Source organism: Triticum aestivum, chromosome 7D (assembly GCF_018294505.1).
Source record: "Triticum aestivum cultivar Chinese Spring chromosome 7D, IWGSC CS RefSeq v2.1, whole genome shotgun sequence".
Classification (NCBI taxonomy): Eukaryota; Viridiplantae; Streptophyta; class Magnoliopsida; order Poales; family Poaceae; genus Triticum; species Triticum aestivum.
The window spans coordinates 65772764-65844852 of NC_057814.1; the positions used below are offsets into that span (position 1 = coordinate 65772764).

At 47.1% G+C, this 72089-nt stretch overlaps 2 long non-coding RNA genes across 3 annotated transcripts; one reads left to right on the top strand and one right to left on the bottom strand.

Annotated features, from left to right (window-relative positions):
• The first annotated feature begins 30633 nt into the window (after positions 1-30633).
• On the top strand, positions 30634-33181 carry LOC123169860 (uncharacterized). Its single transcript, XR_006484967.1, has 3 exons — positions 30634-30880; positions 31542-32713; positions 32791-33181. It is a non-coding gene; the product is annotated as an uncharacterized lncRNA (long non-coding RNA).
• A 3114-nt stretch (positions 33182-36295) lies between these two features.
• LOC123164485 (uncharacterized) lies at positions 36296-58084 on the bottom strand. Of its 2 annotated transcripts, none has more exons than XR_006482477.1 (4): positions 58034-58084; positions 57818-57882; positions 57064-57179; positions 36296-36480 (listed from the first exon to the last, which is right to left on the bottom strand). It is a non-coding gene; the product is annotated as an uncharacterized lncRNA (long non-coding RNA). The 2 variants fall into 2 exon arrangements; XR_006482478.1 differs by having other exon boundaries at positions 36327-36477.
• Positions 58085-72089: the final 14005 nt, after the last annotated feature.

Sequence of the window (72089 nt, forward strand, 5' to 3'; positions counted from 1 at the left end):
AAACGCTTTGATCATCTCATCAAAGCGAATGTTCCAACTCCGAGATGCTTGCACCAGCCCATAGATTGAGCGCTGGAGCTTGCATACTTTGTTAGCATTCTTAGGATCGACAAAACCTTCCGGCTGCATCATATACAACTCTTCCTTAAGGAAGCCGTTAAGGAATGCCGTTTTGACGTCCATCTGCCATATCTCATAATCATAGTATGCGGCAATTGCTAACATGATTCGGACGGACTTCAGCTTCGCTACGGGTGAGAAAGTCTCATCGTAGTCAACCCCTTGAACTTGTCGATAACCCTTAGCGACAAGTCGAGCTTTGTAGATGGTCACATTACCATCTGCGTCCGTCTTCTTCTTAAAGATCCATTTGTTTTCTATGGCTCGCCGCTCATCGGGCAAGTCAGTCAAAGTCCATACTTTGTTTTCATACATGGATTCTATCTCGGATTTCATGGCTTCTAGCCATTTGTCGGAATCCGGGCCCGCCATCGCTTCTTCATAGTTCGAAGGTTCACCGTTGTCTAACAACATGATTTCCAGGACAGGGTTGCCGTACCACTCTGGTGCGGAACGTGTCCTTGTGGACCTACGAAGTTCAGTAACTTGATCTGAAGCTTCATGATCATCATCATTAACTTCCTCCCCAGTCGGTGTAGGCACCACAGGAACATTTTCCCGCGCTGCGCTACTTTCCGGTTCGGAAGGGGTGACTATCACCTCATCAAGTTCCACTTTCCTCCCACTCAATTCTTTCGAGAGAAACTCCTTCTCTAGAAAGGACCCGTTCTTGGCAACGAAGATCTTGCCTTCGGATCTGAGGTAGAAGGTATACCCAATAGTTTCCTTAGGGTATCCTATGAAGACGCATTTTTCCGATTTGGGTTCGAGCTTTTCAGGTTGAAGTTTCTTGACATAAGCATCGCATCCCCAAACTTTTAGAAACGACAGCTTAGGTTTCTTCCCAAACCATAATTCATACGGTGTCGTCTCAACGGATTTAGACGGTGCCCTATTTAAAGTGAATGCGGCAGTCTCTAAAGCATAACCCCAAAATGAGAGCGGCAAATCGGTAAGAGACATCATAGATCGCACCATATCTAATAGAGTGCGATTACGACGTTCGGACACACCATTTCTCTGAGGTGTTCCAGGCGGCGTGAGTTGTGAAACTATTCCACATTTCCTTAAGTGTGTACCAAATTCGTGACTTAAATATTCTCCACCACGATCTGATCGTAAGAATTTTATTTTCCTGTCACGTTGATTCTCGACTTCACTCTGAAATTCCTTGAACTTTTCAAAGGTTTCAGACTTGTGTTTCATTAGGTAGACATACCCATATCTACTTAAATCATCAGTGAGAGTGAGAACATAACGATATCCTCCGCGAGCCTCAACACTCATTGGACCGCACACATCGGTATGTATGATTTCCAATAAGTTGGTTGCTCGCTCCATTGTTCCGGAGAACGGAGTCTTGGTCATCTTACCCATGAGGCATGGTTCGCACGTGTCAAATGATTCGTAATCAAGAGACTCCAAAAGTCCATCTGCATGGAGCTTCTTCATGCGCTTGACACCAATGTGACCAAGGCGGCAGTGCCACAAGTATGTGGGACTATCGTTATCAACTTTACATCTTTTGGTATTCACACTATGAACATGTGTAGCATCACGTTCGAGATTCATCAAAAATAAACCATTGACCAGCGGGGCATGACCATAAAACATATCTCTCAAATAAATAGAACAACCATTATTCTCAGATTTAAATGAGTAGCCATCTCGAATTAAACGAGATCCAGATACAATGTTCATGCTCAAAGCTGGCACTAAATAACAATTATTGAGGTTTATAACTAATCCCGTGGGTAGATGCAGAGGTAGCGTGCCGACGGCGATCACATCGACCTTGGAACCATTCCCGACGCGCATCGTCACCTCGTCTTTTGCCAGTCTCCGTTTATTCCGTAGTTCCTGATTTGAGTTACAAATATGAGCAACCGCACCGGTATCAAATACCCAGGAGCTACTACGAGTACTGGTAAGGTACACATCAATTACTTGTATATCACATATACCTTGGGTGTTGCCGGCCTTCTTCTTGTCCGCTAAATATTTGGGGCAGTTCCGCTTCCAGTGACCACTTCCCTTGCAATAAAAGCACTCAGTCTCGGGCTTGGGTCCATTCTTTGACTTCTTCCCGGTAACCGGCTTACCGGGCGCGGCAACCGCCTTGCCGTCCTTCTTGAAGTTCTTCTTACCCTTGCCCTTCTTGAACTTAGTGGTTTTATTCACCATCAACACTTGATGTTCTTTTCTGATCTCTACCTCAGCTGATTTCAGCATTGAATACACCTCGGGAATGGTCTTTTCCATCCCCTGCATATTGTAGTTCATCACAAAGCTCTTGTAGCTTGGTGGAAGCGACTGGAGGATTCTGTCAATGACCGCGTCATCCGGGAGATTAACTCCCAGCTGAGACAAGCGGTTGTGCAACCCAGACATTCTGAGTATGTGCTCACTAACAGAACTGTTCTCCTCCATTTTACAGCTGAAGAACTTGTCGGAGACATCATATCTCTCGACCCGGGCATGAGCTTGAAAAACCAGTTTCAGCTCCTCGAACATCTCATATGCTCCATGTTTCTCAAAACGCTTTTGGAGACCCGGTTCTAAGCTGTAAAGCATGCCGCACTGAACGAGGGAGTAATCATCAGCACGCTGCTGCCAAGCGTTCATAACGTCTTGGTTCTCAGGGATTGGTGCTTCACCTAGCGGTGCTTCTAAGACATAATCTTTCTTGGCTGCTATGAGGATGATCCTCAGGTTCCGGACCCAGTCCGTATAGTTGCTGCCATCATCTTTCAGCTTGGTTTTCTCTAGGAACGCGTTGAAATTGAGGACAACGTGGGCCATTTGATCTACAATACATAGTGTAAAGATTTTAGACTAAGTTCATGATAATTAAGTTCATATAATCAAATTATTTAATGAACTCCCACTCAGATAGACATCCCTCTAGTTATCTAAGTGAAACATGATCCGAACTCAACTAGGCCGTGTCCGATCATCACGTGAGACGGACTAGTCAAGATCGGTGAACATCTCCATGTTGATCGTATCTTCTATACGACTCATGCTCGACCTTTCGGTCCTCCGTGTTCCGAGGCCATGTCTGTACATGCTAGGCTCGTCAAGTCAACCTAAGTGTATTGCGTGTGTTCCGAGGCCATGTCTGTACATGCTAGGCTCGTCAACACCCGTTGTATTCGAACGTAAGAATCTATCACACCCGATCATCACGTGGTGCTTCGAAACGACGAACCTTCGCAACGGTGCACAGTTAGGGTGAACACTTTCTTGAAATTATTATAAGGGATCATCCTACTTGCTACCGTCGTTCTAAGCAAATAAGATGCAAAAACATGATAAACATCACATGCAATCAAATAGTGACATGATATGGCCAATATCATCATGCTCCTTTGATCTCCATCTTCGGGGCACCATGATCATCTTCGTCACCGGCATGACACCATGATCTCCATCATTGTGTCTTCATGAAGTTGTCACGCCAACGATTACTTCTACTTCTATGGCTAACCGTTTAGCAACAAAGTAAAGTAAATTACATGGCGTTATTCAATGACACGCAGGTCATGCAAAATAATAAAGACAACTCCTATGGCTCCTGCCGGTTGTCATACTCATCGACATGCAAGTCGTGATTCCTATTACAAGAATATGATCAATCTCATACATCACATATATCATTCATCACATCTTCTGGCCATATCATATCACATATATCACTTGCTGCAAAAACAAGTTAGACGTCCTCTAATTGTTGTTGCAAGTTTTTACGTGGTTTGTAGGTTTCTAGCAAGAACGATTTCTTACCTACGTATGACCACAACGTGATTTGCCAATTTCTATTTACCCTTCATAAGGACCCTTTTCATCGAATCCGTTCCGACTAAAGTAGGAGAGACAGACACCCGCTAGCCACCTTATGCAACTAGTGCATGTCAGTCGGTGGAACCTGTCTCACGTAAGCGTACGTGTAAGGTCGGTCCGGGCCGCTTCATCCTACAATGCCGCCGAAACAAGAAACGACTAGTAGCGGCAAGAAGAATTGGCAACATCAACGCCCACAACTTCTTTGTGTTCTACTCGTGCATAGTAACTACGCATAGGCCTGGCTCATGATGCCACTGTTGGGAATCGTAGCATAATTTTAAAATTTTCCTACGCTCACCAAGATGCATCTATGGAGTCTACTAGCAACGAGGGAAGGGAGTGCATCTACATACCGTTGTAGATCGCGAGCGGAAGCGTTCCAATGAACGTGGATGACGGAGTCGTACTCGCCGTGATCCAAATCACCGATGACCGAGTGCCGAACGTACGGCACCTCCGCGTTCAACACACGTACGGTGCAGCGACGTCTCCTCCTTTCTTGATCCAGCAAGGGGGGAGGAGAGGTTGATGGAGATCCAACAGCACGACGGCGTGGTGGTGGATGTAGCGGCTCTCCGGCAGGGCTTCGCCGAGCTTCTGCGCGAGAGAGAGAGGTGTTGCAGGGGAGGAGGGAGGCGCCAAAGGCTGTAGTGTGCTGCCCTCCCTCCCCCCCTTTATATAGGCCCCCAAGGGGGGTGCGCAGCCCTAGGAGATGGGATCTCCAAGGGGGGGGCGGCGGCCAAGGGGGGGAAGGGGTTGCCTTGCCCCCCAAGGCAAGGGGGAACTCCCCCCCCCCCTTAGGGTTCCCAACCCTAGGCGCATGGGGGGAGGCCCAAGGTGGCGCCCCAGCCCATTAGGGGCTGGTTCCCCTCCACTTTCAGCCCATGGGGCCCTCCGGGACAGGTGGCCCCACCCGGTGGACCCCCGGGACCCTTCCGGTGGTCCCGGTACAATACCGATAACCCCCGAAACTTTCCCGGTGGCCAAAACTGGACTTCCTATATATAATTCTTCACCTCCGGACCATTCCGGAACCTCTCGTGACGTCCGGGATCTCATCCGGGACTCCGAACAACTTTCGGGTTTCCGCATACATATATCTCTACAACCCTAGCGTCACCGGACCTTAAGTGTGTAGACCCTACGGGTTCGGGAGACATGCAGACATGACCGAGACGCCTCTCCGGTCAATAACCAACAGCGGGATCTGGATACCCATGTTGGCTCCCACATGTTCCACGATGATATCATCGGGTGAACCACGGTGTCGAGGATTCAATCAATCCGTATGCAATTCCCTTTGTCAATCGGTATGTTACTTGCCCGAGATTCGATCGTCGGTATCCCAATACCTTGTTCAATCTCGTTACCGGCAAGTCTCTTTACTCGTACCGCAATGCATGATCCCGTGACTAACGCCTTAGTCACATTGAGCTCATTATGATGATGCATTACCGAGTGGGCCCAGAGATACCTCTCCGTTTACACGGAGTGACAAATCCCAGTCTCGATCCGTGCCAACCCAACAGACACTTTCGGAGATACCCGTAATGCACCTTTATAGTCACCCAGTTACGTTGTGACGTTTGGCACACCCAAAGCACTCCTACGGTATCCGGGAGTTGCACGATCTCATGGTCTAAGGAAAAGATACTTGACATTGGAAAAGCTCTAGCAAACGAAACTACACGATCTTTTATGCTATGCTTAGGTTGGGTCTTGTCCATCACATCATTCTCCTAATGATGTGATCCCGTTATCAGTGACATCCTATGTCCATAGTCAGGAAACCATGACTATCTGTTGATCAACGAGCTAGTCAACTAGAGGCTTACTAGGGACAGGTTGTGGTCTATGTATTCACACATGTATTACGATTTCCGGACAATACAATTATAGCATGAATAAAAGACTATTATCATGAACACAGAAATATAATAATAACCATTTATTATTGCCTCTAGGGCATATTTCCAACAGATATACCCCCTCCCCGATAACATTATTTTCCCATGTATGTATGTCGTCGTTGTCGATATATATAACTCCCTCCCAGATAACTTCGACATGATGGACGGTCGATATTTATACCCCCCTCTCGACCGTGATAACTTATACCACGGGAGCACCCCCCGGCCCTCTCGCTCGACCAAAACTCTCGAGGACACCCGAACCCTAGAAAAAAACGATGTCGGTCTCCTACCCCCTCCTGCCGCGCCCCTACCCTTGAAGCGTTGCCTAGGCCACCCCAAACGCGGAATAAGCTAGGTCTACGTTTGCACTAATATATCCACCTGCTGTCATGTTTGTGTAATAATTGCCATGTTGTAATATTTGCAGAAACAATGGAGCACGGACGAGATGAGCAAGCAGAAGAGGTGTTGGGGGACATAATCTTAGCCGGAGGTGATATCTTGTCGTATCTTAACGACAATGATGGTCTGGAAGAACAGGGTGAAGAAGCAAGCTAGGGTGATCGAAGAGTGGAGGAGGAAAGACATGATTATGATGGCTCCGGTGACCCAATGCTGGTGCAAGAAGGAGCCCGTGGTGACGGCTCCGGTGACCGAACAGAGTCCGGCCAGGTAAATATATTAGTTAAGCCTGTGCTGACTAGCTAATTGATGCATTCATTGTTTTGGTATGTACACATATTAATTAACACTCGTCTTTCTTATTTTTTCTAGCCCTCCAGATCGAGCACACCTTCGGTAAAGAGACGAGGCCCGAAGAGAAAGTTGCGCTCGGATGAAAGGTTTGAGATCACAGCAATCGCGCGCGACGGCCAACCGATTGAACCCCTCCGGACAAAGGATCCATTTGCTGCTCAGTGCGGGGTTCTAGTTAGGGACAAGATCCCGATCAGCATCCACCAATGGTATAAGCCTAAGAAGGAAGACCCTGAGGTGTCTTATGTCAATGATATGCAGAAAGATGATCTTTGGACTGAGCTGAAGGCAAATTTCACCCTACCGCCAGAGGAGGATCCGGAGAAGCCAGTTATAGAGCAATTAATCAAGTCTCATGCTCTTAAGAAGATGGCAGACCTATTCAGGAGGTGGAAGAATGAGCTGAAAACGTTTGTCGACAAAGAAGAGACACCAGAATTCATCGGCCGGTATGAGAAGATCAGAGATCACTGGCCCGCATTTGTGGCCCACAAGACATCGGAAAAGAGTAAGAAGATGTCAGCGACAAACAAGAAGAATGCTGCGAAGAAGAAGCTTCACCATCGCACGGGGTCAGGTGGCTACCTCAAAGCCCGACCTAAGTGGGCCAAGGCTGAGAATGATCTGCTTGAAAAAGGGATCGAACCACAGACAATGAACTGGACAGACCGTTGCCGGACTTGGTTCTTCGGGGCTGGCGGAACCTTGGACCCTGTATCAGGGAGGTGCGTTTGGACGAACGAGCTTTTGAGAATACCAGTCAAGATGATTCAGCAATATATCGATAGAGCGCAGGAAGGGACGTTCGTTCCACACAGAGAGAACGACGAGCTCACAATGGCCCTCAGGAATCCTGAGCACCCTGGACGGACACGAGGCACGCCAGGCTCCGTTCCGTGGAAGGCTGGTTTTCCGGACGCGGGCGGTTACAAAAGCCAGGAGAGGAGGAAAAAAGTGGAGCAGATCCAAATTCAGAAGCTGCACGAAAGGGTTCAAGCGCTAGAGGAACGAGACGGCAATCGACATGCCGAAACTGCCCCCGAAGCTACACCGCCATCTCAGCGGAGAAGCAGCGTGGCTTCCACCGAGCTGCTTCAGCTGGAGCATGCGGCTCCTGCTAGCTACCCCGTGGATGCTATCACGGAGTCTCAACATTGCCACCTTATGGCGGAATGGCAGAACTTCAAAGTCAAGGCGGCTGTTGGCTCTGTTTTACCTCCTGAACCCGGCGCAACCTACCACTGCCGGCTGATTCCAGAAGGATATGCTAGGGTGATGGTGGATGAAATAACGGAGGGATTTGAGGAGCTCCAGCTTGACCACCCTACCGGTGAAGGGGAGACTTGGCTGGGTTCTGCTCTGAAGACTCCATGCCTATGGCGGAAGGAGCTCATCAAGCTTCCGAACTGGACGGCTCCGACGAGTAAGGGCACTCCGCCTCCTCCTCCGGCGAGTGGTCAGGGCACTCAGCCTCCTTCTCCGGCGCGTGGCGGCACTCCGCCTCCTTCTCCGCCAGCGCCGGCGCGCCAGAGCAGCCAGCCTCCTCCTTCTCCTCCTCGTCAGCAAGGGCGGAAGAGACCCTCCGCCGCTGAGGCTGCTCAGGCGCGTCGTAGTCCTTCTCCTCCGCCTCGTAAGCAAGGAAAGAAGACAGCCGCAGCCGCTCCGTCTGCTCTGCCGGCGTCTAGTAGTACAGCTGCCAAAGGCGGGAGGCAATACAGATTCGGTCCTTCTCTGAAGACTCCAGAGAAGTTACCATACAAGAGGACCGAGGAGGAAACCAGGAAGATCGTGCGAGCCGAAGTGACAAACTTCTTTGAAGGGGTGAAAGCAAAGAAACATCCACCTCCGGAGGAGAAGGTAGATCCGGTGAAAGCAAAGCGCACTCTGGCTGCCCGGACAAAACCACCGAAGTCTCCGCCGAGAGGCAACTATGAGCGCATTCTTGCAAAGACATATGCCGAAGCGGAGCGGTCGGGAAGTACTGTCAGTGATAAAAGGTTAAAAGAACGACGAGCTGGGAAAAAATTGCCCAGCTCGGCGAACAAGCGAACCAATCGTGCCCCCCGCTCAAGGTGTCAAAAGACATCGTCGCTAATGATCCGAGTATGGTGCCCAGTTATAGCAATCTTGGAGATTACCTGCCCGACGATGTACATTATGAAATCATGGAGGTGGACGAACACAAATACCATTACGGGAAGCCTCTCGTCAAAGATGAAAGATCTCTAAGCACGATGATGCGAAGACTACATGATTGGTACATGAAAACCTGCAGAGAGTCTGATGGGATGGATACTTTGACGCTGAGAGTTAAACCGGAGCATGACCTCGTTGGAATTGATCTGCTGAATGTTCCATTTGAGGATTTCTTCCAGTTTTACAATCAAAAGGCCCTCGATAAAACAACGATCACTTGCTACTGTCTGTAAGTAGTATTAATTCTGTCATTAAGTCTCTCTATATAGGTCAGCTCTTTCATTGCATGTATTTATACTTATCCTCACTATATTATGCAGACTGAAGATCGCCGAATTGAAGAAAAGACAAATCGGTGATATTGGGTTCATTAACACAAATCTCATAGATGCATATACGGTTGAAAAACATCCCAAAGAAGCCGAGGCCAACTTGCTACAATCGTTGGTATTAAATCAAAACAAAGATATAATACTCTTTCCTTACAACTTCAAGTGAGTGTTACTGCTTGTGCATATTCGGTTTCCCTTATTAGTCCAGGTTATGGTAATGTAATTGATGACTTATGCATGCATGCGCAGCTTCCACTATATTCTCCTAGAGATTAAGCTTGAGCAGGGAGTAGTAACCGTCTTAGACTCGAGACGAAAAGATCCCCAGGACTATGCGAACATGACTCAAATGCTCGAGAAGTAAGTTAAATCGATCATTATCCACCATATCAACAACTTTGTTCATTTCCTGATATCAAGTAATTGTTTTCTTTGTCTGGCAGGGTTTGGAGAAAATTCACCTCAAAAGCTCCGGGACTGCCGAAGAAGCTGCAATTTAATCACCCGAAAGTAAGTACTATAGTAGCATGTTCCGCGCATCTCCTAGTGATTCAAGCGCTAGTTTCATCAATACCATTTAGCATGCTTGCTTATCAGTTTGATTGACCTCTATTTCTTGTAAAGTGGCTGTGGCAGGAACCCGGGAATAATTACTGTGGATACTGTGTTTGCGAGTCCATCCGCTACACGACCTGTGAGCGGGGCTACACTGAAGAACAATATGAAGTGCGTAAGCAATAATATTCACAATTTTATTTTATTACCATCATTTGTGTTGAGTTTCATTTATTCATATATATATGTATTGACCCCCTTCTTCAAATTAGATGTTTCGGAAGCGGGATGAACTCCTAGCACCAGATCGTATGCGAGGAATTCAAGAGGAATTGGCGGCATTCTTCCTTGACCACGTGATCGCTGAAAACGGAGAATACTATGTGGACCCTGTGTTCCTACAATTTAATTAGGAGATTGTATTGTAAGAGATAATTATTGTATATATGTAGCCGGTAGTGTCGGATAGATATACGAGAACTTGTTGTTCGACCAATATCTCGGAGAAGGAGAGGTGGTCGATATCACTTCTCTCTGTATGCATATGTTCATGACGATCTTCTGTTTCCTTCATTTGATTACTAGCTAGCGTGTCTACTCCTCTCCATACGTATATAGTACGTAGCGTCGACTAAGCACGGAGATAAGAGAGGACACTTCTCTCTATTAATTAGCTAGCTAACACAATATATGAAACACCTAAATTAACCCCCCAAAACCCCTAAACCACCCCCTTTCAAAAAAAACAAAAACCTCAGCTCCTGCCAGCTGCTGACGATGCCTATTGGTCCCGGTTGGTGACACCAACCGGGACAAAAGGCCCTGCCTATTGGTCCCGGTTGGTGGCACCAACCGGGACCAAAGGCCCCCTGCCTGGGCTGGCAGCAGCGGCCACGTGGAGGACCTTCTGTCCCGGTTCGTGTAAGAACCGGGACTAAAGGGGGGAGGCATTAGTAACGACCCTTTAGTCCCGGTTCGAGAACCGGGACAAAAGGCCCTTACAAACCGGGGTAAAAGCCCCTTTTCCTACTAGTGAGTTAGTCATAGGCGCAGTGGTGTTGAAGTAGTGGTGCGTCGGGAAGAAGACGGTGTTGACGACGCGTCACACCTGGTTTGCCAAGCCCGGGGACACATCATGGACGAAGGCACGCATCGGTGTTGGCAGCACCGGGCATGCGTAGACGGACGAAGACGGGCATGCACCGGCCATGTTCCTCCATGTTGTTGGCCATAACCAGAAGTTCAGGGTCATTCACAACACGTTCATGAGATCAATGGAGATCATCTCTAGGTAGTTCAAGCAGGTGCTTTTGCTATTGGGGAGCTTAGAGGAGAGATGATCAGGAGACCATCTGGTCAGACTCCACCCAAGATTCACGGAAGCCCAAGATGATATCCATACTTCAAGTTGAGCATTGACAATATACACTTTTCTTGGCTTGATATGTTTGTATTGTTCAAGTTGAGCACTAACACAGGCTTGTGATGCCATTTTCAGGATTGCATTGGGGCAATAAATAGTACTCATGTCACTGCCAGAGTTCCTAGGTCACAGTCTGCAGCATACAGGGGGAGGAAGCACTACACAAGCCAGAATGTGCTTGCTGCTGTTGACTTTGATCTGAAGTTCACATATATGCTGGCTGGCTGGGAGGGGTCAGCGCATGATGCTAACATTCTCAGTGACAGCGTGAGTCGACCTGATGGATCAACATCCCCGACGGCAGGTTCTACCTTGGAGATGCTGGCTATGCACGTCGGCCGGGTATTCTTCCACCCTTCAGGAAAACCAGGTACCATCTCAACGAGTTCTCTGGTAGGAACTATCCTAGGATTCCACAGGAGCTGTTTAATCTCAGACACTCCAGTCTTAGAGTAACTATTGAGAGGGCATTTGGAGCTCTGAAGAATGGGTTTAAGATCCTGGATCAGAAGCCATTCCACCCATACTCCACTCAGGTTAAACTTGTTCTTGCTTGTTGCATTCTGCATAACTGGATCCTCCAGTGGGGCTTTGATGAACACATGCCTGAGGAGGAAGAGGTCGAGCCTGACGATGTTGTTAGCTCCGGCCATGGTGTGAAGGCATTTGACAATGACGCTTGGAAGAACAAAAGGTTGGAGTGGGCAGAGGCAATGTTGCTTAACAGAGGTCAGTGCGGGATTTAAGAAGATGGAAGAAGAAGAAGCAGCAGCATCAGTAGCAGAAGCAGCAGCAGAAGCAGAAGAAGAGGAAGAGGAAGATCTGGTAGCAGCAACGCCGATGAACTATCCCCTATTTAGCCAATGGCTCTTAATAATTTGAATTGTCATTTGATAATAGTTAGGATGAACTGTCATTTGTTTAACTAGCTGACGCTACATGTTCAGATTGTATGTGGTAAGCTCACCACTAGTTAAAAGTGGTGACAACACCTTATGCAGGTTGCAACCAAACACCATGTCATATGTGCGCCTAATGCAATGCAGACAACCAAACGCCGGGTCAAAAATGGTTGTCTCATGCAACTAGGGACATGCAGGCAACCAAACTATGTGCATCTAGGGTTTTTTGGCCTGGATCCCCTCAAACCGGCTCACTAGAGCCAGACTCGCCGGGCCAGGCTGGATTGTCAATGTAACCAAACACGCCCCTAGGCAATCAAAGTCACGCGCTTGCTTCTTTCTTTGCTGGCCTTCTCATGACGTGTTTGCTTCGTGGTCTTAATCAGGGAGCGAACACTCAAATAATATATAGCTTTCTCATTTTCTTAATTATGTGCTGTACATTTTGGACTTAGATAGCTCCCCAAGATAAATATATCGTTGTGTCTTGTGTGTACTATATCACATGGGTCTCTTCTAATTGTCTTTCTTTGCACATTTGTTCGTGTGGATTACACCGTCCTAGATAGGGCCGTACATGGTGGCAACAAGTGACGTGAAGACATACTTAATTAACGAGTAAACAAAACCGGGTATCTTCTCCGCCTTATCGGGCCAGAGCACCCACTGAGAGGAACGTCTATGTGATCAATCCTGTCACCTACCCTGCCCTACCACCCCAAAGGATCCACCTATGCGACGACACCAAAGCCGAAACCTCCGGGCCCCGGCCCCGGCCCCGACCGAGAACTGGAGATGGACATGGATATGGATGTGGGTTTCGTCGTCGGTGCCTTTGCTCTGTGCCATGCACCAGCTGACTTGACTAGCAGTAGCAGCTACGTACTACCTTCATCCTGGTTTATAAGTCTCCCTAGTATTTTATGTCAAATTTTGACTATAAATTATGCATGTCATCAAAAATTATATCCACGGCGCCGACGCCATCCACCGTGGCCCCTCTCGCGCTGCTTCCGCGCAACTACTTTGCGTACGTTCCCACCCACGTTGATCGATCGGCTCTGCATCGACCATGGCGCACGTCGCCGTCGCAGCCGGTATGAGGCCGCGCGCGGGATCGGCGCGAGCAGCGCAGGTGATCGCCCCTTCGCTCGCCGGCCGGGTGCTCTTGGGGGCTACAATCAGGAGCACTTTGTTCCGGCCAGGGAATCGCGGCGAGAACGACGGCGTGTCCAGCACTGCGGCTGGCCGGGAGTGTTCGCGCGCATTCGAGTAGTCGCCCTGCATGCACGGGTGCGTGCAGCTTTCAGCCATTTGCTTTCACCCAAGGTCGGCAAAATAAAGGGCCGGCTAGGGGCAAAGCTAAGCCAAGACGCAAGGTGTAGCTAGCTAGTCGGAGCATCAATTCGAACAGGAGTAGATACCACTTCGAACTGAAACTCGATCACACGACTAAGATCGGACACATATGCATTCATCTCTGTGTGGAATAAACCATGTCTATTGGGTCCTACAATGGAGAAACAGGGCATCTCTCCGCCTTATCCGGCCGGAGCCGGAGCCGCGGCCGGACCCTCCACGGACAGGGACGTCCATGTGATCTGTCCATCCACGTAACCTACCCTGCCTATGCACCCATACAACGACAGCATGGAGGGAGGGAGGAAACACCAAAGCCCAAGCCTCCGGGTCCCGGCGCCGACCAAGAACGGGAGATAGATATGGATAAAGGACTATTGGTTTTCGTCGTTGGCTTTGGGTGTGGCACGCACTATCTATGTAGCTGCCTTGACGAGAAGCAGCTACGTACGTGCGTACCTAACTAAACAGTTTATCTAATTTACATCTAGATGTTTTCTAAGAATGTTACATCTAACCTCCCACAAATAAGGCAGCAACAATGATTAAAAAAACTGAAAAAATAGACCACAAACATAGTGAAGATCAGGTTAGATGTGACATAGCAATCTTGGTTGCCACCTTTTCTTTTTTTGTGAATCCCGGTTGCCACCTGTTCCTGCGTGCACAGCTTGTTTTTCGATCGGAGGCCAGGAACACGCACGTTGTGGATAGGATCGACCCCAAACAGTGCCACACCGTCGGGCTTGTCCGGAAGGGAGAGCTAGTGGAACATGGTGGTGGTGGGTGCCCATTCCTCTCACCCTCCCGAGTGGATGGATGGATGTGGATCGCAGGTGCGGCGTCAGGTCTCGGCGTCGCGGCATAGTCTCCGGTGTCTTTTTCTCTGCGGGTGCGGGCAGTTGGGTGGAGGGGCAGGTCGGGCATGCATGGCAGCAGGACGAGGAGGAGGATGAGCGGACCAGCTTCCAGCGGCGAACCAAGTGCCACCTAGAGGCGTACTACTCTTTTCTCTTTCGTCTTCGCTGGAAGGAGCACGCAGTTCTGGATGCGATCGGTGCCCATGTTTGTCAGAGCATATACAGCCGGGCTCACCAAATTCGGCGCCTCAAACGCCAGCGGACACGGCCGGGCACGTCTGGGCACTGATCGGACACTTCCTATATCCACGTCTTTCCACCCACGTATCTCATATTTCATCCTTTATATTCATACTAAATCATGCAACGTTGATAGAAACTACGTAGATCATGAGGGGAGATACGAATGCACAATCGATTCATCAAAAGATCACAGCCAGATCATTGAAAGATAGCCTAAATTCACATAATACACATCAAACAACAACAAAAAACTTGGAATAAAGACGGATCTTCACCACTTTCTTGTCGACCCTTTGCCCTTCCGGTCGCGGCGCAGCTGTAGGACTCCGCGGCAGGAGGTGGGTCCACATCGAACCCGTCGGGGGAGAAGGAATCGGAGATGACGATGAAGCCTTGCAAGCGCAGGACGACGCAGTCTTGCTTGCGCTTGAGCTTGGCCACCCTCGCTGCCTCCGCCGCCTCCTGCTCGGATTGCTCAATGCCGAGCCGGAGCTGCTTGGAGTTGAGCCTCCGGAGCCGTCGGGCCACTGTCTTCGCCTCAGTCAGTGACCGGCGGCATGCCCACTCGAAGAGACGGTCCTCCTTATCGGACACCTGGTGGCGGTGGGCGGACTACGCAGACCCGGCAGACCCGCCCGCAATCTCCCTTGCCCTCTGCCTCTCGTGGCGGGCAGCTCGTGCTCCGACTCCGGAGTCCGCATCCGTGGCGTCTGCTGAGCGGGCACTAGAACCCAGCGCTACCCGCGCGGAGCTGCGGCCGGAGGTGGAATAGGCAGATCGGGCAGGCCCCGCAGATCCGTGCGCGAGGCGGGAAGGGCCGGCGCCGGCATCGGCGCTGCCACGACGGGCGACAGGTGGCGTCGCACCGGACCCGGAGGTGCCGCCCGTATCGACCTGCGAGCGCTCGAGCGCGATACGAAGCGCCAGCTCCTCCTCGTCTCCGGAGCTGCCGTCGGAGTGGTTGCCAGTGCTGGACATGCTCGCTGGCGGTAGGGTTTTGGCAGATTGGGGGAATGGGAGCGTCGGGAAGGGAAGGGGAGAGGAGCGGAGCGGAGAGGAGTGAGTTGGGGTTTCCGCCAGACGGGGTTTTTTGTGCGATTGGGGTGGGCCGGTGAGGGAGTCCTGGACTAAGGGGTCCTCGGGCGTCCGGCCTGTTATCCATGGGCCGGACTGATGGGCTGTGAAGACATGAAGGCCGAAGACTGTATCCGTGTCCGGATTGGACTCTCCCTTGGCGTGGAAGGCAAGCTTGGCGACCGATTATGAAGATTCCTTCTTATGTAACTGACTCTATGTAAACCCTAGATCCCCTCGGTGCCTATATAAACTGGAGGGGGTAGTCCGGAAAGGATAGATTCATGACCATAGTCATACAGGCTAGGCTTCTAGGGTTTAGCCATTACGATCTCGTGGTAGATCAACTCTTGTAATACTCATATTCATCAAGATCAATCAAGCAGGAAGTAGGCTATTGTTGGAAATATGCCCTAGAGGCAATAATAAATAGGTTATTATTATATTTCCTTGTTCATGATAATCGTTTATTATCCATGCTAGAATTGTATTGATAGGAAACTCAGATACATGTGTGGATACATAGACAACACCATGTCCCTAGTAAGCCTCTAGTTGACTAGCTCGTTGATCAATAGATGGTTACGGTTTCCTGACCATGGACATTGGATGTCGTTGATAACGGGATCACATCATTAGGAGAATGATGTGATGGACAAGACCCAATCCTAAGCCTAGCACAAGATCGTGTAGTTCGTTTGCTCAGAGCTTTTCTAATGTCAAGTATCACTTCCTTAGACCATGAGATTGTGCAACTCCCGGATACCGTAGGAATGCTTTGGGTGTGCCAAACGTCACAACGTAACTGGGTGGCTATAAAGGTGCACTACGGGTATCTCCGAAAGTGTCTGTTGGGTTGGCACGAATCGAGACTGGGATTTGTCACTCCGTGTAAACGGAGAGGTATCTCTGGGCCCACTCGGTAGGACATCATCATAATGTGCACAATGTGACCAAGGAGTTGATCACGGGATGATGTGAGTTACGGAACGAGTAAAGAGACTTGCCGGTAACGAGATTGAACAAGGTATAGGGATACCGACGATCGAATCTCGGGCAAGTAACATACCGATGGACAAAGGGAATTGCATACGGGATTGATTGAATCCCCGACATCGTGGTTCATCCGATGAGATCATCGTGGAACATGTGGGAGCCAACATGGGTATCCAGATCCCGCTGTTGGTTATTGACCGGAGAACGTCTCGGTCATGTCTGCATGGTTCCCGAACCCGTAGGGTCTACACGCTTAAGGTTCGATGACGCTAGGGTTATAGGGAAAGCATGTACGTGGTTACCGAATGTTGTTCGGAGTCCCGGATGAGATCCCGGACGTCACGAGGAGTTCCGGAATGGTCCGGAGGTAAAGATTTATATATGGGAAGTCCTGTTTTGGTCACCGGAAAAGTTTCGGGTGAAATCGGTAATGTACCGGGACCACCGGGAGGGTCCCGGGGGTCCACCAAGTGGGGCCACCAGCCCCAGAAGGCTGCGTGGGCCAAGTGTGGGAGGGGACCAGCCCCAGGTGGGCTGGTGCGCCCCCCCACCAAGGCCCAAGGCGCATGGGAGAGTGGGAGGGGGCAAACCCTAGGTCCAGATGGGCCTTAGGGCCCATCTAGTGGGGCGCCCCCCCTCTCCTCCCCTTGGCCGCCCCCCTTGATGGGATCTAGGGCTGGCCGCCTCCTCTTGGGGGTGGAAACCCTAAGGGGGGCGCAGCCCCCTTCCCCCCTATATATACTTGAGGTTTGGGCTGCCATACAGACACGAGAACGTCTCCTTTTGGTGCAGCCCTACCCCTCTCCCTCCTCCTCCTCTCCCGCGGTGCTTGGCGAAGCCCTGCGGGATTGCCACGCTCCTCCATCACCACCATGCCGTCGTGTTGCTGCTGGATGGAGTCTTCCCCAACCTCTCCCTCTCTCCTTGCTGGATCAAGGCGTGGGAGACGTCACCGGGCTGCACGTGTGTTGAACGCGGAGGCACCGTTCTTTCGGTGCTTAGATCGGAATCAACCGCGATCTGAATCGCTACGAGTACGACTCCCTCATCCGCGTTCTTGCAACGCTTCCGCATCGCGATCTACAAGGGTATGTAGATTCACTCCCCTTCCCCTCGTTGCTAGATTACTCCATAGATTGATCTTGGTGATGCGTAGAAAATTTTGAATTTCTGCTACGTTCCCCAACAGTGGCATCATGAGCTAGGTCTATGCGTAGTTTCTATGCACGAGTAGAACACAAAGTAGTTGTGGGCGTCGATGTTGTCAATTCTTCTTGCCGCTACTAGTCTTATCTTGTTTCGGCGGCATTGTGGGATGAAGCGGCCCGGACCGACCTTACACGTACACTTACGTGAGACAGGTTCCACCGACTGACATGCACAAGTTGCATAAGGTGGCTAGCGGGTGTCTGTCTCTCCCACTTTAGTCGGAACGGATTCGATGAAAAGGGTCCTTATGAAGGGTAAATAGAAATTGGCATATCACGTTGTGGTCTTACGTAGGTAAGAAACGTTCTTGCTAGAAACCTATACAAACCACGTAAAAACTTGCAACAACAATTAGAGGACGTCTAACTTGTTTTTGCAGCAAGTGCTATGTGATGTGATATGGCCAGAAGATATGATGAATGATATATGTGATGTATGAGATTGATCATATTCTTGTAATAGGGATCACGACTTGCATGTCGATGAGTATGACAACCGGCAGGAGCCATAGGAGTTGTCTTTATTTTTTGTATGACCTGCGTGTCATTGAATAACGCCATGTAAGTTACTTTACTTTATTGCTAAGCGCGTTAGCCATAGAAGTAGAAGTAACCGTTGGCGTGACAACTTCAAGAAGACACAATGATGGAGATCATGATGATGGAGATCATGGTGTCATGCCGGTGACAAAGATGATCATGGTGCCCCGAAGATGGAGATCAAAGGAGCATAATGATATTGGCCATATCATGTCACTATTTGATTGCATGTGATGTTTATCATGTTTTTGCATCTTATTTGCTTAGAACGACGGTAGCAAGTAGGATGATCCCTTATAATAATTTCAAGAAAGTGTTCACCCTAACTGTGCACCGTTGCGAAGGTTCGTCGTTTCGAAGCACCACGTGATGATCGGGTGTGATAGATTCTTACGTTCGAATACAACGGGTGTTGACGAGCCTAGCATGTACAGACATGGCCTCGGAACACACGCAATACACTTAGGTTGACTTGACGAGCCTAGCATGTACAGACATGGCCTCGGAACACGGAGGACCGAAAGGTCGAGCATGAGTCGTATAGAAGATACGATCAACATGGAGATGTTCACCGATCTTGACTAGTCCGTCTCACGTGATGATCGGACACGGCCTAGTTAAACTCGGATCATGTTTCACTTAGATGACTAGAGGGATGTCTATCTGAGTGGGAGTTCATAATCAGATGAACTTCATTATCATGAACATAGTCAAATAGGTATTTGCAAATTATGTCATAGCTTGCGCTTTAGTTCTACTGGTTAAGATATGTTCCTAGAGAAAATTTAGTTGAAAGTTGGTAGTAGCAATTATGCGGACTGGGTCCGTAAACTGAGGATTGTCCTCATTACTGCACAGAAGGCTTATGTCCTTAATGCACCGCTCGGTGTGCTGAACCTCAGCGTCGTCTGTAGATGTTACGAAACATCTGACATACACGTTTTGATAACTACGTGATAGTTCAGGTGCGGTTTAGAATTGTGGCACCAAAGACGTTCTTGAAACGTCGCAGAACATGTGAGATGTTCCGAAGACTGGAATTGGGATTTCAGACTAGTGCCCACGTCAAGAGGTATGAGACCTCTGACAAGTTTCTTAAGCCTGCAAACTAAGGGAGAAAAGCTCAATCGTTGAGCATGTGCTCAGATTGTCTGAGTGCCACAATCGCTTGAATCGAGTGGGAGTTAATCTCCCAGATGAGATAGTGATAGTTCCCATAGTCATTGCCACCAAGCTAGTAGAGCTTCGTGATGAACTATAACATATCAAGGATAGTTATGATGATCCTTGAGCTATTCGCGATGTTTGACACCGCGAGAGTAGAAATCAAGAAGGAGCATCAATTGTTGATGGTTAGTAAAACCACTAGTTTAAGAAGGGCAAGGGCAAAAGGGATACTTCATGAAACAGCAAGTCGTTTGCTGCTCTAGTGAAGAATCCCAAGGTTGAACCCAAACCCGAGACTAAGTGCTTCTGTAACGAGAGGAACGGTCACTGAAGCAGTACTACCCTAGATACTTGGTAGATGAGAAGGCAGGCAAGGTCGACAGAAGTATATTGGATATACGTTATATGAATGTGTACTTTAATAGTACTCCTAGCAGCACCAGGGTATTAGATACCAGTTCGGTTGCTAAGTGTTAGTAACTCGAAATAAAAGCTGCGGAATAAACGGAGACTAGCTAAAGGTGAGATGACGATGTGCGTTGGAAGTGTTTCCAAGGTTGATGTGATCAAGCATCGCATGCTCCCTCTACTATCGAGATTTGGTGTTTGCGTTGAACATGATTGGATTATGTTTATCGCAAAACGGTTATTCATTTAAGGAGAATAATGGTTACTCTGTTTATTTGAATAATACCTTCAATGGTCTTGCACCTAAAATGAATCTCGATCGTAGTGATACACATGTTCATGCCAAAAAGATATAAGATAGTAATGATAGTACCACATACTTATGGCACTGCCACTTGAGTCATATTGGTATAGAACGCATGAAGAAGCTCCATGTAGATGGATCTTTGGACTCACTCGTTTTTGAAATGAATGAGACATGCGAACCATGTCTATTGGTATATATGCATGAAGAAACTCCATGCAGATGGATCGTTTGGACTCACTTGATTTTGAATCACTTGAGACATGCAAATCATATCACATGGGCAAGATGACTGAAAGGCCTCGTTTTCAGTAAGATGGAACAAGAGAGCAACTTATTGGAAGTAATACATTTTGATGTATACAGTCCAATGAGTGCTGAGGCATGCAGTGGATATCGTTATGTTCTTACTTCACAGATGATTTGAGTAGATGCTGAGAATATTTACTTGATGAAACACTAGTCTGAATTATTGAAAGGTTCAAGTAATTTCAGAGTGAAGTTGAAGATCGTCGTAACAAGAGGATAAAATGTCTGTGATATGATCATAGAGATGAGTATCTGAGATACGAGTTTGGCACACAATTGAGACATTGTGGAAAGTGTTTCACAATTAATACCGCCTGGAACACCATAGTGTGATGGTGTGTCCGAACATCACAACTGCACCCTATTGGATATGGTGCACACCATGATGTTTCTTATCAAATTACCACTATCGTTTATGGGTTAGGCATTAGAGACAACCACATTCACTTTAAAAGGGGCACCACGCAATTCCGTTGAGACGACACCGTTTATAGAAACCTAAGTTGTCGTTTCTTAAAAGTTTGGGGCTGCGATGCTTATGTGAAAAAGTTTCAGGCTGATAAGCTCAAACCCAAAGCGGATAAATGCATCTTCATAGAATACCCAAAAACAGTTGGGTATACCTCCTATTTCAGATCTGGAAGCAAAAGTAATTGCTTCTAGAAATGAGTCCTTTCTTGAGGAAAAGTTTCTCTCGAAAGAATTGAGTGGGAGGATGGTGGAGACTTGATAAGGTTATTGAACCTCGCTTCAACTAGTGTGTAGCAGGGCACAGGAAGTTGTTCCTGTGGCACCTACACCAATTGAAGTGGAAGCTTATGATAGTGATCATGAAACTTCGGATCAAGTCACTACCAAACCTCGTAGGACGACGAGGATGCGCACTACTTCAGAGTGGTACGTGATCCTGTCTGAGATATCATGTTGTTGGACAATACTGAACCTACGAGCTATGGAGAAGCGATGGTGGGCCCATATTCCGACAAATGGTTAGAAACCATGAAATCCGAGATAAATGGATCTTTGAGAAGAAGACGGACGTGGACGGTAATGTTACCGTCTATGAAGCTCGACTTGTGGCAAAGAGTATTTTCACAAGTTCAAGGAGTTGACTACGATGAGTTTTTCTCATCCGTAGCGATGCTTAGGTCCGTCGGAATCATGTTAGCATTAGCTACATTTATGAAATCTGGCAGATGGATGTCAAAACAAGTTTCCTTACCAGTTTTCGTAAGGAAAGGTTGTATGTGATACAATCAGAAAGGTTTTGTCGATCCTAAGGATGCTAAAAGGTATGCTAGCTCCAGCGATCCTTCCATGGATTAGAGCAAGCATCTCGGAGTCAGAATATACGCTTTGATGGGGTGATCAAAGTTTTTGGGTTTATACAAAGTTTGTTAGAAACTTGTATTTACAATAAAGTGAGTGGGAGCGCTACAACATTTCTGATAAGTATATGTGAATGACATATTGTTGATCCGAAATGATGTAAAATTTCTGGAAAGCATAAAGGGTTGTTTGAAAGGAGTTTTTCAAAGGAAGACCTGGATAAAGCTACTTACATATTGGGCATCAAGATCCATAGAGATAGATCAAGACGCCTGATGATACTTTCAAAAGACAGCACACCTTGACATGATTTTGAAAGAGTTCAAAATAGATCAGCAAAGAAGGAGTTCTTGGCTGTGTTACAAGGTGTGAGTATTGAGTGAGACTCAAGACCTGACCACAGCAGAAGATAGAGAAAGGACGAAGGTCGTCCCCTATGCTTTAGACGTAGGCTCTATAGTATGCTATGCTGTGTACCGCACATGTAGTGTGCCTTGCCATGAGTTGGTCAAGAGGGTACAATGGTGATCCGGGAAAGGATCTCATGACAGCGGTCGAACTTATCCTTAGTATCTAGTGGACTAAGGAATTTTCTCGATTATGGAGGTGGAAAGGAGTTCGTCGTAAAGGGTTACGTCGATGCGAACTTTGACACTAATCCGGATGACTCTGAGTAGTAAACCGGATTCGTATAGTAGAGCAATTATTTGAAATGGCTCCAAATAGCGCGTGGTAGCATCCACAAGATGACATAGATATTCGTAAAGCACACACGGATCTGAAAGGTTCAGACCCGTTGACTAATAACCTCTCTCACAAGCATAACATGATCAAACCAGAACTCATTGAGTGTTAATCACATAGAGATGTGAACTAGATTGTTGACTCTAGTAAACTCTTGGGTGTTGGTCACATGGTGATGTGACCTGTCAGTGTTAATCACATGGTGATGTGAACTAGATTATTGACTCTAGTGCAAGTGGGAGACTGTTGGAAATATGCCCTAGAGGCAATAATAAATAGGTTATTATTATATTTCCTTGTTCATGATAATCGTTTATTATCCATGCTAGAATTGTATTGATAGGAAACTCAGATACATGTGTGGATACATAGACAACACCATGTCCCTAGTAAGCCTCTAGTTGACTAGCTCGTTGATCAATAGATGGTTACGGTTTCCTGACCATGGACATTGGATGTCGTTGATAACGGGATCACATCATTAGGAGAATGATGTGATGGACAAGACCCAATCCTAAGCCTAGCACAAGATCGTGTAGTTCGTTTGCTCAGAGCTTTTCTAATGTCAAGTATCACTTCCTTAGACCATGAGATTGTGCAACTCCCGGATACCGTAGGAATGCTTTGGGTGTGCCAAACGTCACAACGTAACTGGGTGGCTATAAAGGTGCACTACGGGTATCTCCGAAAGTGTCTGTTGGGTTGGCACGAATCGAGACTGGGATTTGTCACTCCGTGTAAACGGAGAGGTATCTCTGGGCCCACTCGGTAGGACATCATCATAATGTGCACAATGTGACCAAGGAGTTGATCACGGGATGATGTGAGTTACGGAACGAGTAAAGAGACTTGCCGGTAACGAGATTGAACAAGGTATAGGGATACCGACGATCGAATCTCGGGCAAGTAACATACCGATGGACAAAGGGAATTGCATACGGGATTGATTGAATCCCCGACATCGTGGTTCATCCGATGAGATCATCGTGGAACATGTGGGAGCCAACATGGGTATCCAGATCCCGCTGTTGGTTATTGACCGGAGAACGTCTCGGTCATGTCTGCATGGTTCCCGAACCCGTAGGGTCTACACGCTTAAGGTTCGATGACGCTAGGGTTATAGGGAAAGCATGTACGTGGTTACCGAATGTTGTTCGGAGTCCCGGATGAGATCCCGGACGTCACGAGGAGTTCCGGAATGGTCCGGAGGTAAAGATTTATATATGGGAAGTCCTGTTTTGGTCACCGGAAAAGTTTCGGGTGAAATCGGTAATGTACCGGGACCACCGGGAGGGTCCCGGGGGTCCACCAAGTGGGGCCACCAGCCCCAGAAGGCTGCGTGGGCCAAGTGTGGGAGGGGACCAGCCCCAGGTGGGCTGGTGCGCCCCCCCACCAAGGCCCAAGGCGCATGGGAGAGTGGGAGGGGGCAAACCCTAGGTCCAGATGGGCCTTAGGGCCCATCTAGTGGGGCGCCTCCCCCTCTCCTCCCCTTGGCCGCCCCCCTTGATGGGATCTAGGGCTGGCCGCCTCCTCTTGGGGGTGGAAACCCTAAGGGGGGCGCAGCCCCCTTCCCCCCTATATATAGTTGAGGTTTGGGCTGCCCAAGGACACGAGAACGTCTCCTTTTGGCGCAGCCCTACCCCTCTCCCTCCTCCTCCTCTCCCGCGGTGCTTGGCGAAGCCCTGCGGGATTGCCACGCTCCTCCACCACCACCATGCCGTCGTGTTGCTGCTGGATGGAGTCTTCCCCAACCTCTCCCTCTCTCCTTGCTGGATCAAGGCGTGGGAGACGTCACCGGGCTGCACGTGTGTTGAACGCGGAGGCACCGTTCTTTCGGTGCTTAGATCGGAATCAACCGCGATCTGAATCGCTACGAGTACGACTCCCTCATCCGCGTTCTTGCAACGCTTCCGCATCGCGATCTACAAGGGTATGTAGATTCACTCCCCTTCCCCTCGTTGCTAGATTACTCCATAGATTGATCTTGGTGTTGCGTAGAAAATTTTGAATTTCTGCTACGTTCCCCAACAGTGGCATCATGAGCTAGGTCTATGCGTAGTTTCTATGCACGAGTAGAACACAAAGTAGTTGTGGGCGTCGATGTTGTCAATTCTTCTTGCCGCTACTAGTCTTATCTTGTTTCGGCGGCATTGTGGGATGAAGCGGCCCGGACCGACCTTACACGTATGCTTACGTGAGACAGGTTCCACCGACTGACATGCACTAGTTGCATAAGGTGGCTAGCGGGTGTCTGTCTCTCCCACTTTAGTCGGAACGGATTCGATGAAAAGGGTCCTTATGAAGGGTAAATAGAAATTGGCATATCACGTTGTGGTCTTACGTAGGTAAGAAACGTTCTTGCTAGAAACCTATACAAACCACGTAAAAACTTGCAACAACAATTAGAGGACGTCTAACATGTTTTTATATTAGTTTACGGAGGCAGTACTAATCTAATCTTCGAGCACCGCGTGCGTTAATAGTGACGCCTTCTTTTTGGGTTAAGTATTGAGCTGGAGGCCTCCCACTGGTGGAGGAGGAGGAGGAGGGCCAGATCGATTGGGTAGAGCGGAAGCTTGCTCTCTCCTTTCTTCCTCTCGCATGCATGTGCCACGTCGAGGGCTTGTTCGTCACACGATTTGCCCTTTGTCTGTGTATGAGACAAAGACGCACACATGCATGCACCTTCCTGTTGCCTATGGTTTAAGCAATTGGTCGGCATTGGGTGGAAAGGTTTGGCATTTTTATCTTCCTACTCATACTCAATATTTCATTGCATATTCCCAACATCACTGTGTTCTGTTTTGTAGTTGTACGGTTACAGATTATTCGCGAATGAGTTTGGATTTGTCACCGAATTCAAAACTCCCCGTCCATGCAGAATATGCCTGTGAGTCGTTTTGCTGCTGGCAGCCGCATGCTATAGTGGTTACACGGTTGCGCCTCCCTTTCGCCGTGCGGTTTATGAACGAAACCTCAAAAGCAGCCGCAGATTCCCAATTCTCCATTGGTGAAAACATATTCTGTGAGAAGTGATTCCAGGTCAGATCGCCGATGGATAGATGCTTGCTTAATCATGTGTGGGGGATCATCAGTGGGCTTCAGACGAGATGCCATCCCCGCAAAGTGATTAGCAACTAGATCAGCATCTTCTGACGTATGATCTGGTAATATCAAGATAAGATCTTGCCAGAGTAAACAAATGCGGCTTCTACGTCACTTGCTCGCAAATTGTCTTCGATGACAGTGGAGAACAGCTTACACTGACGAGGATCTGACTTATATATATTAGCATATAGAAATGGCTAAACATGTAGTGTTTGGGCACTTAGTGGAAAATGACATTCTTCCATTGATACTCCCAAAGTGTCTTGGTAAAATAATATCATTTGAAACCCATGCATGCATATAGAAATGGCCGTAACAACGACGTGCGCGCGCGGGCTCGACTCTACATCTGACAGCATGGTGGCATGCATTCAGCGAACACGTAAACCACAACCTGTGATTACGCTAATCAATCAACCAATGCAAGTGCACTCTGTTACTTTACTGTTTATGACAGATACTGTCCATTCATCCGTCCTCCCTCCGTTACAGCGTGGCCGTTCGTCGCCAGACCTACAACATGGTTCCGTTTTCATCTACCGAAGTAGCTCCTTGATTCCACTAATTCCACCTGGACAGCTGCTGATCGGCTCTGGCTCAGCCACGCACGGCATGCAGCGGATCCGATCACCTCATCCACGCCGACAACGACGGTGGCTAGGGCTCGGCCGGGGACAGACGTGGCGCGCGAACGCCACCTCCACGTGATCTGACCCGAGCCGATAAGACGGCGACCGGCCGGCCTCCCGCGCCCCTACGTACGTCGCTCTCCCTCGCTCCGTGTGGCTAGCTGCCGGTCCTGCTCCAACGTTGAAAACCTAGCGATCTTTTCCATGGCGCCAACGCTGTCCACTGCGACGACGATCCACCCCCATGTCGCTGTGCTTCGGCTCGCATAAAGAAGCTGCGTTACACCATGGACCGGCGTCGCCGTCGCGCCAAAGGAAGGAGGACATGGCCGCGGGCGGGACCGATGGATGTGAGCAGGTGATCGCCCATCATCGATCCCTACTCGCGGAGAGCGACGGCGTGCGCAGCTGGCTTGGAGAAAAGAAAGCGGGAGAGGAATCGCGGAGAGCGACGGCGTGCGCAGCTGGCTTGGAGCGGGAGGGTTCGCGCGCGTTCGACTAGTCGCTTGCGCCTTACGAGTGCTGCTTTCGACCTTTGCATTCGCCGGAGGTCGGCAAACGAAAAGGGCCGGCTAGGGGCCAAGCTAGCCGATGCAAGATACCAAGGTGTAGCTAGCTAGACAGGAGTAGCAATTCAAACAGGAGTGCTGCCCTGCTACTTGGATCTGCAACTCGACCACACTTGTACTATCGGACAAGACAAACGCATCGTACTTTCATTGAACGCGCTTGCTTCTTTCTTTGTTGGCAATCTCACGACGAGTCATTCTGGTTATACGTACGGTTGCGCCTCCGTTTCGTCGTGCGCTTTATCCGTTTATGAACCAAAGCTCAAAAGCAGCCGCAGATTCCCAATTCTCCATGCCATTCCATTCCATCAGTCGGAAATATTCTGCAAGTGCCTGCCTGCCTGCTGAGAAGTGATTCCGAGGTCAGATCGCCCGATGGATGGATGCTTGCTGGGATCATCAGTGGGCTTCAGAGGACGCGGTTCCTGCGAGCAAAAGCGCAAAGCGCGCGCAGAGGATGGGATACGACGAGGCGGCCGGCGGTCGATCCATCGGCCGGAGGACTTTGTTTGTGGCCGGCGCCGCGTGCGGATTGTACGGAGACGGGCAAAGAAGTCGCATGTGCATGTGCATGTGCAGCTGTGCATGCACGCACCTTGCTCGGAAAGGAGAAAGGGTAAAGCCTTTGATTGCTTGCTTGCTATAGGTGCTGCTAGTAGCTAGCTCTGCTGGCTTCCAAATTATTTTGGACCGCTCATACTTCATTTTGTTTCAAGGGCAAATTTTTCCTAGCTTGATTTTTTTATTTGGTGTTGTAGCTTGCCTTTTAATTAGAACGATTGATGTCATCCATGCATGAAGATAATAAAGATACTCAATCGCTACTAAGGAGCTAGATTGGCCTCTGCTGCGTAAATTTAGATTGATATCCGGATAAGATCGGAGCAGAAAAAACAAATGTGTATTCTACGTCACTCCATCGGTAACTAGGAGATGACAGTGGATCACAGGTTTACACTGACGAGGATCTGACTTCTACTAGCATATAGAGAGATCACTAAAAATCAGAATATGATACTCCACATAAAGGTTTTCTGAAAAAAAAATACAAGTACTAATACTTTTAGAAACCCCATGTGCCGCCCTGCGCATACATCTGTTTAGCCAAACAACGTGCGGGTGCAGTGCAGGCTTGACTCGTTTGTTACTCCCTCCGTTCCAAAACAGTTTAAATTTAAACTAAAAACACAACCTTGCGCGTAAGTCTGTGTAGCCAAACAACGTGCGTGTGCAGTGCAGGCTCGACTCGTTTGTTACTCCCTCCGTTCCAAAATACTTCATTAAATAACCAAGAACATAGCTTGTTTGAATAAGACGTGTATCCTCAACATTTTTATTAGTGTAGATCTTCTTTCCAGTAAATCATAAATCTATGAAGAGAGAGCCGCTTTCCTTCTCTTCGTGAGTCCTATCTTGCATGTTAAGAAAAGCTCCTCTGCCTCCCGTCGGCCGCGCCGCTGGTTCGCCGCGTCTCCGGTGGCCTTAGGGCCATGGGGTGCGGTGGATCCCGGCCCTTGCCAGCGAGAGAACTTGATTTTTCAATGTTTTTTTGAACTTTGTTTGGGTTTGTCTCCTGTTCACGAAGACGAGACGGCGGTGGCTTCCTGAAAATGGAATAAGGTTCTCGCTGCCTAGCTCTCGGCCTGATGGTGTGTCTAGCATCGTCGGTGGGCGTGTGGAGGTGTGTCCCCGACGGATCTGTACTTGGTGGATTTGCTCGGATCTAGTCGTCGTTCATCTATGTTGCTGTGTTTTCAGGTTGGATCCTTCTGATCTATACTACTCTTCATTGGCGCGGTTGCTAATCTGCTGCGCTAGTCCTATGGGGCCTTAGCAGGACGACTTCCCGACTGTCTATACAACAAGTTTTGCCCGGCTCCAGCGAGGAAGGGATGATGATGTCGGCGCGCGTTCGGCTCGCTTCAGTTCGTCGCTAAGTGGTCTACGTATCTGAATTTAATTTTTATGATTTCTGGTGTTCATTGTACTGCCAAGATTGAAGATGAATAGAACGGAAGTTTTCTCGTAAAAAATAAAATAAAATAAATAAATAACCAAGAACACAGACAACGCGCATGCATATGTGTTGGTCACGTTCACGTGTGGTACAACTATCGACGACATGTCATTGATATGTTCATTTGCGAATTTGCGAGAATAGGCCAATTAATCAACCAGCACAAGTTTATTTTGTTAGAACGAGTATGATTATGGGAAAGAGTGTGGCTAGGACCCAGTCGACTGAGATTTTTAACCAAGTCTGAGTCGACCGAGACTTAGCAAAAGTGTATGGGGACAAACTAGTACTAGTACTGTGCATTCAGAGGCAAATTAAGACAGAAACATGCATGAAAGATTTGCCAGGTGAGCTCTGCGTGGATGTGGGTTCGTTTCGTTGGCTCGCTCTCGACCGTCAGTTCATCGTTTGGTTCCTCTGGGCCGGGGGCAAGAATTAATGAGACGACGATACTGCCCGATCGCCAGACGTACAACATGTACTACATGCATGCATGCACGGTGGAGTGCGCGTCGCCGTACCTACGCAGTACGTGCTGATATCCTTGTGTCCACTGGTGATGGATCGACACACACACAGGCGCAGCCCCGCCCCAGCTGTGGTCCGTGGGAATTTCCACGCCACGGAAACGGTGCTGTTTTTACCTCGCTTTCGTCTACACAAGTGCTAGCTAGATTCCATGAATTCCACCCGGGCAGCTGCTGATGGGCTCAGCCACGGCATGCAGAGGAACGGATCACCTCATCCACGCCGACAACGACCGTAGCGCGTAGCTAGGACTTGGCCGGCGACGGACGTGGCGCGCGAGCCCCACCTCCACGTGATAGCTCCGTCCTCATCCGCGCCGATAAGACGGCGACCGGCCGGCCTCCCGGCCCCTGTCCGTACGTCGCTCTCTCGCGCTCCGTGTGGCTAGCTGCCGGTCCGGCTCCAACTTCGAAACCGGTGAAGCGATCTTTTCCACGGCGCCAAAGCCATCCACCGTGACGCGCCACGACGATCCACCGTAACCCCTCTCGCGCTGCTACTTTGTGCACGTTCCCACGTCGATCGATCGACCGCCGCGCGCGTCGCCGTCGCGGCCGGGACGAGGCCGCGCGCGGGATCGATGCAAACAGGTGATCGCCCCCTCGCTCGCTGGCCCATCGCCTGTAGCTGTAGCCTGTAGGGGGTGCTCGACGCACAGAGCGATGGAGCGAGAGGAAAGATATTTTTTCTCTCTTTTAGAGAAGAGCGAGCTGTTTCAGGCCCAACAGTCTTTGGTCCGTGGGCTGAGAAGAGATTGAGACGATCTGGGCTAAAAGAATAGACAGGCAAGCAAAACGGGTATGAGGCGTGCGTGCGTGAATTGGACAAGGCGCCTGCGATGCGTACAATACCAGCGGATAAACATCTACTTTTAAATCTCAGCCGTCATTTTTATGCTTAACACAATATCAACGGATATAAGCACATGACTGGAGAACTATGAAAGCATCCGTCCTTTATTATTAAGTAAAGATAAAGATTGAAAATCGATCGAAGACAACCACCAGAAGGGCCGGCCGGCTAGGGGTAGGGCCCAAGCTAAGCCAAAACCCAAGGTGTCGTAGATACTAGCTAGTAGGAGTATCGATTCAAACAGGAGCACATACATACCACTTCGATCTGCAACTCGATCACACGTCTACGACCGGACACGTATGCGTTCATCTCTGTGGAATAAACCATGTCGATTGGAGAAACAGGGTACCTGTCCGCCTTATCCGGCCGGGGCCGGAGCCTCCATGGACAGGGACGTCCATCCATGTGATCCATCCGTCCACCTACCTAGCCTGCCTATATATTCACCCATGCGAAGACAGTATGGAGGGTCCCGGCGCCGACCAAGAAGTGGAGATGGACTTTTGGGTTTCGTCGCTGGCTTTGGGTGTGGCATGCACTATCTATCTAGCTGCCTTGACTAGCAGCAGCAGCAGCAGCTACGTACGAGCGTAAGTCCCAATCTTGGTTGCCACCTTCTCTTTCTTTTTTTCTTTTTTTGTTGTTGAGAATCCCGGTTGCCAGCTGTTCCTGCGTGCACATATTGTTTTGGATCGGACGCCAGAAAGTGGATAGGATCGACCCCGAACAGTGCCACACCATGGGCTTGTCCGGGAGAGCTATCTAGTGGAACATGCATGGTGGTGTTGGTGGGTGCCCGGCCCTCCCTCCATGCCGAGTGGATGGATGGATGTGGATCGGTCGGAGGTGCGGCGTCAGGTCTCGGCGTCGCCGCACAGTTCCGGGTGTCTTTTTCTCTGCTGGTGCGGGCAGTTGGGTGTGAGCTGGACGGAGCTGGGGCAGGAGTGCGTGCTTGGCAGGACGAGGAGGAGGATGAGCGGAGCAGCTTCCAGCGGCCGAACCAAGGGCCACGTAGAGGCCTACTAGTAGTACTCTTTTCTTTCTCGTCTTCGCTGGAACCTGGAAGGACTAGCTAGCACGTGTTTGTCATATGCCCTTGCCGGACGTGGCGCCGCAATCCACCATGTGGCGCGGGACGTGAAGCTCGGCCCGTATACAAGGCATTCCGCAAGCAAACTGTAAACTCATTTTACAGGTCCGCAACATAAGAATTCTGTTAGAGATGCTCTAACTTTCTTGTTTCTTGTGCAGACATCATCAACGATCAAGGAAGCTTCTGCACGGTCCAAGCAAGCAGCCCTTCATGAGAAGAGACCCCCACAATTTGCCAATATCTGTTAGCCCAAACTAAGGAGTGGTTCCGAAAATCACAAACAGGACAAGAAGGACGGATATAAAGACGGGTTGTGCTGCGGAACAAGATCGGTATCGGAACATAGGTGGAAGATCTTATGATCCTTTCGTCAAAGCGAAATCCCAACGATTCTTTCTCTTCTTTGGGTGCATGCCATGCCATGCCACTGGACTGGTGGGAAAGGCAGCCAGCCAGCCCATAGCCCTGCGTACTCTTGTACTAATCTGATCTTTGAGCACCGCGTGCGCTAATAGTAAGGGCATGTACGACGGGGGCGCTTACAATCGGCGACAGGGTTCGATTCCCGTCCGATTTGGTCAAATCCCCCTCGATCCCAGGATTTGGGCTGGCATCGATGCCGAGCCAGTCGCCGAGCGCTTAGCCTATTTGTTTTCACGCGACCCTTTTTCTCCGTTCGGATCTAGCAGCGGGCGCTACCTACAGTGCTACAAATCGGCAACCGCTCAACTAACTCAGCTGGTCGTTGTACTAAAAACCAGCTCTACTCAACTAACTTAGATGATTTCGTTTTGCAGCTGGACAAATAACTCTTTTCTTTCCTCTTCACGCACAACAATAATCTAGAATAAACTATAGAGCTTGTCAATCTATTACAAATCTACATGAAACCTGAATACTTACAATAAAAATTGAATTGATACAAAATAAATGTGTAAAAATGAAATGCTTGTGGTTGCCAAGCTGACCCAACAGGGACAAAGATCCCAATCTTAAAACCTGAAAGCACGGTGAGATAAAGTTAGAAAAATATATGCCAAGTTACTTCAACCGTTTTTTCAGTCATACACGGTTAAATCGGCCTAACTAAATCATGCATGCAGTGCTGACTAAATCATGCATGCAGTAAAGCTATCTCGTTATATATAGTCCTAGTTGCAGGTTCCAGTTCCACGCCCATCCCAAAAATTTCTGCTCATACACAAGCACAATCCTACTCAAATCTGGTACAAGTATTTGTTCATACACATCACATCTTTCAATGGATATCGGCCATGCCAACATCGGAGACATACACTTACAATGGACCGAAGAGGATAATCTATGCCTGGTAAGTCATTTGTTTAATTATTAGTAGTTACTATATCATGAAAAGCTTGGCCTAACAACATTTTCTGAATTGAGTAGGTAAATGCTTGGTTAAATGTTCCCATTGATTTTGTTATTGGCAATGAAAACACTGCACGGGATTTTTGGAATCAAGTCGCTGAAGAATATAACTCAAATACCGCCGATAATCGAAGAAGACAACCTATCCAAATCAAACGCCGTTGGAGTAAGATGAGCTCAGAAATTCTGCTATTCGATGGCATGTGGCGCAGGGTTGACGATGCATTCACAGCTACTGGACAATATAACCAGGACTTGGTTTCCAAATCTCTAGAGATGTATAGGTTAGAACAAAATCAATCATTCAAATTTCTCAACATGTGGATGTTCATACGGAACTATCCCTAGTGGAATGCAATGTACTGTCGAGTCAAAAAGCCATGATTTAGATAATAAATTGTTGTTCTCATTCCAAGTTGTACTCCCCAAATTTGTTTTTTTTTTTGCGAGTTTTTTTTGGCGATTCCCCAAATTTCTTTTTAGGACTATGTAAATCAAAGATCAGTCAGTTTGGAATATGCCAAAAGTTTAGATCACCAAATATTGTTCTCATATGATAATTAAAATTTCCTTCATGCAAGTATTGTTCTATCCAGAAAGAACATGGCGCCTACAGATCCCCATATATAGTTTCATGTGTGCATCTCAGCACCAACCAAATCAATAATTCAGGGATTAGTACAGCAAGGGGTACGGAGATTACCTCGACGCCGTACGTGATGGCGCTGCCGGGTGAGCTTGGTCGTCCTGTACGCCTCCTGCTCGAGTGCCGCTCCCTCCTCCCACCTTCCAGTCCGCCAGCCTCACCGCGAGCTCCCCCGGCCTCGTCTGAGTCGTCTCCATGCCGGAAGGCGCGGCTGCTGCCTGCTCTGCTCTACTGCTTCCTCCCCCCTCCTGACCATCAGCCTCGACGCGAGCTCGTTCGGCCTCGTCCCCATGCCCATGCGGCGCGGCTGCTTCCTCCTCCGTGCACACGGCGCCCTCTTCCTATCCGTCAGCCTCGCCGCCATCCCATCCGGCCTCGTCTCCATGGAGGAAGAGGCGGGCTGCTGCCTCCTCCGGCCGCGCGCCGCCGTTCGCCGTGGCTGCCATCTAAGGGTGGGGGAGGTCGGCTTGCAGGTCTTGTCCCACTCGCTGGATCTGACGAGAGATGGTCTTGTGCAGAAGGGTGTGGAGAGTTCGAGAGGAGAGAGCTAGCTGAATGAGGACTGAGCTGAGTGGGTAGCAGGCTGGCAGAGCTGGTTCGTTGTTCGGTCAGACGGTGGCGTCGACGCTTCGGTTTGTGCGTTGGAGGGACGGGCGCTTCACACGTTCGTCCAGAAGAAAAGAAAATCAGATAAGCGCTCGTGCGTTGCAAGCCCAGTCGCTTACACCGGTGCTTTCCCCTAAATTAATTTTCTTTTTAACGCAAGCGCCCAAATAAGCGCCCGTGCATTGGAGATGCCCTAAGGCCTTCTTTTTGGGTTAAGTACTGAACTGGAGGCCTCTCACTGGTGGCCAGATCGATTGGGTAGAGCGGAAGCTTTCTCTTTCCTTTCTTCCTCTCGCATGCATGTGCCACGTCGAGGGCTTGTTCGTTACATGATTTGCCCTTTTTTTGTGTGTGTGACAAAGACACACACATGCATGCACCTTCCCGTTGCCTATGGTTTAAGCAATTGGTCGGCATTGGGCGGAAAGGTTTTGCATTTTTATCTTTACATACTCACTATTTCATTGCACAATTCCAAAGTCACCATGTTCTGTTATGTAGTTGTACCGTTACAAATTATTCGCGGAGGAGTTTGAATTTGTCACCGAATTCGAAACTTCCCGCACATGTAGGATATATGCACGTGAGTCATTGTGCTGCTGGCAGCCGCACACTCTAGTGGTTGCACGGTTGCGCCTCCCTTTCTTCGTGCGGTTTATGCGAAACCTCAAAAGCAGCCGCAGATTCCCAATTCTCCATGGGTGGAAACATATTCTGTGAGTGCAAGTGCCCGGTGAGAAGTGATTCCGAGGTCAGATCGCCGATGGATGGATGGATGGATGCTTGCTCGATCGTGTGTGCGGGATCATCAGTGTGTTTCAGACGAGATGCCATCCCCGCAAAAGCAAAAGCGCAAAGCGCAGAGGATGAGATACGAGGCGGTCGGCGATCGGTCGGCCGTTCGGAGGATTTTGTCGTCGTCGCCGCGTGCGGATTGGCTATGTACGGAGACGGGCGGCAAAGTCAAGCATGTGGAAACTTGTGTATGCATGCTGTTGAGTATATGTATTTAGCACGTGTATTCTTGTACTCCAAGTCTTCCTTCTTGTGTATAGTTGAGGATATGACTGCCCTATGTACTATATATACATGTGCATATGCACCCAATCAATACATTGAGAGTTGCAACCTATTCCTCTACACATGCACCTCGGTCGGAAAAGCAGTGGAGAGGGAAAATGGTAAAGCGTTTGCTTGCGAGCTGGCTTCCTTCGTTGGTTTTCCACAAGTGTTATCCTCAGCCTTTTTTTTTTGGAGTTGAAGCTTGCCTTTTTCATTTGAACAAAAGTTACCCGCGTGATATTGTTGATCAATGGTACGTGTCATCCATGCATGAAGATAAAACAAAAGCAATCATACGCTAAGAGTTTGGATGTACCTAGCCAGTTTCTCTGTGTTAACTACGTACGTGGAACGTGATTTGGAACACGCTTAGCCATGTTAATTTTATACTCGGAAGAGCTGTGTCCGTTCAATGAACTCAATCGCCAAAGTGATTAGCAACTAGAAGATCGGCCTCTTCTGACCTAAAATGTAGCAATATCCAGATAAGATCGGGACAGAGTAAACAAATGCGGCCTCTACGTCACTCGCTCGCAAATTGCCTTCGATGACAGTGGAGAACAGCTTACACTGATGAGGATCTGACTTCTATATATTAGCATATATATAGAAATGGCTAAACATGTTGTGTTTGGTCACTTGGTGGAAAATGACATTCTTTCATTGAGAATATGATACTCCCAAAGTTTCTTGGTAAAATAATAATTTTATCTTTTGAAACCCATGCATGCATATAGAAATGCCCGTAACAACGACGTGCGCGCGCGGGGCCGACTCGACATTGACTGGGAACACAGCAGTGTCATGCATTTGGCGGACACGTAAACCACAGCATGTGAGTAAGCTAATCGCACTTTGTCACTTGCTGTTTATGATAGACACTGCCCATCCATCCGTCTTCCCTCCGTTGCAGCATGGCCGTTCGTCGCCAGACCTACGACGTGTACAATCATGCACGGGGGAGGGTGTACGTTGAATGGGAGCGGCTACAGATCAATCGACTGACTCAACAAAGTGGTCAATCGATTGTTAAACAAAGAAAAAAGATTGCAACCTAAAAGAAAACCGACTGATCCAAAACTATGGTCAGTCAGTCAGCCCAACAGAAAGAAAAGCTCAGTACTCTCTGTTTATTTCTTCTATTGTCTCTTTAGCCCAGAAAGAAAACGGGCCTGAACCCGCTAAGCTAAAGATCCAGTTAACGTACAGCTCACTAGGTCTTCCCCCTTGCCTCCTCTTTTTTCTTTCTCGACACCCACACAGCCGCCACCATGGGAGGAGAAAAAAAGCTCAGATCTCTTGTTGCCTTCTGATGTTTCTGACCAACTTCTCCAGACGATTCTTGCTGGCAACTACCTTCTCCTTCGTCCACCAAACCAACAGCAGCAGATCTGCTAGAAAAATGGATAATCCTCAATTTCATACCCAGATCACAGATTGCATATTCTTTTTGATCTATGAAAAAAACAGGGAGAAATGCATATTCATGCAATGGGGAAAAATAAGAAGGGATGCTCACTGCCTGAAGAACAAGATGGACAACAAAATTTGCACTTCCATCATACAAAATTTGCGCACATTTTACAACAGCAAGACTGATATTAACCATTTTGTTAACGTAATTTAGTGTTTACTGGAGGTAGATACATTAATTTGTAAAAAAGCATTTAACCTACATGGATTACAGGGTAGCTGATTGAATTCATAATCTTTTACCTTCATAAAACTTGCACCCTCAAACTACTAGACTTGCACACACTTTATAAAGAGAGAAAAAATGATATACAATCTAAAAACTAAACTTGCATGCTTAAAATTCTAAAATTGCACATTCATCACAGTAAATTTGCGCACATTTCACGACAACAAAACTGATATTGCAGGACGTATATATATGAACGTAGCAACACTCAATTCACAAAAAATATAACTACAACAAAGAAAACTAATCCACAAAAAATCAAAATTTACAAAAAAAGAACTTGCATCATCATCATACTATACTTGCGCACACTTTATCAGAGCGAAAAATTCAAAAAACCGTTGAAACAAAAATGATACTACGAAAAAATGGAAACTACTGTAAGAAAGAACCCAATACTAAATTTAGATGTGTACAAAATGATACCCTAGTTTGAGATTAACTGCATGTATAAACATTGATATCCTAGTTTGAGGTGAACTGCAAATTTCATAAACCCCTTAATTATACCCTGTCTCACTAGAAACAGATCATAAAAATGGATACAAAAAGATATCTACTGAATTTACAACGTAACTCAGTCAAACTAAGAATTATAACTAAATCACAAACCTAAACTGTCGTGGAATTGTCACGGCAGATCTCCTAGTGTGAGGACTTAGTCGTGAGGCCAACGCATCTATGTGGTAGCTTGAGAGGGGTTGATCGGGACGAGAGACGCAACACACAAGACAAGAATTTAGACAGCTTTGGGCCCCGGGAAACATCATCCGGTAAAAGCCCTACATGCTGTTTGTGGCTAGGTCTCATTATGCTCATGAGTGAGTCGCCGGGTTGGCCGACTCTTTGTGTCTAGCCCTAAAGATTGTGGAGTCCTACAAGTTGAATACTAGTCCGGGTCTTACTTCCTCGTAAAGGAAACATTCGTCATCCCTTTCTTATTAAGCTGGCCCATCATAAACGTGAGCCGGCCTTCTGGGCCTTGGGCCTTGTCTTCTATCTGACCCGCCATCGGGGCCATCCATGAGTCGTCAGTCCCCCGGCCCCAAACTGAGAATTTGGTCTACTCCAAACTGAGAATTTAAAGATTTTCTCCCCCATATATACATATCACCTGTAGCCCCCAAGTCTTAAGAGGAGAACATAGCGATAACTTAAGACTTGCTTCAATATAAGTGTTGCAACCTTGAAGAAATCCGAGTTATTCATCTCAATCATTAGTCACAAACTGAATATTCCACATATGTAGCCCCCAAGTGCCGGGTTTCATGCTCGCAACAACCTGGGACTTGTAATTGCCTTATGCTCATAAAAACTTCAACCAGTGTAGCTCCCAAGGGCCGGGTCATTATGTAATAATGAGCAGGGACTTTATAAATATGATCATGTAAACTTGACCAGCAACGTGTAGCCCCCAAGGGCCGGCTCAGTAGAAGATAATATTGAGCTGGGACTTTATAAATACTTTATTGAAAATAACACCATATAATATAATCCCCCATCATGGGGCTTGAACCCACGTCCACGAGGTTAAGAGCTTTGTGCTTTACCAATTGAGTAGTGGATCCTTCAATAATATATGAAAATTTGAGTACCTTGAATTTTTTGACAGGAGCAATTGGTAACCCCCAAGGGCCGGCTCATTTAGAATGTGATGAGTCGGGTCTTCAATAAGTTGAGCAAAAAATGACTTTGCATTAGCCCCCCAAGTGCCATGGTACATGCTGGCAGTAACATGGGACTTGCATATTCGATGTTATATCAATTTGAATAATGTAGCCCCCAAGTGCCAGGTCGTAAGCCTACAGCGACTCGGGACTATTCCTTCCATTGTAGAATAAATCATATCCATTGATAAAATAATATCCATTGCGCCAAAGCGACTTTGAATACCTCATCTGTTGATAAGTAAATAAGGAGTTTAAATACCCGGCGGCTCTTGGCCGATGGCGATTTAATACGCCTCCATTGTAAGCCGGAATTTTTAGAACCCGGCGGCTTATAGCCTTGGAGAAAATCCAGAACGGATAATCATTTTGAAGCATCAATTTTAATGATGAGCTTGAACTTAAGCATTTGTATAAGTCACAGTTTTGCAAATCCTGCACAGAGTTTAAACAACATACGCCCTGGCGACTTAATATCAAAAGCCAGGGCGGGTAACCACCCAAATGTAGTCTTATCCTGCACACAAGTATATCGCAAGATCCCTTGGCGGTTTACTGCAAGGCGGGTCATAATATCTCACATATAACCACTGTGATATTAAATTTGTACTGCCGGTTTACATGACCTGTGCAGTAAGGGCGATAACCCAATCCTTAGAAGCCAATGTTTCCACATAGATGATGATTGTCATAAGCTGGCGATTTATCATCAAAAATCAAACCGGGTTAAATAGAAACCACTCATATACACTTCAGATATGATCAAAAGAACTTCAAATAAAATCCAAAAAATTGTTTGAAAAAAGAGACTTCAAAAATTTTGAGGCTTCTGATTCGAATACGATCAGAAAACCGTCCCAAAGGGGTTAAGCTAAGATTCGAATACGATCATATAACCCCCAGTGGCTTTGGCGTTGCCGAACAAGAGGGTACCGACAGCTATGTTCTCTTTGGTTCGAATACGACCTATGTTTGAACAGGAAGCCCCCAAATGACCTTGAGAGTTGTTTAATGACGCTGATTCGAATACGATCCACGTCGGTTCTCAAAAGGGGTTGAGCTATGATTCGAATACGATCAAGAAGCCCCCTAGTGAGCTCGGCAGTGTGCCGATCAAGAGGGTACCGACAGCTATGTTCTCTTTGGTTCGAATATGACCTATGTTTGAACAGGAAGCCCCCTAGTGATCATGAGAGTATTTAACGACGCTGATTCGAATACGATCAGGGTCACACAAAAAGGGTTATTAAAGCAAGGTACCTATGTTTGGGTGGAGCTTTGTAATAGACTCCTTTTTGGTCCCTTTAATTTTTCCTGAGAACTCGAACTTTGCGAGAGATCAATTTTTTTGAACCGGAAAAACCGGATATTGAGAGTTTCAAAGCTTTGTGATAGACAAATTTACCTTGAACCGGATGTGAGAGCTTCAAAATCTTGTGGCAGATAAATTTCCCTTGAACCGGATTTTAAACCAGATATTAAGAGCTTCAGTGCTTCTCTTGAGCCGGATCTAAACCTGAATCCTTCTTTTTAAGCCGGAAATTTTCTGACGGCCTTTAAACTTTTCACCATTATGGCGGTAGCCTCCGGGACCGAATTATTTTTTCCCTCCAATGACCCGGATTTCTTGAATGCATTGAAACCGACCAATGCTGCCGAGTTATATCATTTTAGCCCCCGAGTCTCAAGATGACTCGAGGAGTTGGCTTTGAGATTCTCCATATTGACCATAACATAAGGTGTATATCATTGGTGTTGATAACACGATGTAAATCCATATAAGGTTGAGGTGACTGCGGCGGGTTATAAAGGATCCCATATGAGCCGTGTCAGCAACTCGGCCAATGGTTCCTTCCAACTGGATATTTTGAAGTTAACCAAACCGTAGTGGCGGCGACTTGTGCGCCTGCCCATTGAGCCGTCCAGTGCAGACGGCGGCTGATAACACATGATAATTTTCCTCCAAGTTGTTGGAAGAAAACCGGGCTTCCCAAGCAGTGACTTGCTCATATTCAATAATCAGCTCACGCAGACAGGTGTGGCCCGGTATGTTGATATAGACCAGACCGCGAGAGACAGACGGTAAAGACGACCACAGTATTAAAGGTGGCACAGACAGATGAGTAGGCCGCAGCATTGTAAGCCGTTGAGGACGGGCGAGTCAATCGCAGGCGCAGTAAACCGCGCAGGCGGGTGAGCCAGCCGCGTCGTGTTGATGTGGACTGGGCGCAGAGGCCGTGGCTTGCATAGATATTCGTTGATCATTATGGCGGGTCAGATGCTAGTGCATGATGTCCATGACATGACCATAGCTCTTGCAGTGAACAATTGTCCTGATACGTCAGGCTAGTAGTTATCCTCCTCGTTGTAAGCCGGTGTGGACGCGTGAACCGGCCGCGAAAGCGGATGGGCGAGCCGTCTGTGGCGTTGTAAGCCGGTGCGGACGGGAGTCGGCCGTGGCGTGGTAAACGGCCCGGACGTAGGCAAATCGGCCATGGGCATGGGCAATAAGTCAATCGTGTGTGTTGATGTAGCGGGGGCGGCCCCTTTGCGCAGAACGAGCATCGGTGCAAAAAAGAATATTTGCTCACGTCCCTTTTGCAATACCTTTTTATAACGAATAATAATCCTGCAAAAAAATACCATAGACCAAGTAATTGTTTTTTGATGAAAATAATATGTGTTAAGAAAAATAAACTTGGATGGATATCACCTGATTTGTTCGGATAACGGATGACCCGTTAACACGGCAGAGGCGTCTCAACGCAGTTTGGCGGCTTAAGATGGCCTGCGACTAGTGAAACGGCAGGTTCGCGTTGGAACGGCCATCGGCCGTGGTTGTTGCGGTGCATCAACAGAGGCCGTGTCCCCGTTCGTTTCCGGGTCACGGTCAGTTTGGTTGACTCCCGTCCGAACCCTTGTCGTGGTCTCCTTCCCTTCTCAGATTGATGATAATTTGGCAGCAGTGTAGATGTATTGTCCACGTACATCAGCTTTGGCAATAGTGAACCAGTCTTGCCCTTCACGTGAGGCAATAATTGGCCAGGGAACTCGTGCCTTTGTAGGTTTGCCTCTCCTTGCAGCAAAACAGGTATTTAAAAAGTGCACAACTCGGTCTTTACGCCAGGGAGTAGTACTCCATCTAGTCCGATTGGATAATTGTGCCTTCGACTAGAAAAATCCCAACACAAAACGCCTTGGTTTTGTCTGCCGCCGCAGTGAATTTCCTTTGGACTTGTGCATATACACAGCCATACGTAGTTGAATGAGCCTAGCAGATGATCAGGCGTTTATGTTTATACAAACGCCAAGAGGTGATAAATAATGTACGCCACAAAGCGGCACCACAGCGCACAGCGGAGTCTGATTTTCTTCGGCGGCTTATGGTGACGCACGGATGCAACCTTAATTGTTCTTGAACCCTAAATCTCATAGATCTTGAATCTGGGCTAGTGATTTGCAAAGTTGATGTAAATCCCTCCAAACTGGTTCATCCGAAGGATTACAAGCTTCTCGATACCTGGGAGAGATCCCTCCAAGAACTCAAACCATCATGCGCGAGTCCCACGGTGGGCGCCAACTGTCGTGGAATTGTCACGGCAGATGTCCTAGTGTGAGGACTTAGTCGTGAGGCCAACGCATCTATGTGGTAGCTTGAGAGGGCTTGATCGGGACGAGAGACGCAACACACAAGACAAGAATTTAGACAGCTTTGGGCCCCGGGAAACATCATCCGGTAAAAGCCCTACATGCTGTTTGTGGCTAGGTCTCATTATGCTCATGAGTGAGTCGCCGGGTTGGCCGGCTCTTTGTGTCTAGCCCTAAAGATTGTTTCTTCTTGCTCGTCCCTCTTGGGGAGCCCTGCCCCTCCTTATATAAGTTAGAGGGGCGGGTTACATGTGGAGTCCTAGTAAGACTAGGACTAGTCTATCTTTTCTTACAAGTTGAATACAAGTCCGGGTCTTACTTCCTCGTAAAGGAAACATTCGTCATCCCTTTCTTATTAAGCTGGCCCATCATAAACGTGAGCCGGCCTTCTGGGCCTTGGGCCTTGTCTTCTATCTGACCCGCCATCGGGGCCATCCATGAGTCGTCAGGCTCGTGAGTCGTCAGTCCCCCGGCGGGTCATCGGTGAAGCGCCAAGTCCGGCCGGGTCATACCGCAGGGTATATCCCCGACATAAACCATAAAAAAAATAAAAATAAAAATAACATCATCATGTAACTAAATCTTGCACGCTATTAACAACAGCAAGCAAATCATGAACTGTGTGAAAAAAGTTTTACTGCAAGTAGACACATTGATTTGTACAAAAAGGCATTTAACCTACATGGATTACAGGGCACCTAAGTGAATTCACAAAAATAACTACAGCAACGAAACTAATCCATAAAATTCAACATTTACAAAAATAAAACTCGTATCCTCAAAATACTAGACTTGCACACACTTTATAAGAGAAAAAAATGATATACAAATCCAAAACTAAACTTGCATGATCAAAGTACTAATATTGCACTTTCATGATACTAAACTTGCGCATGTTTTCCAACAGCAAAAGACTGGTATTAACCTTTTCAATAACGTAATTTAGTTTTTACTGGAGGTAGATACATTAATTTGTATAAAAGGCATTTGACCTACATGGATTACAGGGGAGCTAAGTGAATTCACGATTATAACTACTGCAACAAAACTAATCCATAAAATTCAGAATTTACAAGTAAAACTTGCACCCTCAAGATAAATAGACTTGCACGTACTTTATAAAAGCAAAAATTCATGTAGAATCCAATACTACACTTGCATGCTCATCATACTAAAATTGCACATTCATCATAGTAAACTTGCGCACATTTTACAACAGTAAAGACTAATATTAACCTTGTACAAAAGGGTAGATATATTGATTTAACAAACAAGGATTACAGGATAGATAACTCAAGGGTTATTCACATTAGTCCCGGTTCAGTTACGAACCGGGACTAATGTGAGCATTGGTCCCGGTTCGTGCGGCCAGGGGCCTGCCGGGCCTCGTGGGGCATTGGTCCCGGTTCGTCTGGCCCCTTTGGTCCCGATTGGTGGGACAAACCGGGACCAATGGGCCTCGCTCGTGGACCACCACCGTTGGTCCCGGTTGGTGGCTTGAACCGGGACCAGAGGCTCACCCTTTAGTCCCGGTTCATACCACAAACCGGGACTAAAGGGCTGGTCCTAGTTGCGGTCAGTGTTTAGTCCCACCTCGCCAACCGAAGGGCGCTCACACCAGTTTATAAGCCCGTCCCTCTCTGACTTGTTGAGCTCCTCTCAAAGTGAAAATAGATGCCCTTATACAGGGAACTTGACCTAAATTCACAGTAAATTTCTTTGAATTTCATAGAAATTTATTATGAATTTAGGTTGAATTTTCTCTATAGGCGCATCTATGTTCATTTTTTTATAGTAAATAAAATAAATAAACCTTAATAAAATAAATAAAAATAAATAAACCTTAATAAAATAAACTATAGTAACTAAAATAAAAACCTTAATAAATTAAATAAAAATAGCAGCAGTAAAATAAATAAAAATAGCAGCAGTAAAATAAATAAAAATAAAATAATTAAAGTAAAATACATAAGTAATTAGAAATAAAATAAATAAGTTTTTTGTTGTAAGTAGAAACAAAACAAAATAAATAAAGCAAAAGAGAAAAAAATTATGCCACCTACTGGGCCACCATGGCCTGAATACGACTAGAAACCCATCCATGGGCCAGGATTCAGGCCCGCAGAAGGCCTAGTAGGCCCCACAGGCAAAGAGAACGGTTAGGCCCGAAAGCCTGCAGTTGAGAGGAGCTCGAGAGGGTGGGCGCAGCAGCGCTTATAAACCACTCTCGAGCTCTCTCAACTAGCGAGGTGGGACTAAACTTTTGACGCGGGGCAGCACAAGGCCTTTGGTCCCGGTTGGTGCCACCAACCGGGACTAAAGGGGGCATTGGTCCCGGTTCGTGGCACCAACCGGGACCAAAGGCCTTTAGTCCCGGTTGGTGCCACGAACCGGGACCAATGAGTTCCCTATATATACCCCATCGCCACAGCAGAGCACTCCACAGTGCTCTGTTTTTTCTGGCCGGCGAGGGGAGGGCATTTGGGTGCTCTAGCTCACCTCCTATGCACATGAGGTGTTCGATGAAATGTCTGAGCCACACTAGTTAATCTTTCTCCTCTCGAAACTCGACCTCCGAGCTCCATTTTCCCCGAACTTTGTCTAGGTTTAGCGGTCCGTCACGTCCCGTCCCCGTCTTCACCGCCGTCGATCGCCCGCGCCGATCTCGTCGCCAGCACCACCGTGGTGAGCCTCTTGTTCTTATCTTCTTTCTGAAAGAAAAAATTCTTACTTTAGATAGATACTTGTCTAATTTTGTTACTTTTATTATTCCTTCTTATTACATAGTGCGATGGTTTTGGTATCCGCCCCCGTCGGCCCTCGTCCTGTCTATGATTCGGATGTGGTATATATTATCTTTTTATAACTATTTGGTTCATTTATTGTTTATGACAAATATGCCGACCAACGTGACATAGATTTTATTTATCTAGGAGGTGGTTGAACCGGAAATTCTAACCGACCCTATTGTCGAGAGGTTAAATTTAGTTGAAGAAGAAAACAATTACTTGAAGGAAAAAATAAAAAAAATTGAGGAGGAGAAGATGATATTGGAGTTGCATGTTGCGGATGTCGTCGATGATCACAAGATCAAGATGGATGCAATGCGCTTGAAGATTAGAAAGATTAGAAAATATGCCATTCATACCGAGGCTTGGTATCATTATGCCGTTGGATCAATTGTTACCTTGGTTGCGATTATGATCGCATTTGTTTTCGCATTGAAATGTTTTACATAGTTTCAATGTATGGTTTAATTAATTAGATGCTCTGGAGAGCTATATATATGTTGTTAGATGAGAACTATGTATGTACTTTGGTTTTAATGTGATGATGAACTTCTATTAATTTGGTCACTTAATTATCTATTCATGATGTTCTGTAATGGTTTTTGACACACTTAATTATATAATGCACGCAGATGAACCGGCAATGGATGTACGGTGACAGACACACCTCCGAGTACATTAAGGGCGTGCATGATTTTCTCGAAGTGGCTGAGGCAAACAAGCAGAATGGTTTTATGTGTTGTCCATGCCCTATATGTGGGAATACGAAGTCTTACTCTGACCGGAAAATCCTTCACACCCACCTGCTTTACAAGGGTTTCATGCCACACTATAATGTTTGGACGAGGCACGGAGAAATAGGGGTTATGATGGAAGACGGCGAAGAAGAAGAGGACGATGACAACTATGTGCCCCCTGAATACGGTGATGCTGCAACGGGGGAAGCTGCTGAAGATCAAGAGGAACCAGACGATGTGCCCAATGATGCTGCAAGGGGGGAAGCTGCTGAAGATCAAGAGGAACCAGTGCCCGATGATGATGATCTCCGCCGGGTCATTGTCGATGCAAGGACGCAATGCGAAAGTCAAAAGGAGAAGCTGAAGTTCGATCGCATGTTAGAGGATCACAAAAAAGGGTTGTACCCCAATTGCGAAGATGGCAACACAAAGCTCGGTACCGTACTGGAATTGCTGCAGTGGAAGGCAGAGAATGCTGTGCCTGACAAAGGATTTGAGAAGCTATTGAAAATATTGAAGAAGAAGCTTCCAAAGGATAACGAATTGCCCGACAGTACATACGCAGCAAAGAAGGTCGTATGCCCTCTAGGATTGGAGGTGCAGAAGATACATGCATGCCCTAATGACTGCATCCTCTACCGCGGTGCGTACAAGGATCTGAACGCATGCCCGGTATGCGGTGCATTGCGGTATAAGATCAGACGAGATGACCCTGGTGATGTTGACGGCGAGCCCCCCAGGAAGAGGGTTCCTGCGAAGGTGATGTGGTATGCTCCTATAATACCACGGTTGAAACGTCTTTTCAGAAACGAAGAGCATGCCAAGTTGATGCGATGGCACAGTGAGGACCGTAAGAAAGACGGGAAGTTGAGAGCACCCGCTGACGGGTCGCAGTGGAGAAAAATCGAGAGAAAGTACTGGGCTGAGTTTGCAGCTGACCCAAGGAACGTATGGTTTGGTTTAAGCGCGGATGGCATTAATCCTTTCGGGGAGCAGAGCAGCAATCACAGCACCTGGCCCGTGACTCTATGTATGTATAACCTTCCTCCTTGGATGTGCATGAAGCGGAAGTTCATTATGATGCCAGTTCTCATCCAAGGCCCTAAGCAACCCGGCAACGACATTGATGTGTACCTAAGGCCATTAGTTGAAGAACTTTTACAGCTGTGGAATGGAAACGGTGTACGTACGTGGGATGAGCACAAACAGGAGGAATTTAACCTGCACGCGTTGCTGTTTGTAACCATCAACGATTGGCCCGCTCTCAGTAACCTTTCAGGACAGACAAACAAGGGATACCACGCATGCACGCACTGTTTAGATGACACTGAAAGTATATACCTGGACAAATGCAGGAAGAATGTGTACCTGGGCCATCGTCGATTTCTTCCGACCAACCATCAATGTCGAAAGAAAGGCAAGCATTTCAAAGGCGAGGCAGATCACCGGAAGAAGCCCGCCATGCGTACCGGTGATCACGTACTTGCTATGGTCAATGATTTACACGTAATCTTTGGAAAGGGTCCCGGCGGACTAGCTGTTCCGAATGACGCTGAGGGACACGCACCCATGTGGAAGAAGAAATCTATATTTTGGGACCTACCCTACTGGAAAGAGCTAGAGGTCCGCTCTTCAATCGACGTGATGCACGTGACGAAGAACCTTTGCGTGAACCTGCTAGGCTTCTTGGGCGTGTATGGGAAGACAAAAGATACACCTGAGGCACGGGAGGACCTGCAACGTTTGCACGAAAAAGACGGCATGCCTCCGAAGCAGTATGAAGGTCCTGCCAGCTACGCTCTTACGAAAGAAGAGAAAGAAATCTTCTTTGAATGCCTGCTCAGTATGAAGGTCCCGACTGGCTTCTCGTCGAATATAAAGGGAATAATAAATATGCCAGAGAAAAAGTTCCAGAACCTAAAGTCTCATGACTGCCACGTGATTATGACGCAACTGCTTCCGGTTGCATTGAGGGGGCTTCTACCGGAAAACGTCCGATTAGCCATTGTGAAGCTATGTGCATTCCTCAATGCAATCTCTCAGAAGGTGATCGATCCAGAAATCATACCAAGGCTAAGGAGTGATGTGGCGCAATGTCTTGTCAGTTTCGAGCTGGTGTTCCCACCATCCTTCTTCAATATCATGACGCACGTCCTAGTTCATCTAGTCGACGAGATTGTCATTCTGGGGCCCGTATTTCTACACAATATGTTCCCCTTTGAGAGGTTCATGGGAGTCCTAAAGAAATATGTCCGTAACCGCGCTAGGCCAGAAGGAAGCATCTCCATGGGCCATCAAACAGAGGATGTCATTGGGTTTTGTGTTGACTTCATTCCTGGCCTTAAGAAGATAGGTCTCCCTAAATCGCGGTATGAGGGGAGACTGACTGGAAAAGGCACGCTTGGAGGGGGACTCAATAATATGCAGGGACGGATATTCTTGGTCTCAAGCACACTACACAGTTCTACAGAACTCTACCTTGGTGACCCCGTATGTCGATGAACACAAGAACAGTCTGCGCTCCAAACACCCGGAGCAGTGTGACGACTGGATTACATGTGAACACATCAGGACTTTCAGCAGTTGGTTGGAAACACGTCTCAGAGGTGACACCACTGTTTGTGATGAGTTGTACTCGTTGTCCAGGGGACCATCTTCGACTGTATTGACTTACAAAGGATACGAGATAAATGGGAATACATTTTACACGATCGCCCAAGATCAAAAGAGCACCAACCAAAACAGCGGTGTCCGCTTTGATGCAGCAACCGAGAGGGGAAAGGACACATATTATGGTTACATAATGGACATATGGGAACTTGACTACGGACATGATTTTAAGGTCCCTTTGTTTAAGTGCAAATGGGTCAATCTGTCAGGAGGCGGGGTACAGGTAGACCCACAGTACGGAATGACAACAGTGGATCTGAACAATCTTGGGTACACTGACGAACCGTTCGTCCTAGCCAATGATGTGGCACAGGTTATCTATGTGAAGGACATGTCTACCAGACCGAGAAAAAGAAAAGATAAGGAAGCGAATACATCATACGATGAGCCAAAGCGCCACATAGTTCTTTCAGGAAAAAGGGACATTGTGGGAGTGGAGGGCAAGACAGACATGTCTGAAGATTATGAAAAGTTTCATGAAATTCCTCCCTTCAAAGTCAAGGCTGACCCAAGCATCCTGATAAACGATGAAGATTATCCATGGTTACGGCGCAATAAGCAAATGACACAAGCGAAGAAAAAGTGAAGACTTTCTCCCGCAACTATTATGATGATACCATGCCAACTTTGTAACAGACGAGTATGATACCATTGTCCGTTTTGTACACGAAGTGCATCTAGTTTTTGCCGTAACCCTCTCAACTTTCTTGCACATGCTATGTGGATGAAATGATGATACCATGCCAACTTTCAACCTTTTCAGAGTTCATTTGAAATGCTTTTCAATTTTAGGGTCTTATAGCTCAAAATAATTAGTAAATGCATGAAAAATAACAAATGAAGTCAGAAAGGGTTGAAAATTGATGAGATGTGGCTTTGAATGGTGCATTTTGAACACACAAAAAGTCAGGAGTTCAAATAAGTTTAAAAAAATGAAATCCCTTTGTAACAGATGAGTTTCCGTATGAAATCCTGATACTTCGAAAGAGATTGTCCGTTTTGTACACGAAGTGCATCCAGTTTTTGCCGTAACCCTCTCAACTTTCTTGCACATGCTATGTGGATGAAATGATGATACCATGCCAACTTTCAACCTTTTCAGAGTTCATTTGAAATGCTTTTCAATTTTAGGGTCTTATAGCTCAAAATAATTAGTAAATGCATGAAAAATAACAAATGAAGTCAGAAAGGGTTGACAATTGATGATGTGGCTTTGAATGGTGCATTTTGAACACACAAAAAGTCTGGAGTTCAAATAAGTTTTAAAAAAATGAAATCCCTTTGTAACTGATGAGTTTTCGTTCGAAACCCTGATACTTCGGAAGAGATTGCCCATTTTGTACACGAAGTGCATCCAGTTTTTGCCGTAACCCTCTCAACTTTTTAGCACATGCTATGTGGGTGAAATGATGAAACCATGCCAACTTTCAACCTATTCAGAGTTCATTTGTAGTGCTTTTCAATTTAAGGGTCATTTATAGCTCATGAACTAATAGCAAAAAGAAACTAAAAATAATCAATTAAAATATGCTGTTATGATCAACTAAAACAAAACTATAATATTCTTCAATAGCCAAAAGAATCAACTAAAAAGCTTTTATAAAACTCCAATAGCAAAAGGAATTTTCATAAATAATGTTTTTGTTAGAAACTTTAATAGCAAAAAGCATTATCATAAAGATTTTTTTTTAGAAACTAAAATAACAAAATCTGTTTTTGAATAGAATCATAAAACACAGTAATATTAAATAGCAGGAAAAAGAATCACTCCAAAATCTATTTTTATAGTAAAGTTAATCACAAACTAGTGATTCACACAAATTTCAAAGAATTCAAATTTAAACTATTCAAATTTGAAAACTAATGGCACTAACAGAAAGTTTATAATTTTTGTGACCTAAAAGCAAAAAGAATTAAAAAATAAAGCAATTAACAAAAGAAAATAAATAAAACAAAAAACAAAACAAAAAAACTGGAAAAAAACTGCCACCTATTGGGCCACCACGGCGTGAATACGACTAGAAACCCAACCTGGGCCAGGATTCAGGCCCGCAGAAGGCCCAATAGGTCCACAGACAGCATAGTGTGAGATTAGGCCCGTAAGCCTGTATTTGAGAGGAGCTCGAGAGGGCAGCCGCAGCGGGGCTTATAAACCACTCCGAGCCCCTCTCAACTAGCAAGGTGGGACTAAACTTTTGGCCGCGACGCGGGCAACAAGAGGCCTTTGGTCCCGGTTGGTGCCACCAACCCGGACTAAAGGGGGTGCATTGGTACCGGTTCGTGAGACCAACCGGGACCAATGCACCCCCTTTAGTCCCGGTTGGTGCCACCAACCGGGACCAAAGGCCGCCGCTTCCCGCCCTTTGGGCTGCTGAAAAGAGGGCCTTTGGTCCCGGTTGGTGGCACCAACCGGGACTAATGCCCACCTTTAGTCCCGGTTGGTGCCACGAATCGGGGCTAAAGGCTTTGCTATATAAGTTCACACTTAGGAAATTTTCACTCTCACCTAGCAGTTGCCGCCCCGACGACGCCGACGCCGCCAGGCTGCCCCGACACCGCCCGCCGCCCCGACGCCGCCAGGCTGCCCCGACGCCGCCCGCCGCCCCCGCCGTCGCCGTCGCCGTTGCCCGTGCCCGTCGTCGCCCTCACCGTTTCCCGCGCCCTCGCCATCAGCCGCGCCCCTGCCCCGACGCGCGCCGCCCCGGCCCGTCCCCGTCGTCGCCGTCGCCCTGCCCCGCCCTTCGCCGCCGTCGCCCCTACCCCGAGCGCGCGCCCACTGCCCCGTCACCATCCTCGCCGCCGACCCCGCGGTCCTCCTCACCTTGGTCCGTCCGGCGCCCTCCCTAGCATTTTTTCTTTTTTTTTTCATATATATGCTTGTTTTTTTTATATATATGATGATATATATGCTTGTTATCATAATTGTTTTTGTTCATATATATATATATATGTAATGATTTTTTTATAGAATATGATGTTTTTTTATAGATGATCACATATATGATGTATGCATGGATGTGGATGAAATATGATGTTTTTTTGTTCATAGAACATGATGAAATATGAACAATGCATTAGGCAAAACCTTTACTTTTTTCGAAATTTTCTATTTGAACATTTTTTTATGAATGAGAGGAAAAAGGAAAATAAGAAGAGGAAGAAAGGAGAAGAAGAGGAGAGGAAGAAGAGGAGAAATAAATAAGAAGAGGAAAAAAAGAAAAAGAAGAGGAGAAGAAGAAAGGAATAGAAGAGAAGAAGAAAAAATAGAAAAAATTCTATTTTTTCTTCTTCTCTCCTCTATTCCTTTCTTCTTCTCCTCTTTTTTTCTTCTTTTTTTCTTCGATCTTCTCCTCTATTCCTTTTCTTCTTCTCCTCTTTTTATTTCTTCTTCGTTTTCTTATGTTTTATCGGGTCTGTCGTCGTCGATATACCCCTCTCCCGATAACTTCAACACGAGGGGGGGGTCGATATACCCCCTCCCCGATAATATTATTTTCCCATGTACGTATGTCGTCGTTGTCGATATAACCCCCTCCCGATAACTTCAACACGTGGGGGGGGGTCGATATACCCCCTCCCCGATAACATTATTTTCCCATGTATGTATGTCGTCGTTGTCGATATATATAACTCCCTCCCAGATAACTTCGACATGATGGACGGTCGATATTTATACCCCCTCTCGACCGTGATAACTTATACCACGGGAGCACCCCCCGGCCCTCTCGCTCGACCAAAACTCTCGAGGACACCCAAACCCTAGAAAAAAACGATGTCGGTCTCCTACCCCCTCCCGCCGCGCCCCTACCCTTGAAGCGTTGCCGAGGCCACCCCAAACCCGGAATAAGCTAGGTCTACGTTTGCACTAATATATCCACCTGCTGTCATGTTTGTGTAATAATTGCCATGTTGTAATATTTGCAGAAACAATGGAGCACGGACGAGACGAGCAAGCAGAAGAGGTGTTGGGGGACATAATCTTAGCCGGAGGTGATATCTTGTCGTATCTTAACGACAATGATGGTCTGGAAGAACAGGGTGAAGAAGCAGGCTACGGTGATCGAAGAGTGGAGGAGGAAAGACATGATTATGATGGCTCCGGTGACCCAATGCTGGTGCAAGAAGGAGCCCGTGGTGACGGCTCCGGTGACCGAACAGAGTCCGGCCAGGTAAATATATTAGTTAAGCCTGTGCTGACTAGCTAATTGATGCATTCATTGTTTTGGTATGTACACATATTAATTAACACTCGTCTTTCTTCTTTTTTCTAGCCCTCCGGATCGAGCACAACTTCGGTAAAGAGACGAGGCCCGAAGAGAAAGTTGCGCTCGGATGAAAGGTTTGAGATCACAGCAATCGCACGCGACGGCCAACCGATTGAACCCATCCGGACAAAGGATGCATTTGCTGCTCAGTGCGGGGTTCTAGTTAGGGACAAGATCCCGATCAGCATCCACCAATGGTATAAGCCTAAGAAGGAAGACCCTGAGGTGTCTTATGTCAATGATATGCAGAAAGATGATCTTTGGACTGAGCTGAAGGCAAATTTCACCCTACCGCCAGAGGAGGATCCGGAGAAGCCAGTTAAAGAGCAATTAATCAAGTCTCATGCTCTTAAGAAGATGGCAGACCTATTCAGGAGGTGGAAGAATGAGCTGAAAACGTTTGTCGACAAAGAAGAGACACCAGAATTCATCGGCCGGTATGAGAAGATCAGAGATCACTGGCCCGCATTTGTGGCCCACAAGACATCGGAAAAGAGTAAGAAGATGTCAGCGACAAACAAGATGAATGCTGCGAAGAAGAAGCTTCACCATCGCACGGGGTCAGGTGGCTACCTCAAAGCCCGGCCTAAGTGGGCCAAGGCTGAGAATGATCTGCTTGAAAAAGGGATCGAACCACAGACAATGAACTGGACAGACCGTTGCCGGACTTGGTTCTTCGGGGCTGGCGGAACCTTGGACCCTGTATCAGGGAGGTGCGTTTGGACGAACGAGCTTTTGAGAATACCAGTCAAGAAGATTCAGCAATATATCGATGCAGCGCAGGAAGGGACGTTCGTTCCAGACAGAGAGAACGACGAGCTCACAATGGCCCTCGGGAATCCTGAGCACCCTGGACGGACACGAGGCACGCCAGGCTCCGTTCCGTGGAAGGCTGGTTTTCCGGACGCAGGCGGTTACAAAAGCCAGGAGAGGAGGAAAAAAATGGAGCAGACCCAAATTCAGAAGCTGCACGAAAGGGTTCAAGCGCTAGAGGAACGAGACGGCAATCGACATGCCGAAACTACCCCGAAGCTACCCCGCCATCTCAGCGGAGAAGCAGCGTGGCTTCCACCGAGCTGCTTCAGCCGGAGCATGTCTTGACGGCTCCTGCTAGCTACCCCGTGGATGCTATCACGGAGTCTCAACATTGCCACCTTATGGCGGAATGGCAGAACTTCAAAGTCAAGGCGGCTGTTGGCTCTGTTTTACCTCCTGAACCCGGCGCAACCTACCACTGCCGGCCGATTCCAGAAGGATATGCTAGGGTGATGGTGGATGAAATAACGGAGGGATTTGAGGACCTCCAGCTTGACCACCCTACCGGTGAAGGGGAGACTCGGCTGGGTTTAGCTCTGAAGACTCCGTGCCTATGGCGGAAGGAGCTCATTAACCTTCCGAACTGGACGCCTCCGGCGAGTAAGGGCACTCCGCCGCCGCCTCCTCCTCCGGCGAGTGATCAGGGCACTCAGCCTCCTTCTCCGGCGCGTGGCGGCACTCCGCCTCCTCCTCCGGCGAGTGGTCAGGGCACTCAGCCTCCTTCTCCGGCGCGTGGCGGCACTCCGCCTCCTTCTCCGCCTGCGCCGGCGTGCCAGAGCAGCCAGCCTCCTCCTTCTCCGCCTCGTCAGCAAGGGCGGAAGAGACCCGCCGCCGCTCCGGCTGCTCCGGCGCGTCGTAGTCCTTCTCCTCCGCCTCGTAAGCAAGGAAAGAAGACAGCCGCAGCCGCTCCGTCTGCTCTGCCGGCGTCTAGCAGTACAGCTGCCAGAGGCGGGAGGCAATACAGATTCGGTCCTTCTCTGAAGACTCCAGAGAAGTTACCATACGAGAGGACCGAGGAGGAGAACGCGAAGATCGTGCGAGCCGAAGTGAAGAACTTCTTTGAAGGGGTGAAAGCAAAGAAACATCCACCTCCGGAGGAGAAGGTAGATCCGGTGAAAGCGAAGCGCACTCTGGATGCCCTGACAAAACCACCAAAGTCTCCGCCGAAAGGCAACTATGAGCGCATTATTGCAAAGACATTTGTCGAAGCGGAGCGGTCGGGAAGTACTGTCAGTGATCAAAGGTTAAAAGAACGACGAGCTGGGAAAAAAATTGCCCAGCTCGGCGAACAAGCGAACCAATCGTGCCCCCCGCTCAAGGTGTCTAAAGACATCGTCGCTGCAGATCCGAGGATGGTGGCCGGTTATAGCAATCTTGGAGATTACCTGCCCGACGATGTACATTATGAAATCATGGAGGTGGACGAACACAAATACCATTACGGGAAGCCTCTCGTCAAAGATGAAAGATCTCTAACAACGATGATGCGAAGATTACATGATTGGTACATGAAAACCTGCAGAGAGTCTGATGGGATGAATACTTTGACGCTGAGAGTTAAACCGGAGCATGACCTCGTTGGAATTGAACTGCTGAATGTTCCATTTGAGGAGTTCTTCCAGTTTTTCAATCAAAAGGCCCTCGATAAATCAACGATCACTTGCTACTGTCTGTAAGTAGTACTACTTCTGTCATTAAGTCTCTCTATATAGGTCAGCTCTTTCATTGCATGTATTTATAATTATCCTCACTATATTATGCAGATTGAAGATCGCCGAATTGAAGAAAAGACAAATCGGTGATATTGGGTTCATTAACACAAATCTCATAGATGCATATACGGTTGAAAAACATGCCAAAGAAGCCGAGGCCAACTTGCTACGATCGTTGGTATTAAATCAAAACAAAGATATAATACTCTTTCCTTACAACTTCAAGTGAGTGTTACTGTCTTGTGCATATTCGGTTTCCCTTATTAGTCCAGGTTATGGTAATGTAATTGATGACTTATGCATGCATGCGCAGCTTCCACTATATTCTCCTAGAGATTAAGCTTGAGCAGGGAGTAGTAACCGTCTTAGACTCGAGACGAAAAGATCCCCAGGACTATGCGGACATGACTCAAATGCTCGAGAAGTAAGTTAAATCGATCATTATCCACCATATCAGCAACTTTGTTCATTTCCTGATATCAAGTAATTGTTTTCTTTGTCTGGCAGGGTTTGGAGAAAATTCACCACAAAAGCTCCGGGACTGCCGAAGAAGCTGCAATTTAGACACCCGAAAGTAAGTACTATAGTAGCATGTTCCGCACATCTCCTAGTGATTCAAGCGCTAGTTTCATCAATACCATTTAGCATGCTTGCTTATCAGTTAGATTGACCTCTATTTCTTGTAAAGTGGTTGTGGCAGGAACAAGGGAATGATTTCTGTGGATACTACGTTTGCGAGTCTATCCGCCACACGACCTGTGAGCGGGGCTACTCTGACGAACAATATGAAGTGCGTAAGCAATAATATTCACAATTTTATTTTATTACCATCATTTGTGTCGAGTTTCATTTATTCATATATATATGTATTGACCCCCTTCTTCAAATTAGATGTTTCGGATGCGGGATGAACTCCTAGCAGAAGATCGTATGCGAGCAATTCAAGAGGAATTGGCGGCATTCTTCCTTGACCACGTGATCGCTGAAAACGGAGAATACTATGTGGACCCTGTGTTCTTACAATTTAATTAGGAGATTATATTGTAAGAGATAATTATTGTATATATGTAGCCGGTAGTGTCAGATAGATATACGAGAACTTGTTGTTCGACCAATCTCTCGGAGAAGGAGAGGTGGTCGATATCACTTCTCTCTGTATGCATATGTTCATGACGATCTTCTGTTTCCTTCATTTGCTTACTAGCTAGCGTGTCTAGTCCTCTCCATACGTATATAGTACGTAGCGTCGACCAAGCACGGAGATAAGAGAGGACACTTCTCTCTATTAATTAGCTAGCTAACACAATATATGAAACACCTAAATTAACCCCCCAAAACCCCCAACCCCACCCCCTTTCAAAAAAAAACAAGACCCCCAGCCCCTGAAATGCTGACGCGTGGATGCCTATTGGTCCCGGTTGGTGACACCAACCGGGACAAAAGGCCCTGCCTATTGGTCCCGGTTGGTGGCACCAACCGGGACCAAAGGCCCCCCTGCCTGGGCTGGCAGCAGCGGCCACGTGGAGGACCTTCTGTCCCGGTTCGTGTAAAAACCGGGACTAAAGGGTTAGGGCTTTAGTAACGACCCTTTAGTCCCGGTTCGAAAACCGGGACAAAAGGACCTTACAAACCGGGGTAAAAGCCCCTTTTCCTACTAGTGTCAATCAACAATTATAACTACAGCAAACAGAACTACATATATTGGTTGATTGAACCCACATTGATTGGTGATACTAAACTTGCAAACACTAAACAACAGGAAAGATTCATACAAAGAGCCTTGGTTAAAAAAGATTTAAACTACATGAGATACACAATACCTATAATTAAACTCAAAGGTGAATCATACTGAATCTTGCACACAATGTACAACAGCAAAGAAGTTTCATACAAGAAATCCTTGAATAACATGCACACAAAAATTCACCCCATAGAAAGTACATATATTTGAAGAACATTAATACAACTCACCATCCTCCCGAAGCAAGCATCATCAACTACAACATCGAAAACCTCTGGGACTTCATGAGCTTCCACAACTGGTAAGCACGGAGCACCCGGACAACGGCAAACAGGGCAAACCATACCTACATAAAAAAATCAAATTTGACTAGATACTAAACATACACACACTGAAAAAAAAACATTTGCTCGAACCTAGAAATAGACTACCAAAACCTAAAACCTACAAAGTAACTACCAAACCTAAACATATAAAAATCTGAAGAAAATCAAGAATGAGCAAGAAGCACACTACGTAAAATATATTTAGAATGACAATATAAAAAAAGATTGGATCTTTAAGTACATACAAGACTTAGTTAACATAATCTCTTCAAACCCTAAAACCAAAACACCACACATCTAACAATCCTACCCATGCTACTTGCACTACAACCAAAGGAATTATCATGATAACCCTAATCAGAACAAAATACTGGAACAAATCTGAACACTACAAAAAGACCTACCAGAAGCATCATAAACTACTCCCAAATAACGCAAACACGATTTCAATAATCAGATCTGAAAAAAATCAGGAAGCCTAGGTAAACCATGATAAAATAAGAACCCTAGAAGACTACTCTAACTAGCAAGAAACAAAAGCAGAAGAAGTGTAAAAGAACAGCAAGCAGATCTGACAACAAACTTCACGAACCCTAGAGGACAAATCTTTCTACCAACGAAAGCAGTACAATAACAAGAGTCAACAAAAGACATTTACCTGAAACAACGGATGAGATCCAGCAAAGCTAATCCCTCTGCCAAGAGAGCCCGGATTGGCAAAACCTGCAAAGAAAAAGAGCATGAGTAAAGCACCTAGGTATAAAATCAGATTAAGAAACATCAGCACATCAAGCAGATCAAACAAAAGCAGAGGGAGAACTAAACTCAGAACAAGCAGACCACGGGGGAGAGGAAGAGGAGAAGCTTCACGAACCCTAGCGGAGGCAAGGAAGAGGAGAAGACAGAACGGAAGAGCGACTGAGGCAACACTGGTAGAAAAAGAGGCTTCCATACGCCCCCATTAGTCCCCAAAACAATCAAACCGCGACCAAAGGGGTCTTTAGTCGTGGTTCGGGAGAAGACCCGCGACCAACTATCTGGGCCCAGCGCGCTCGGTCGACAGCTGGCGGACGGGAGGGGCTTTAGTCCCGGGTGGCCTGGCCAACCGGGACTAAAGGTCCCCGAAGGCCTTTAGTCGCGGTTGGCCAGGCCAACCGGGACTAAAGGCCCATCCAGCTGGCGGACGGGAGGGGCTTTAGTCCCGGTTGGCCTGGCCAACCGCGACTAAAGGCCCATCCCTATATATAGGACTCAGCTCACTTCACAATTTTCAGAAGGGGGTGGTGGGTTTGCTTTTGGTTTCTCCTATGCACACAAGGTGTTTGATGAAATGCCCGAGAGCCTGAAACAAACATGATATGAAGTGTCCGAGCCACACTTGGGCTTTCTAATTTATTTTTCCTCCGCGATCGCGGTTAGCAACTTGAACCTTTCATGTGTCATTGATAAAATATGCATGTGTGTAGTTCATTGTTTAATTTGTATTATTTCTAGCTAGTTAGTTTAACAAATGCATGATGGTTAATTATATACTTTATATAATAATAATGCAGATGAATCGACAATGGATGTACGGTCCCCGACTCTCCGGCGAGTTCACTACGGGTTTGAAAGATTTCCTCGTAGTGGCAAATGCGAACAAGCAGCAAGGTTTTATTATCTGTCCATGTGCTGTCTGTAAGAATCAGAAGGGTTACTCCTCCTCAAGAGACGTTCACATGCACCTGCTTCGGCACGGTTTCATGCGAAGCTATAATTGTTGGACCAAGCATGGAGAAAGAGGGGTTAGAATGGAAGAAGATGAAGAAGGGGATGATATCGATGACAACTATCATGATCATTTCGGTGATACTTTCATGGAGGATGATGCTGAAGGTGGGGAAGGGTTAGGTGAAGGTGAAGAAGAGGCACATGATGAGCCCGCTGATGATCTTGGTCGGACCATTGCTGATGCACGGAGACGCTGCGAAACTGACAAGGATAGGGAGAATTTGGATCGCATGTTAGAGGATCACAAAAAGTCGTTGTATCCAGGATGCGATAATAGTCTGAAAAAGCTGGGCTGCACACTGGATTTGCTAAAATGGAAGGCACAGGAAGGTGTAGGTGACTCATCATTTGAAAATTTGCTGAAAATGTTGAAGAATATGTTTCCGAAGAATAACGAGTTGCCCGCCAGTACGTACGAAGCAAAGAAGGTTGTCTGCCCTCTAGGTTTAGAGGTTCTGAAGATACATGCATGCATTAACGACTGCATCCTCTACCGCGGTGAATACGAGAATTTGAATGAATGCCCTGTATGCACTGCATTGCGTTATAAGATCAGAGGCGATGACCCTGGTGACGATGTTGAGGGCGAGAAACCCAGGAAGAGGGTTCCCGCCAAGGTGATGTGGTATGCTCCTATAATACCACGGTTGAAACGTCTGTTCATGAACAAAAAGCATGCCAAGTCGTTGCGATGGCACAAAGAGGACCGTAAGTCCGACGGGGAGTTGAGACACACCGCTGATGGAACGCAATGGAGAAAGATCGACAGAGTGTTCAAAGATTTTGCAGCTGACGCAAGGAACATAAGATTTGGTCTAAGTACTGATGGCATGAATCCTTTTGGCGAGCAGAGCTCCAGCCATAGCACCTGGCCCGTGACTCTATGCATCTACAACCTTCCTCCTTGGTTGTGCATGAAGCGGAAGTTCATTATGATGCCAGTGCTCATCCAAGGTCCAAAGCAACCCGGGAACGACATCGATGTGTACCTAAGGCCATTAGTTGATGAACTTTTACAGTTGTGGGCCAGACCTGGTGTACGTGTCTGGGATGAGCACAAAGGAGAGGAATTTGACCTACGAGCGTTGCTTTTTGTAACCATCAACGATTGGCCTGCTCTCAGTAACCTTTCGGGACAGACAAATAAGGGATACAATGCATGCACGCACTGCTTACATGAGACTGAAAGTGTACGTTTGGTTAATTGTAAGAAGAACGTGTACCTGGGTCATCGTCGATTTCTTCCCCGAAATCATAACGTAAGAAAGAAAGGCAAGCATTTCAACGGCAAGGCAGATCACCGGCCGAAGCCTGCGGAACGTACTGGTGCTGAGATATTTGATATGGTCAAGGATTTGAAAGTCATCTTTGGAAAGGGTCCTGGCGGACAATCAGTTCCGCGGGGAGTTGACGGGCACGCACCCATGTGGAAGAAGAAATCTATATTTTGGGAGCTAGAATATTGGAAAGTCCTAGATGTCCGCTCTGCAATCGACGTGATGCATGTTACGAAGAATATTTGCGTGAACCTGCTAAGCTTCTTGGGCGTGTATGGGAAGACAAATGATACAAAGGAAGCACGGCAGGACCAGCAACTTTTGAAAGACCCAGATGACCGGCATCCGGAATGGTTTCAAGGTCGTGCCAGCTACGCTCTTACCAAAGAAGAGAAGGTCATTTTTTTGAATGCCTGAGCAGTATGAAGGTCCCGTCTGGCTTCTCGTCGAATATAAAGGGAATAATAAACATGGCGGAGAAAAAGTTCCAAAACCTGAAGTCTCACGACTGCCACGTGATTATGACGCAATTGCTTCCGATTGCTTTGAGGGGGCTCCTACCGGAAAATGTTCGAGTAGCCATTGTGAAGCTATGTGCATTCCTCAATGCAATCTCTCAGAAGGTAATCAATCCAGAAGATCTACCACGGTTACAGAACGATGTGGTCCAATGCCTTGTCAGTTTCGAGTTGGTGTTCCCACCATCCTTCTTCGATATTATGACGCACCTCCTGCTCCACCTAGTCGAAGAGATTTCCATTCTCGGTCCTGTATTTCTACACAATATGTTCCCCTTTGAGAGGTTCATGGGAGTATTAAAGAAATATGTTCGTAACCGTGCTAGGCCAGAAGGAAGCATCGTCAAGGGCTATGGAAATGAGGAGGTAATTGAGTTCTGTATTGACTATGTTCCTGACCTTAAGCCGATTGGTATTCCTCAATCGCGGCACGAGGGGAGACTAAGTGGAAAAGGCAAGATCGGAAGGAAATCCACGATATGTATGGACGGTCATTCTATGACTGAAGCACACCACACAGTTCTGCAAAATTCCAGCTTGGTGGCTCCGTACTTCGAGCAACACAAGAATATTTTACGCTCGGACAACCCGGGGAAGCCTGAATCCTGGATTAGAAAGGCCCACATGGAGACTTTCGGCAGTTGGTTGCGAAAACATTTAATGAATGACAATGATGTTGGAGATCAGCTGTACATGTTGGCCAAGAAACCATCTTCGACTATAACGACTTTCCAAGGGTACGAGATAAATGGGAATACATTTTACACCATCGCCCAAGATAAAAAGAGCACCAACCAAAACAGTGGTGTCCGCTTTGATGCAGCAACCGAGAATGGGCAAAAGGTCACATATTATGGTTACATAGAGGAGATATGGGAACTTGACTATGGACCCTCCTTTAAGGTCCCTTTGTTCCGGTGCAAATGGTTCAAGCTAACAGGAGGTGGGGTAAAGGTGGACGAGCAATACGGAATGACAATGGTGGATTTCAACAATCTTGGTTACCTTGACGAACCATTCGTCCTTGCCAAAGATGTCGCTCAGGTTTTTTATTTGAAGGACATGAGTAGCAAACCGAGGAAACGGAAAGATAAGAAAACGATCAGTACATCATGCGATGATCCAAAGCGCCACATTGTTCTTTCAGGGAAAAGAAACATCGTGGGAGTGGAGGACAAGACAGACATGTCAGAAGATTATAATATGTTTGGTGAAATTCCGCCCTTCAAAGTGAACACTGACCCAAGCATTAAGTTAAATGATGAGGATGCTCCATGGATACGGCACAATCGTAAGCAAGCAGGGACACAAGGGAAGAATTGATGTGTAATAATTTATTGTACCAAACTTTGTATTTGGTCGATGAACTGAATGATGTACCAAACCTTTTGTCAAACCTTCAAGGGATTTTAAAATGAATTAGTTTTATTTTTCTGATTTTTTTGATATATAATTGTATTTTTAAGATTTTAAAATGAATTAGTTTTATTTTTCTGATTTTAAAAGGAAAAAGGAAGAAGAAGAAAGAAGGAAAAAGGAAGAAAAAAACAGAAGAAAAAAACAAACAGAAGAAAAACATAAGAAAAAACAGAAGAAAAAACAAACAGAAGAAAAAAACAGAAGAAAAAACAGAAGAAAAAAGGAAAAGGAAGAAAAAAAGAAGAAAAACAAAACAAAATAATAAGCAAAAAGAAAACAAAAAACAGGCAAAAAATAAAAATATGCACCTACTGGGCCACCACGGCCTGAATACGACTAGAAACCCATTAATGGGCCAGGATTCAGGCCCGCAGAAGGCCCAGTAGGCCCACAGGCACATAGTGACAGAATAGGCCCGTAAGCCTGCATTTGAGAGGAGCTCGAAGTGGTGAGCGCAGCCGCGCTTATAAACCACTGTCGAAGCCTCTCGGCTAGCGAGGTGGGACTAAACATCCCACCGCACCGCGCCAGTTCCAGCACAGACCCTTTAGTCCCGGTTGGGGAGGCGGACCGCGACTAAAGGGTACCCTTTAGTCGCGGTTGTTGTCCCAACCGCGACTAAAGGGTCTTTCTGCGCGGGAGCGAAAGCGGCCCAAAACCCTTTAGTCCCGGTTGGGGAGGCGGACCGCGACTAAAGGGTACCCTTTAGTCGCGGTTGGTGTGGCCAGCTGCGACTAAAGGGTACCTTTAGTCGCGGTCCGCCTCCCCAACCGCGACTAAAGGTGCGTCTATAAATACTGCACTTAGCAGTTTCGCCACTTCCCATTCTCCTCTCTCTCGACGCCGAAGCGCTGCCCCGACGCCGATCGACGCCGAAGCCCTGCCCCGACGCCGACGCCGACGCCGAAGCCCTGCCCCGACGCCGAAGCCCTGCGCGCCGCCGTCCCCGTCCCCAGTGAGCGCCGCCTCCGCCCGTGCCCTGCCCTTGCCCGCCGCCCGTGCCCTGCGCCCTTGCCCGCCGCCCGCCGCCCGACGCCCTGCCGCCCGCCGCCCGACGCCCTACCGCCCGCCGCCCGCCGCCCGCTGGCCCTGCCTGCCGTCCTCCGCGCGCCGGCAGAAGAAGAAGAAGGAAGAAGAAAAAGGAAGAAGAAGAAGAAAGAAAAAGGAAGAAGAAGAAGAAGAAAGAAGGAAGAAGAAAACAAAAGAAAAACAGAAGAAAAACAAGAAAAAGGAAGAAAAAGGAAAAGGAAGAAAAAAAGAAAAAGGAAGAAAACAACAGAAGAAAAACAAAGGAAGAAGAAAAAAAGGAAAACACAAGAAAAACAAACAGAAGAAAAAAACAAAAGAAAACAAAAAAACAGAAGAAAAAAAGGAAGAAGAAAAAACAAAGAAAACAAAAAACAAAAAAAAGGAGAAGAAAAACAAAGGAAGAAGAAAAAAGAAAGAAGAAAAACAAAGGAGGAAGAAAAAAAAGGAAGAAGAAAAACAAAGGAAGAAGAAAAAGAAAGAAAGAAAAAAAAGGAAGAAGAAAAAAAGAAGAGAAAGAAAGAAGAAAAAGGAAGAAGAAAAAAGGAAGAGAAAAAAAGAAAGAAGAAGAAAAGGAAGAGAAAAACAAGAAAGAAAAGGAAGAAGAAAAACAAAGGAAGAAGAAAAAGAAAGAAGAAAAAGGAAGAAGAAAAAAAGAAAGAAGAAAGAAAGAAGAAAGAAAAAGGAAGAAGAAAAAACAAGAAAGAAAAAGGAAGAAGAAAAAAATGAAAACCAAATGAAAACCAAAAGAAAGAAGAAAGAAAAGGAAGAAGAAAAAAGAAGAAGAAAGGAAGAAGAAGGAAGAGGAAAGGAAGAAGAAGAAAGAAAGAAAAAGAAAAAGGAAGAAGAAGAAAGAAAGAAGAAAGGAAGAAGAAGAAAGAAAGAAGAAGAAAGGAAAAAGGAAGAAGAAGAAAGGAAGAAGAAGAAAGAGGAAGAAGAAAGGAAGAAGAAAGAAAGAAGAAAGAGGAAGAAGAAGGAAGAAGAAGAAAAAAAGAATTTTTACTTAAAGAATCTTATTTTTTAATTCCTCCTCCTCTATGTCCCCTTAATCTTATTTTTTAATTCCTTTATACTTAAAGAATTTTTACTACATGCAGGAGTGACATATGGCGGACGATAGAACCGAGCCGCTTAGGGATCCGGAGGCTGAACGTTATTTAATGGGCATCATCAACAACGAGATTCCTTATGTGCCGGGCTCAGAATATGAGCAACAAGAGGATGTAGTCTCTTCTTATCTGAACCTTGACGGTGGAACAGAGATTGTCGATGATCAAGAAGGTGAAGGAACGGACATTGTCGACGGAGGTCAACCGTCAACAAACGACGATCTCGAATTGCAAGTAGCAACCACCTCCGGCGAGGTATATATATACATTGAGCCTCTCGTGATACAAACTTACTGAAATGTGAATACATATGTATTAACGCGCGCGACTCTCTTTCTTTTTTTAGCCCTCCGGATCGAGTACGACAAAGCGTGGCAAATCCAAGGCGATGAAAACAGGAGAAACATATGCCATTGAGTTTGTCAGTGAAACCGGCAAGCCCCTACAGCACACCTCAAAGTTTATCAACCAATGCGGAGTCGTTGTTAGAGACAACGTCCCGATCACCGTCCAGGAATGGAAGGAGCCAAAGAAGGCACGTCTTGGTTTCAGTTTTGTCGACAAGAGAACGAAAAAGGATTGCTGGAGAAAGCTTATGGAACATTTCATTCTACCTCCGGAATACAACAAAGTCGATGAATTCGGTAACGAGGTTCCGGGTGGACGTCAGAGGAGGAGGCTAGTTAAAGAGTTCGCTCTTCAGAAGATGGGCGAAGCATTCCGGAACTTCAAGAAAAATTTAACCCGTGACTATGTCAACAAGGGCAAGACTCCGGATTTCAATGGACAACATGAGAAACTGAAAGATGATTGGCCAGAATTTGTGAGGCAAAAGCAATCGGAGCATTTCAAGGAAATATCGAAAAAAATAAGGATAATGCGAGTAAGAAAAAGTTCCATCATATTATGGGGCCAGGAGGATACCGCCTTTCGGAGCCTAGGTGGCAGAAGATGGAGGAGGACCTGAGGGTGCGAGGAATCCCTCTAGGTACAGAGGGATGGGACCCAAGGGCCAAAAGCTGGTGGTACGGGCATGGGGGATCGCTAGACCCGGAGACAGGGGTGTGTGTTCACCGGCAGAGACAGTTTGCTCCCACCCAAGCCCTTATTGACGCAATGACCCAAGCTCAAGAGGGCTTGATCAAGTTCAACAGAGAGAAAGACGCACTGACAACAGCCCTCGGGAATGATGAACACGGAGGACGTGTACGAGGCAAAGGCAAAGTTCCGTGGAAAGTAGGGTTTTCCCAGGACAATGACCCGTACTGTTACAGAAGCCGTAAGAGAAAGACGGACCGGGATGCAGATCTTATGACGAAGTTTGCATCGGAACTCCATGAGTTGAAGCAGACCGTGCATGAACTAGTGAAAGAAAAATCGGCTGCAGGGCCGCATGAAGATCATGAAGCGGATCGCGGAAGCCAGCAGCGGAGAAGCAGCGTGGCTTCCACGGATGCCCCGCCTGGTGCTAGTGCACCGATGATCGAGATTCGTGCACCGGAGCCTCACTACCCCGTGGATGATGTAAAGGAGATGAAAGAATGTGATCTGCATTATCCCGTGGGGAACGTTTCCACGAAGGTAGCTAGCGGCAGTGCTTTACCCTGTACACCTGGAGCACTCCACCACAACAACCCCATTGCATATGGCTATGCTCGTGTCACGGTGGAAGACATAGTCCAAGGGTTTGAGGACCTGGAGATTGACAAACCTACACCCGAAGGGGAGAGAAGACTTGGAGATGTCAAGCGCCAGTTCATTCTATGGAAAAAGAAGTACATAGTGTTTCCAGGCGAGGCGCCAAGGCTAGCAAGTCCACCCCCCTCCGATGGTGGTGGTGGTGGTGGCGGTGGTGGCGGTGGTGGTGGTCGTGGTGGTTCACCTACACCTCCTTCACGCCATTCGACGCCGTCCCCCGATCCACAACCTCCGGCGGGTACGACGCCCCCCAATCCTCCTCCGGCGGGTACGACGCCCCCCAATCCACCTCCGGCGAAGAAGCAGAAGCAGGCGGACAGCAAGGAAACCCGCTCCTGGACTATTAACCCGGACCCTTATGTACCTAAGACCACAAGGGTACCGGAGCCATCACTGAAGCCTCTCCTCCCAAGGCCTGGGGAACTTAGTGAAGCTGAAACCAAATTGGCCGCGTCTGCTGATTATGAGAAATGGAAGGCGGATATGAAGGCGAAAAAAGAGCCTGAGCCCAAGCAAGTATTCACTGAGAAGCAAAAGAAGTGGGCTAAGGATTTTTTGACGACACCGTCCCAAGCCGAGCTGAATATGCCTGACGACTATGGACATGAACTTCGTAGGCAAGCAAAAATATTGAAGGAGGAGAAAGAAGAAAGTAAAAAAAGCGGGAAACAAGTTGACCAGCTCGGGATGCAGAAGAAACAATCGATCCCCCCGCTCATAGTGAAAGCCGGTCCGGAAGAGGACCCCGAGATCATAGCAGCTGCGGCAGCACTTGGATTGACTGTAGCGGGTGCCATGAAACAAGCGTCCGAGATGGGTTTGACTCTTCGTGCCTTCTTAGGCCTTGAGGATGCGCCAGTATGTGAGATAGCATTACAATATGTGCGGAATGGGCCTCTCGTCGAGCCTGCGCGGGAAAAGAGTCTACCACCACAAATGCGAAATCTGCTACGTTGGTACAAGCAATTCATAACATGGGCCGACAAAGAATATGTTTATGCGGATGTTACAGATGAGCATCACACCAAACGGTACTCTGTAGAAGTTCATATGAGTGAATTGTTCCAGCTGTTCAATCTGCGCGACCTCGACAAATCTATGCTGAGTTGCTACGTTCTGTAAGTGATTTATTTCTACCTCATCTCGTTCTTCATTGCCTGCACTATATATATATATTGTCCTAACTATATTGTTGCGTACGCTATTATGCAGATTGAAGATTTGGGAATGCAAAATAAGAAACATCCATGATGTTGGGTTCATTGACCCACATATCGTTAATGGACATGTGTTACAACATCACCCCGAAGACGTGGAGAAAGACCTGTACAAGTTTCTTAGAAAGCATCAACTCAAAAGTCATATTCTATTTCCTTACCATTTTGGGTGAGTGTTTCTCTCTTGTGCCCATTCTCTTTTGTTTACTCCATGCATGGTATGTCTAATCGATGAGTTATGCATGACTGTGCATGTAACGTGTCCGCAGGTTCCACTGGATTCTGCTAAATATTGAACTTCACACCTCCAGAGTTCTAATCATGGACTCTATGGATTCGGATCCAAAGCGTTGGGCCGACATGAGAAAAATGCTGCAAAAGTAATTATTTTCAATCATTTGAGCTCTATATCGATCGGTCTCTTTCGTTCATTTCCTAATATCAAGTAACTAATAACTCCCTTATTCATTTAATTTTCTTTGCCCTGTAGGGTTTGGAGACGGTTCTCAGAAGAAATTGTCGGTGAATTCAAACATGAGCTAGATTTCAGAAGGTTAGTTAATGTGGATAAGCAGCCACCGGGGACCAATCTATGTGGATACTATGTTTGTGAGAACATCCGGAGACACACCACTGAGCGGAAGGCATCGGATAGCGTGCGGAACGCGACGGATAACTTGCGGAGGAGGCTTAGTCCAGAAGCTCGCTTCCGACCAATTCAAGAAGAATTAGCAGGATTTTTCATGAGGGAAGTCATCAATCCTAAAGGAGAACACTATACCGAGGACGAAGAAATTTATATGCATACCCGAGATTGAAACTTGTACGAAGTTGTATATGGTCATCCATCCTAATTGTGTATGGAAACTTGTTCGAAGTTGTATATGGTCACCCGAGATTGAATATATATTATATATTCCTCTTGAATTCTTCTTGTTTGAAATTTCATATGCATGTATATAGTAGCGTAAAATATGTGTACTGAAACTTTATCAAAATTAAAATAAAACACAAAATATAATATAAAAGAAATAAAACACTCCAAACTAAAAAGAAACCAGGTTTAGGGGGGCTAAAACCCTAAACATGCGGAGGAGCCCTTTAGTCCCGGTTGGCCACGAGAACCGGGACTAAAGGTCCTCCGCCCCGACGGACCACGGGCGCCCACGTGGACGGGCCTTTAGTCCCGGTCAGCCACAAGAACCGGGACTAAAGCCTTTAGTCGATGTCCGTAAGAGGCGCGACTAAAGGGGGGTCTTTAGTCGCGCATATTTAGTCCCGGTTACACAGCCGGGACTAAAGGCTGTTGCGAACCGGGACTAAAGGGCTTTTTTCTACCAGTGGGGTCTCGCCGTCGCCTCACAGTGCCGAGTCCTTTTACTTGTCTCTGCGGTGGTTGGAGTTGCCGCATGGCACTATGGCAGGATGATGAGCAGCCGACCAGCCTCCAGCTTCCTCTTTTCTTTCTTCCTTTCTCACAGGGTGTGTGACTCATACATAGTCAGTCTCGTCGCCTATGGTTTAAGCAACTAGTGGCATTGGGCAGAAAGGGGCGGGGTGGAGCTCAAAAGGTTCACTGTGGCGTTTTAAAAAATCTTTTATTACATAGTATTTCATCTCATGTTATGTAGTTGTGCCATTATAAGTTATTTTGCCTTTTCAGATCTCGCGAAGTCATGGTTTCCAAGCAGGTTTGAATTTGTCACCGAAACTTTGCATCCGTCCATGTTGAATATGCCAGTCATAGAACTGCAAATTATCCCAGAATTCTATGGGACTCATGCATGCAACCTGTCTTTTACCTGCACCTTTTGGGATCTCAAGGGCATTTCCACCTCGTATATTTCCTCTAGACGCCCTGGTACCCTACTCTACATGTGAACTTGACGTGCTAATGACTTCTTCTTACCCTGTTGAGTGCCAGGTCTTCATGGAAGCCAAGCTGGTGACCTACCTGCAGGGAGAAGAAGAAACGTCACGAAGAGTCATTGTGTTGCTGGCAGCCGCACGTTACAGTGCTCTAGTGATTGCACGGTTGCGCTTCCCTTTAATTTCGGTGTGCGGTTTATGAACGAACCCTCAAAAGCAGCCGCAGATTCCCAATTCTCCATGGGTGGAAACATCTTCTGCAACTACCAAGTGCCTGGTGAGAAGTGATTCCGAGGTCAGATCGCCGATGGATGGATGCTTGCTCGATCGTGTGGAAGGGAAGGGATCATCAGTGGGTTTCGGACGATGAGGTGCCTGCGAGCAAAAGCGCACAGGATGAGATACGAGGCGGCCGGAGGATTTTGTGGCCGTCGCCGCGTGCGGTACGGAGACAGGCAGCGAAGTCAAGCATGCATGTGCAGAGCTGTGTATGCATGCACCTTGCTCGAAAAGTGTACAAAGGAAAAAGCGTTTGCTTTGCTAGGTGCTAGTGCTACTGCTACTGGAAGCTGCTAGCTTTGGCTGGCTTCATTGGTTTTCTGGAAGTGTTATCCTCAGCCTGATTAGAATTATATAGTTAGTTGGATTAGATCGCTTTTGGGACGCTTCCAAAATATTTTGGACCGTCCATATTTCATTTTGGTCCAAGGTCCAGGATTGACTAGCTTGCCTTTCCTTTATATTTTTTTACCCGCGTCATATTGTCGATTCCATGAAGGAAAAAAAATACCGACTATACGCTTAGAGCTTGGGTATTCCTACCTAATTTCTATGTTAACTAAGTACATGGAACGTGGCGAACTGAGCGTTGCTCAGATGGCTAGGTCATGTTCATGTCGGCTTCGAGGTGCTTGTGTTCTTCGTCAATTTTAAGATGTGGTGGCTCGAAGATGCTCATAGAAATACATGAATTTATAGGGATGACTATATATGTGTGCGTACGAGTGTGTTTATATTTTATGTTGTGTTTCTAGAAAAAAAAGTAGAAGTGCATGGAACGTGATTTGGAACACGCAGGCATGTTGAAATATATTGGGGCTAATCTTGCTCATTACTTTTATGCTTCTTTGGAAGAGCGGGGTCCTTTCAATACAGTCAATCGCCAACGTGATTAGTAATTAGATCAGCCTTTTTCACATAAAATGTATTCCCTCCGTTCCTAAATATAAGTCCGTGTAGACATTTCATTATGAACCACATAAGGGTGTATATAGATGCATTTTAAATGTAGATTCATTTATTTTGCTTTGTATGTAGTTCATCTAGTGAAATCTCTCTAAAGACTTGTATTTAGAAACGGAGGGAGTAATATCCAGATGACAAATGTGGATTCTACGTCACTCGATCGTCAATTGTCCTTGCCGACAGTGGAGCGCAGCTTACAGTGGCTAGGATCTGATTTCTATTAGCATATCTAGATAGAGAGGCTAATGTTTGGTCCCTTCTTCTATGGAGAATGTGATACCCTATAGAAAAGTTCTTGAACCAACTTGTGATTGAATTGTTAAGACGAAGCGGTGTGTCCTCTCACCATTCTTTGCCAGACGTACAACATACACTGAATGCATGCATGCATGGTGGAGGACTTACGTCGACTTAGTCTTGGTGCACGTCGCCATTGCCGGTGACGCCACCCTACTACGTGCTTGTGTTGGTACCACTGTGTCCACTGGCGGATCGACACAGGTGCATGCAGCCCGGCCCGCCCCAGCTGTGGTCTATATGCACTGTGCTCGGCTATTCTGCCACGCAGAATTTCCACTCTGTCGCGGTAATCCACTTCTAAGCCCAGACTCAGCTGCACCCACTCTTATGAAAAAAATCAAAATAAATACTATAAAAATTAAAAAAAATCAAACTTTTTGGGTGTGGTAGAGAATTTGATGTGTGAGGTACGCTTCAATTTTCAAATCATTTGAACATCTGAGCAGCCTTGACAAAAAAGACAAATTCAGGGTCCGTGAAAATGTTTACTGTTCATGCACTGTTCTGATCTGATTTGTCATTTTTGCTGAAAGCTTCCCAGAAGCCCAAATGATCTAAAATTTGGAGCAGACATCACGTGATAAATTGTCTACCATGCAAAAAAGAATTGAAATTTTTTGAATATTTTTGTGAATTTTTTCCTGAACTGGTGCAGATGAGCCTGGACACCGAAACACGCACTCTATGCCGTTTTTATCCCGTTTTCATCTACAGAACTAGCTAGATTCCACCCGACAACTGCTGGTCTGTCGATCGATTCATTGGCTAGCTAGCTCAACCACGGCAGATGCAGCGGCCGGATCGGACCACCTCAACCACGACGACAACGACGGTAGCCAGGACTCTGCCGGGGACGGACGTGGCGCGCGAGCCCCACCTCCACGTGATCCGTCCGTGCTGATAAGATGGTGACCGGCCGTGCTCCCGGCCCCGTACGTCGCCCTCTCTAGCTCCATGCGATGTGGCCTTCTGGAACGTCAAAACCCGGGCGATCTTTTCCACGGGGCCAACGCCATCCACCGCGACGCGCCACGAGGATCGATCCGCATCAACCAGCGTGCGTCGCCGTCGCGGCCGGGACGAGGCCACGGGATCGATCGATGGATGCGAGCAGGTGATCGGCCCCTCGCTCGCTCCAATCACGGCACGCTTCGTTATCCACACACAGGGAAAGGGAAAGGAATAGGCCGGCCAGGGAATCGCGGAGAGCGGCGGCGTGCGGCTGGCCGGGATGGTTCACGCGCGTTCGAGCAGTCGCTTGCGCCGCCGGCAGGCACGCATGGGTGCGTGGCGCACCTTTCAACTTCAGGGAGCCTTTGCTTTCACCGAAGGTCGGCAAAGGAGAAGGGCTGGGGCAGGGGCCAAGCTAAGCCAATGCAACATCCCAAAGGTGTAGCTAGTAGCTACTAGTATAGAAAGGAGTATCAACTGAAACAGGAGTGGAGGCCTATTCTTCCCTTTTCGTCGTTGCTAGAACAAACG